Raw genomic sequence first — 55,685 nt, forward strand, 5'->3', positions numbered from 1 at the left:
AAGTGGGCTGTAGTCCACGAAAGCTTATGCTCTAATAAATTTGTTAGTCTCTAAGGTGCCACAAGTACTCCTGTTCTTCTTTTTAATACCTCAAACGCCCTCTCTGCTTTTTTAATATATTGCGGAGGGCTCTATAGCAAAAGAGATAGAGGGCTACTCTGTTTGGTAACTCTGTGATCTGAAAAATAGGGGTCTTCAGCTCATTTGATTGTACGATAACCTCCAGAATTGAGTTCTCGCCTCCAGAATCTGATCATCTCCCACTAGTGCTCCAGAATCCTTTCCCTTTATTTCAGAGTTTGGTTCCTTTTGTCAGAATCTGACCTTCTCTCTCCTGAACTGGGGAATCCCCACAGAAACCTTGGGCCGGATCCTCAGCTGGAGTAAGTTGGCAGAGCTATGCCAGCCGACTACTGCCACTGAAGAGCTGTGCCAACTTACACTAGCTGAGGATCCCGTCCACCATCTTTCCCTCTGAAGAATGAGCCTTTATTTCACACATTGTAATTACTGACTCCTCACATGGAAGCTGTTACTTCATGGAAAGACGATTAACTGGTACATTAAGCACAAGATGAAACCTTCCCGATAATTGCTGGTAAGTTCACGTTTGTGAAAATAAATACCATCAGCTGATTAAATTAAACACTGGAAATAGCCCCGCTGCACACGACTTTCACTCATTACACGGAAAGAAAGATCAAAGAGAATGCATTGGGTAGAGTTATCTCAACTCATCCAAGTCTGCGATGCGGCCATCTATTTAACACATTAATTAGCCTCATAGTCAATGGGAATGGCAAAGAGATAAATACATCAGAACAGGGCTGGCATTTGCATTTGTCTTGTGGTTTGTAAATGACCAGACACTACGAGGGTGATGGGCACTTTAAAAATCAATTGCTTCTTGATTCTAAATTACATACTGTATGGGGCCTGATTCTGAACTCAGGACAGGCGCACCTTAGCAACACTCTCCACTTGAATGGAGTTACTCCTGATTTCCACCAAGATGGCAGCACGATGCGACTCAGAGCCAGGAAGAGGAAGTAGAAGTTGGAGGAACGTCCTCCCCACCAGCACCCCTAGCGTTCAGCGCCCCTGTATTTTTCTTCTTCCCTTGCATTCAATTCCCCCTTTTGAGAAGCAGACTTTCCCATCCCTGTGGAACTGCGACAGGCAGCCCCTTTCTCCAGCCACTTGGCTTAGACCCTCCTTAAAATAGGGAGATTGTTTCTGAAGTGGAGTTTCATCCCAGCCTTTCCCTGCTTTGCTTTCTCATGTCGGGGGAGGGGAAGAGATGAGAGTCAGCCATGGGCATACTTAGCCCTAGTTCCCACTGTAAGCCCGCCATTACCAGCACAAACACACGCACACACATAGCTGTGCACACACACACACACACCCAGAAAGCTCTGCTATTCTCCTGCTAATGGGATTGGCACTGCTTAAAGCAGTCTGCTGGGGCATTGTCTGCAACCACGGCAAGGGAAACATTATTCAAAGGCCTTTCAGGCCCTGAAAGAAGCAGCAGAGCAGAGTAATTATCGGAGGCCCTCCATTAACAAGGGCATCTTTGCTCTTTGTCTGTGTTGGTTTAATAAGGCCTGCTAATGGGGTTGTGGGGGAGGGGCACGCTAATGGTTCTAAACAAAACTCCTTTTCTCCCCTCCTCCCTTGCGATGAGAGGAGACTTTATGGAAACGGCCAGCAAAGCCGTAAGTTACCATATTGCAAAGTGACCTTCAGCAAAACTTGGTGTGAACCCAGCTGAGTTGACCCCCCCGTTCCTCAGCACCGTGGGGGCATCATTTTGGTTCTCCGTGCTCTTCCCCTCTTTCCCGTATGTCCAGGCCCCCCATGCCCCCACCCCAGTCAGCTTGTGAACCTTTCGTGGCTGGACACCACAGCGCTCGGTGCCACTAATGAGGAGCGACAGTGCAGACTAATTCCTCGCAGCAATATCTGGTGCTTCTGCCTGTGACTCAGCCTGGAATCTGGTGGTGAGTCACCGGAGCTCGCTTCAATCTGGCACTAGAGAGGTCGAAGAGCAACTGCCGGCTCTGGGAAGTGAAACCCTCTCCAGTAGCACAGGTTCAGGTCAAGCACGGGCTAGTTTGACCCGCCATCCAGTGATGGGTTGGAGGGGATTCTTGGGAGCCCTCTGTTAAAATTCTGCAAAGGGAAGGTTAGGCTGATTTCCCTGCCCTGGATGGAGTCGCTCCCTCTCAGAACACTGCTCAGCTGTCCCTGTTGAGACGACAGCCATGAGGTGCCAACTTTGGAAGAGCCAATGTTTGGTCTTTGCAATGAACCAGATTGATCCAAATGTCAGGCACTTAAAAATGTCATGCAGAAGAAGAGCTCCCCCAGGACTCCTCTACAAAAGATAAATACACACACGATGCATATTAATAATACAGTATTACATACATATATCAAATAAGCTATTAAGTAATAACACAAACAAACCAAAATAGCCCTTTTCATGCCTAGATCTCAAAGCACTTTACATACAAGGGTACATACACACACTTTACTGAGGGGGAAACTGAGACAACAGTAACTTGCCCAAAGTGACATGGCAGGACTGGGGCTAGACCCCAGTTTCTGGAGACTACCAAGCTAGGTCCCCTCGCCATTATACAAGGCTGCTTTTACAGTAACCAGCAACCTCAATTTCAAATGAGAGTACTTGAGCACTTTGCTGTGCAATACACAGTGTAGGTTTCAGGAACAGAGTATCATAAACATCTTCCCAGCAAATGCCCTTCATAGAAGTTTGTTTGCCAAGCGATGTCAGTGTTGCCTCTCTCTTTGGTCATGGTTATGAAGAAGTAGTTTTGTTTCAATAGAAAACTAGACGAACAGATTCTCAGTCCTCTCCACCTAAATTCCTGCTAAACTGCCCCTCCCCTGACCCCAGCCCCAGCCCGAGCCCTGGACCTGCCGCGGATGGGGAAGAGGCGCTTATCCCGTGCCCCCAGCCCTGGAGCTGCCACAGCGGGGAGAGGAGCCTCTCCCCTCCCTAGCCCAGGTGCTGCTGTGGGGAGAAAGAGCTGGGGGGGAGGTCCTTTCTCCCTGCTGTAGCCCTGGAGCACCCTCCTACGCCCCAAACCCCTCAGCCAGAGCCCTCACCCCGCACCTCCCAACCCTCTGCCCCAGCCCTTAGCCCCTCATCCCCGGCCCCACCCCAGAGCCTGCAATCCCATCTGGAGCCTGCACCCCCCTGCATCTCAACCCTCTGCCCCAGCCCTGAGCCCCTTCCCACACTCCGAACCCCTCAACCCCACATGAATATCACACATCACTTCCATATTGGTGCACATAACAACATTCATTCTGCACATACATGGGAAAAATTTGAGGGAACACTGCTCTCCACATGCACGTGCACCCAGGCCCAGGGGGATCATGATAGGCTAAAAAGGAAAAATGTGGCAGCCCACACTGCCTGCACCCTAGGCAAATCCTCCATACAGGTGTCTGCCATCACTTCCTGAGAGCTCTGCATTGTTTCTCCAGGACTATTTCTCTCAAACTTTCCAAAAGCCCACACAGAACTTTACAGATCTTCTTACTAGAGGAATAGTATCAGGGGGTAGCCGTGTTAGTCTGTGTCTACAAAAACAACAAAGAGTCTGGTGGCACCTTAAAGACTAACAGATTTATTTGGGCATAAGCTTTCGTGAGTAAAAACCTCACTTCTTCGGATGCATAGAGTGAAAGCTACAGATGCAGGCATTATATACAAACACATGGAGAGCAGGGAGTTACTTCACAAGTGGCGAACCAGTGTTGACAAGGCCAATTCAATCAGGGTGGATGTAGTCCACTCCCAATAATAGATGAGGAGGTGTCAATTCCAGGAGAGGAAAAGCTGCTTCTGTAGTGAGCCAGCCACTCCCAATCCCTATTCAAGCCCAGATTAATGGTGTTGAATTTGCAAATGAATTTTAGTTCTGCTGTTTCTCTTTGAAGTCTGTTTCTGAAGTTTTTTTGTTCAATGACAGTGACTTTTAAATCTGTGATAGAATGACCAGGGAGATTGAAGTGTTCACTTACTGGCTTGTGTATGTTACCATTCCTGATGTCCGATTTGTGTCCATTTATTCTTTTGCGGAGGGACTGTCCGGTCTGGCCAATGTACATGGCAGAGGGGCATTGCTGGCACATGATGGCATATATGACATTAGTGGATGTGCAGGTGAATGAGCCCCTGATGGTGTGGCTGATGTGGTTGGGTCCTCTGATGCTGTTGCCAGAGTAGATATGGGGACAGAGTAGGCAACGAGGTTTGCTACAGGGATAGGTTCCTGGGTTGGTGTTTCTGTGGTGTGGTTACTAGAGGAATGTCTATCTAGGTGCTTACATGACCCCTGCTACCATAGTATCTGAGCATCTCATAGCAGCCCTGTAAAGCAAGGAAGCATTGTTTTCCCCATATTACATGCAATTGAGGCACAGATAGGTTAAGTGACTTGCCCAAGGTCACACAGGAAGTCTGTGGCAGAGCCAGGAATTGAAGACACTTCTGTGCCCTGAGTCCCAGCACAGTGCTTTGAACTCAATACCATTGTTCCTCCCCATCTTGAAATATCTGGATCGAAGAGCAGACCTCCAGTATTTCATTCTTCAGGGATGTGTGAATCATAATTTTCAAATATCATCTTGATGCTGTTAAAAAATCAAAGCCAAAACAGAGGAAGGCCCAGGGAGTTTGACATCTAAAGTTCGAAAGCCAGTAGAAGTTCGAATGCATAAGACAATGGGCTATCAGGAGAGGAACTGATCTCTGGTGCAGCGATGGTATTTCAAATACACCTCCTCTCTTTCTTTGGTGGATGAGTGCTGACAGGTCTTGTGCTCTGAAGAGGGATTTGAATGAAGAGAGGTAATAATTTTGAGCACAAACAGATGGAGGGCAGGGGTGACATGGAAGAAGACATGAATATGAGTGGGAGAAGAATATGAAGTGAGTTTTAATGGGCATAGGCAGAGTGAAGGCAGTGTGTGGGCCAGCAGACAGAAACAAGTGCTGAGAGGTAGGGAGGGGTGGAGTTGTGTGGAGGCTGGGACCTGATGCAGAAGAGGAAGGGAAGCTAGTGGAGAGACTCAAAGAGGAGGAGATGGTTTGAACAGCGCCATTTCTCATGGACTGGAAGACATGACGCAGGGAGGCCAGAGAAGGGGAGGTTGCAGTGGTAGAGGAGAGGGCTGACCAAAGCATGGACAAAACGGGGGTGTAGTTGGAAAGGACAGATTTCAGACCTGATGGAAAAACTAGTAGATTCAGCCCCAGCCTGCGAGTGGATGAATAAAGTGAGAAAGGAGTGCAGTGGGACACTGCATTGCAATGCTGGGGAAGATAGCAGACCTCTCAACAGTGATGGAGAAGGGAGGGGAAGCAGGTGGTACAGGGACAAGGACTTAGATTTGAGAACCGTCAGTATAAAGTCATGTTGCTGGGCATTCTCCAATCCAATGAATCCTCTACCGGTTAAGACTTCCACAGAAAAAGGGAAAATATTCCAGCCAGGCACTGTGATTTCTCAATCCACTTCTCTTTGGATTCACTAGTTTACTCCACAATTTTAATGTAAAGACTTTCCCTCCACAAATCTTACTTTCTTCTATATATTCATTTTGCTGCATATCTTGGTGCTGCCAGATGATGGTTTTAAATGGATTCCTTACAAGCTGGTCGTCTCAACACCACTTCCTGCATCACATCACATTGAAGTTGGAATTTTGGAAAACCAGAGAAGGGTCTGATCTGAAGTCAGTGGAAAGACTCTCATGGACTCCAGTGGGCTTTGGATGAGACCCTAAGGACAGTTCTCAAGCTCCTTAAATGTTACACAGAGCTGAGCGTTTTTTCAGTTGTTTCTGTGTACTGAACCTCAGCAAAGAGGAACAGAACTAAGGAATGTCTTTAAGAAAAAGCAGCAGCGTATTTGTTTGCAAACCATTGTGAGCGTAGGACATAATGATGTATTGGACAGGAAAAAGCCATCAAAACTTTGCAAGCATGCCCCGGTTCAGTTCAACCCCACTTCCCTGCTTTGTCTCTGCATCCTTTGAGCTCTTCTCTTTCTACTAAACGTGTAATGGCCTTGCCAGTTTATTTATATCCTTTGCACCAATGGCATGACTTGGCAAGGTGTTCCTCATGTTCTCTGCTGGTTCCCCTCCCTTCTATTTTCCTTTTGCTGAAAGTGGTGCTGGTGAGAAGTGTCAGATTAGTAAGTGGGTAGACTAACGACCAGTGTTCATCAACAGAACAGGTGGCAGCAGCCATATCTCATCACACTGCTCTACCAAGGTGGCCCTGATTTGAAGAAACCACATCCAAAAGTTAAGAAGGGAGGATGACTTTGTGGCTAAGGCACCAGATTAAGTCTCTGAAGACCTGACACCAGTTCCCAGCTCTGCCTCAGACTTCCCCTGTGATCCTGGACAAGTTGCTTAATGTCCCTGTGTCGCCGTTCCCCACCTGTAAAATGGGAACAATAATACTGTTGTAGGGTTAAATCCACAAATGTTTGTGCTCATTAACTGTGGTGGTGCGTCATAGGGAGAAGTTCAGCTGTCGGGACTTGGCATCTCTGCTCCTACTTCCAACAAAAGGGCAATGAGTGCTAATTACTGTAGTGTAGGGATGCAAATACTAGAAGCTGGACTGAGCCACTGAGCAGCCATTACATAGTAATGACTTTCAATCCCTACTGACCTGTATAGGGTTTGATCAGGTACGCTTAAACTGAAAGGCTATATAAACCCCATTATCAGTTCCTTGACTTGAGCTCCTAACTTTTAAACATGAGTTTCTGAACCTCTTACCTAGGTGACCAGCTAATTTGACTCAACTTTAACAAACCTCTTCCTAAATTAGAATATTTCATAATCTTCTGCAAGGAACCAGCCCTCTTCATTCCATCTTTGGACAGAGATTTAGAGCCAGATGATTAGACCCAATATGGCCCTTTTGCACCACTCTGGCAAGGCAAGTGGTCTAACTGTAAGGCTGGTCAAACTGGCTTGAGTGTAGCTGGGACAGGGAGCATGTCTGGAGTGTTGTTGCACTGCAGAGATCCCCAGTTGCTGTCACAGCTGCTTGGGGACACTCTGACCTGGATGTAACTTAAAGCAACCCCAAGGCTGCTCTAAATTGTTGCAGAAACTGAAGCAGCACCACGGTATAAATATAAATACGGCACCCAGCTACCTTTCTCCGCCTCACAAGCCTTGCACTGAGGATCTAGTCGTTAAATCCTGGGATCATCTTCACACCACACTTTGGGAAAGATATGAACAACTGGAGAAAGTCCAGAGGAGAATAACAAAAAGTGATTAAAAGTCTAGAAGACTGACCAAGAAGAAAGATTGACAAAATTGGATTAGTTTCATCTGGAGAAAGGAAGACTGGGGCGGGGGAGTGGGGGGGACAGGATAACAGTCTTCAAGTATGTAAAAGGTTGTTGTAAAGAAGAGTGGAATACATTGTTCTCGTACAAAATATGCCTTGTGAGGTATCATCTGAAAACTAACAACTCCCTGGTCAATAATATCATGGTGAAATGTATGTAGCGATGCTATATATAAAGTTATGAATTTTCCCTGTATGGTGTTGGTGGCACATTTTCAAACCCAAGCAGCCCAGTTAGGCAGGCGTGGTTAAGTTGTTATCTTAAACAAAGGAATGTGAGTTTACCTCAATTTACATATAAGTGGTAAACAAGATATTTGAGACAGCAAGAGGGAGACAAGGCAAATCTGCATTTCAGCATATACAGGGGAGAAGAAAGAGCCTGAGGGCACCTTCACCTTCAGACCCCCGTCACTTTCCTCGATGTTTGAATAAACTTTGCTTTGAGACGTAATCTTCAGAAGAACCCACTGCAAAGAGGGACTAGACTATAAAAATGAGGGCAAAAACATGCCAGGTCATCTCTCCCTGTCCATCTGTCTTTCTCCTAAGAAGACAAAGGAACCAGCCATTTGTCTTTGGGGAGAGATCCTGATCTAAAATTTGGTTAGCGTTGTTGCCGGGAATGTGGGGTCAGGATTTTACCTTGAACCAAGTCTAGTTGGTTACGTTTTAGTACTAGAAAGTGTTTATCTTTATTTCTCTTGTAACCATTTCTGACTTTAAGGCCTTACACGTGTGCTCACCTAAAATCTCTCTCTTTGTAGTTAAATAAAGTTGTTTTTATTCTTTAATCAAAACAAATCCAGTGTTGTGTTTAAACTGAATTGTCTGGTAATGCCAGTTAAAGTGGCAAACTACTGGATATTGTCCCCTTTCAGGGGATCATCCTGGACAGTGCAGAACACACTTTTTGGGGGGAAAATTCAGGACTAGGAGTGTGTTGGGGTCATGCTGCAAGCAGTAACTGAAGCTGCCGGAAGCCAGAGTGTGGCTGGCAGGCTGCAGCTACACACAGACACTCACGCTGGCCAGCTGTTTGTGAGTGGCCCAGGTAGGAGCTACAGCAGCAAAGGATTGTGAGGCACTCTCGGTTGCAGGGTAAGCTATTTTAGTTTGTGTGTTATGCTTCTGTTGGCAGAACAGGCGCCAAAGGGAATGGCACTGGGGGTGCTGACAGAACAGCCCAAGACATGAAAAGATTGCAGTGGTGTTTGTGGAGACGTACTGCGGGGGAGGTAAGAATGAACATGAAATGCCTTTGGTGCTGGACTGTCTCCTCCACCTGTATGACAGCAAGCCTGCCAGACTCCTTCCTCTCATAGCACTGCGCCCTTTAAGAATAACGCCCGAGTAATCTGACTTCCCCTGGCTGTGCTACATGGGGCTTGGGAAGAGAAACGCAGCACCCCCTGATCTGGGTTTGTGGGTCGCTCAACCCTAGTAGCTGCTGTTCCATAGTACCCAGCGCAGTCCTTCCGCACCTTAGACTTAGGGTTCCTGGTCCTTAGCAGTGTGCAGTCATGGGTTCTGTGTGCCATGTCTCCCAAGCCCTTTCCATGGGGCTGGCAGGCAGCCCTGCTATTCAGGGTGCAGGGGATGCAGAAGTCCCCTGGCTTGGCCATTCCACCATCAGCCTCCCTAACAGAGTCTAGCCCCAGGCGTAAGTGGTGCAGAAGGCTGTGTGCCAGCCCACTGCATTTCACCCACTGGCAGGTGTGCGTGTGTGTGTGTGTGTGTGTGTGTGTGTGTGTGTGAGCCTGAATAATTACTATGACTCTTGTTTAATATTGATCCTATTTATACCATGCTCTTGACGATGGGCCTGATCCAGTCAAGTCAGTGGAAAGACAGGTGTTGAACCAGGCCCACGGGCAGCTGAGCGCCCACTAGAAGGGTATGGCTTTCTCCTTGCTGATTTAGGGGCAAAGAGAAGAATCATAACACTGATATTCCTCTTGCCTCTCCAGTGATCCACCAGGAATAAACCAAATATCTCATTCCCACCTTCTGTGCAGTACTTGTTTATCTTGCGCTAAACATTGTCCATTTAAAATGAACGGAGTAAGGAGAACAGCTCAGTTCTAACAAAGTGTGATAGCTATTAAAAGGGGCCATTTACACACTTCAGCAGCATAGCTGAAGCCGAACTGACCCGTCTATGTGCACCACTGCAGTCTAATAGCTAGAACTACTCAACTGAGTGTCATCTGCTTGCTACTGCTAATGGAGTGTCCTTTACCTTCAACACTAAGGGGATGGGAGTTGTACACTCACTGCTGCTGCGAAGTTTCACATGGCTCTGGTGTTTGGCACAGGGACAACCATGATGTTCCTAACGGGCCATGATTTCATTACAATGTTGTTAAGTTCAACAAGACTCAGTCACAGGGAGCGAATGCAGGTTATAAACCCAGCCGTGAGAGCTCTGGAGGATGAAGTGGGCAGCGAATATCAAGTTTAATTACGTTTTGTCCTAAATGAACCATTTAAACAGTGAGCCCATTTCAAATGGGGCTGTTTTTCATCCTGTAAATACCTCTATAAATATGGCTATACCATTCTTTTTCTAAACTGCCATCCACTACTGCTTCAGATTCCTAGTGCAAAAACACAATCACCCCTCCCCCCAAATTCCCAGATCAATAGTAAAAATAATCACGTTGATGGAGGAGGTGATTTTCAAAAGCATGTACAGGATTTAGGAGCACGAGTCCTGTTGACTTTCAGAGGGATTTGTGCTCCTAGATCTCCTGGGTACTTTAGAAAATTTCCCCTGCAATCGTTCCATAGAAATGTTAACAGTAACTACAATGATAAATGATAACATTAATGCATGGGCCACAAAGTTTTCAAACAGTGGTCGTTCCCCAGCACATTCCAACAGCTTTGTGCGTGCCAGATTCCAGGCCAATCAGATTTCATGACTCTGCGGGGCTGAGATGTCATACCGAGCTCCCAAGTGTGATTTCAAAATGTATGGGTGAGACTGTAAAATCTCATTGCAATACACTACAAAATCCTTCACTGTGAGAGCTGGATACTTCTCCTTCAGATAAATCCATAATGAGTGAAACATTGTAGGACTTGTGATTTCTATAGAAACAGCTGTGCTGCAGCCACATGAGTGAATTAAACTGTCAAGCCGAGCAAGACACTTTTAGGACTAACTCATTTCTCTCCCCTCCTTAATACACATCTCCTGTTAGCTTGAATTGTGTCTCTTGTCCCAAGTCCCCTCAGTACCATTCCAAGCATTGGGTAGGGAAGTCCTCTCAAGAGTGACATAACCTTTTTGCTCCTCCAGATCTTTTTTCCTTCAATTTCCAGTGGATTGTTAACCAGAAAGTAAGATGTTTGACTCAGGTGATATCTGAGGGTCAGCATAGTTAGATTTATTCAACCTTTCCAGCCTGCTAGAGAGATTGTTCAATAGAAAGCAGTGATTTCAGAGAATGTCGATTTGGACCAGGGATAAGATACTATATTGAGCTGGACTATAATTTATTGACATGGTCAGGTGGATGGGGTGTTGACTGGGACACGGAAGACGTAGGTTCTATTCCTAGCTCTGCTGGGTGATCTTGGTAAAGTCACTTTGCTTCTCTGTGCCTTCATTTTCCCTCTCACCCTTTGTCTGTCATGTTTGACTAAGCACCTCAGGGCAGGGGTATCTCTCACTACGCATACGCACAGTACCTAGAACAGGGGTAGGCAACCTATGGCACGTGTGCCGAAGGTGGCATGAGAGCTGATTTTCTGTGGCACTCACACTGCCCGGGTCTTGGCCACCGGTCCTGAGGGCTCTGCATATTAATTTAATTTTAAATGAAGCTTCTTAAACATTTAAAAAAACTTATTTACTTTACATACAACAATAGTTTAGTTATATATTATAGACTTATAGAAAGAGATCTTCTAAAAACATTAAAATGTATGACTGGCACGTGAAACCTTAAATTAGAATGAATAAATGAAGACTCGGCACACCACTTCTGAAAGGCTGCCGACCCCTGACCTAGAATGTCAGGCTAGTATAATACTATTGCTAGTGTAATAGAAGTAATGCTACCATTAATGGAAACGGTCCCATGGACTTCACTGGATATTGGATCCAGCTGTAGCTCATGATAATATATTGAGACACAATATAATTCATGGATATTTTCTATGCAACTCTTCTTATTACTGTTCATAGAAGTGCTTGCAGTTCATTATCACTGCAAAGATGCTAGACATGTAGGATGAAACAGTTCTTGCCCCAAAGAGCTTACAACAGAGGGTGCGAGACAGGGCTCAATCCCTGGAGCTAAGCAGTCGGGGGAGTGAGCGGGGTGATCAGTACTCTCCTGGTCAGCGGCATGTTGTTTTTGTTTATTTGTTTTTAAGCTCTAAACCATCCCCAGATGCCCTGTAACCAAAGCTTTTCCAGTTCCTGGCTTGGCCATTATCTACATGCCTGTAGTGACTTTGATTATTTCCCCCACAACCCACTAAACTACCCCCACACCCATAATAGTCCTCCCTCAACACAGCAAATCCAGGCATCCTGCCAAGAATCTGCCACACCCCTCTGCAAGGGTCACCCCTCCCCTTGCCCAGTTGCCTGTTATTGTAAACCCATTTGCAAAAGGACCCTGTCATGGGGCAGGTACACCCTGTCCCCCTCTTCATGGGGCAAGGGCATTGCATCCCATGGCTAAGTCCACCTGACTGGATCTGGCCACTAGGCCAGACTTCCCCAAGGGTAAGGGCAATGTAAGTACCCTCTCCCTCGGGGCTGTGTGGCCCAATGGCCAGAGTCAATACAGCTGCCCTCTCCCTCACGGCTGGGTGGACAGAGTCAATAGGTTTTCCCCTCCTCATTGGGCTGTGCAGCCTAGTGGCCAGAGTCAATATGGCTGCCTTCCCTGGCAGGGCTATGTGGTCTGGTGGCCTGTTGGGGGAGTGGGCCGCCACTCAGGCGTGGGTGGCAGCCAGGGTAGGGGAACCCGGACCCTCCCTACTCTACTGGGTCCCAGCCCAGGGCCCTGTCAGTGGCAAGTGTACTTGCCATTGGCTCAGTGGGGATCTGACTGAAAAACATCAACTTATTGCTCGGTTCTACAACCGGATCAGTGTATAGTCCCCTGGGCTACTTCCTAGCCTTTCTCCCAATGTGGCGGTCCAGGTGTCTCTGGGGTCTCTTGGTTCCTCAGCCTGTGCTGCTCTCAGCAGCTCCACCCTCCCTTGGGCATCTTCAGGTCTCCAGGTATCTGTCTGTGTATTGGTAGGTCTGGCTTCCGTGATCTGGGGCTTCAGCAGCTCATGGCTAGAGCCAGCAACATGCATCCTCCCTCTTCTGCAGTCTGCCCTGACTGACCTGAGCTGCTCCCTTTTATACTGCTGCTCCAGTTGGCGCATGCCCAGCAGGGGTGAGGGGGCGTGGCTTCCTCAGCCCACAGTGTATGGTTAACTCCTCCTCATCCAGTGCAGGGCAAGTATACCCTGTCACAGGCTGCATTCCCTCCAGGGCACCTTCCTGCAGCCAACCATACCCACAAATATAGAGGGGAGGCCTGCCTCAGTTTCCCCTTCATGTTGCCTTCTTTTCCACCACCGATCAGACCAGGGGTCAGCAACCTTTCAGAAGTGGTGTGCTGAGACTTCATTTATTCCTCTAATTTAAGGTTTTGCGTGCCAGTCATACATTTTAACGTTTTTAGAAGGTCTCTTTCCATAAGTCTATAATATATAACTAAACTATTTGTTGTATGTAAAGTAAATAAGGTTTTTAAAATGTTTAAGAAGCTTCATTTAAAATTAAATTAAAATGCAGAGCCGCCAGGACCGGTGGCCAGGACCCGGGCAGTGTTAGTGCCACTGAAAATCAGCTCGCGTGCCGCCTTTGGCATGCATGCCATAGGTTGCCTACCCCTGGATCAGACCAACAGCCATCTCACTTGCCTGGGAAAGGAATTAAGTCTCTCTCAGAGTCCACATCCAGCCCTACTTCTGGGCATAATGATTAGTACAATCTCAACCTTCAGCCAGTCCCTCAAAGTCAGACAGTTCTCAAGAGCCCAGAGTACAAGAGCTTAACACACTGCAGTTCTCCAGCCTCAGGCCAGCATTGCCCTCTCTGGGTCTCCCACCGGACAACAACCACGTTGATCCTCTGGGCTCAGCTTTCCCGGACTGAGCAGGTTCTTCCCCATTATCTAGGGGCCTCTGCACAAGCATTCCACTCAGCAGGGATCCCCCCTCTGGCCATTCCTCTCCATCAGCTCCCACCTACAGCACTCTCTCAGCAGCTTTCTCTAGGTCTTTTCCCCAGCAACTCTCCTCTGTCAGATCTCATGCAGCCCTTACCTGCTCCTTCCTGCTCCCCTTTTGTGCTCAGGTCTTTATAGAGGGCCAGTTCCGTTTATCAGGCCCCATTGGGAGGTGACTAGGTAGTCACAGGTGAACTGGACCCATTCCCTCTTAAAAGGCAAGTTGCCCCGTGACACCTATTATTATTATTACATTTGTGTTAAACCACTAAACTCCTAAGCTGGTCAAAGTGTCCCACAAACCCCTGGGCATCCACCCACAACTACTCCTGCACATAGCAACCCTCTGCCATCCTGACTATAGTCTTTCTACATCTCCCTCCCACAACCAGGGCCCTCTCCCTGTGCAAATCCAGCCCCTCACCACGGCTTTTGCCCCAGTGTGTGCTTGCTCCTTAAGAATGTTTGCTCGCTATATAATATTCAGCCACTAGAGGATTCTGTGTGCTGAGTAGAGCTCCAGGCAGGAAGTGGTACCTGGTAAACAAACATGTCAGGCTGGAGCTAGAGCAGCTGCTGGAATGTCTGTTTATTTGCTAGTTGTTTCCTCTCAATAAATCCTGGTGGCTCCATATACTATGACCTGGTGCGTCTCCTGCTGTGCGGGGCAGAGGGAGAGCGCAAGTGGTGAGGTTGCTAGTCTGAGTCTCAGGAGACTTGATTTCAATTCCTGCTCCACTACAGACTTCCTGCCTGACCGTGAGCAAGTCACTTGGTATCTCTGTGCCTCAGTTCCCCATCTGTAACACTCCCCTACCTCCAGGAGGTGCTGTGAGGATACATAGGTTAGAGACTGTGAGGTGCTCAGGTACTATGGGAATGGGGGCTGTAGAACTACCATGGATGGCCAGGATGTCCAGCGTTCAGAAGATGTGCTGCAGTCTGACATCCAGCTGACACACAGGGTTTGACAAGCTACCTCCCCCTCCCTGCTGCTGCTGCAGGTAAAGCCCCTTCAGGGATCTCCCCCGCATTCAGTCCCCGGGTACCCAGGCCTTTTACTACACAGTCAGAAATTATTCTTCCCGTCCTTCAGAAGCCTCTGCAACATGGAAGAATTTCCTAAATTGAGGGCAGGCCTCCCTGCTATTTCCCATGCTGCTGAATCTCTGGATCCGACGGCGGGCTGGACTCCTACGGTAGGAGAGAACAACCTGGGAAGGAACAGGGTGAAAAGCTGAGTGCTCAGATGCAACATGCAACCTGGAAATGACACCGGACTCTTTGTTGTACCCTGTCTTCCAGCAGCAGGCTTTCAAGGGTACCTTTATTTCGCTGATTACAAAATTAGTGTTGGGTTTAATGAGATCTCTCTTTTTATTTGTGCCTTTTCTCTTTTCTTCCTTCCTTTTGATGGTGTGACCATTTGCTCTCATCTGTCTCCATAGCAATATGCCTCCTTCTTCCCCCGCCCCCCAACACATCTTTCCAAGCCTCAGGTACTTGTGATGCTGTGGGGCTCAGGCCTGAACGCTAAAACCTTCTCAAATAATGTGGAGAAACAAATTGGTCCGTGTAAATAGGCCTGGTCTTCAAAGTACCATGATTTCCTGTGAAATTGGTCTCTGTTTCACTGCTCAGCAAGCTAAGTACTGTTTATATCGCTATTATGTGCAGCTACAGCGTACGTATTCATGTGTACAGCCTACGCTCTGCATACACACAGAGATATGCCTCCACTGAGGGCCTGACCCAAAGCCCTCGGAAGCAGATGGGAGTCTCGCCAACCATACCAATGGACTTTGGAGCTGGGCCAATGTCTGTGAAGTGAGTCACGGTCCGTTTTTAAACACTGAGGAACCCATTGGCCAGCTTCTCAGCTGGTGTAACTCAGCGTAGCTTCACAACTTCTATGGAACTGTGTTGATTTATTTTAGCTCATGGATCTGGCCCAGGGTTTCGTGAGCTTCTCAATTTACCTGGCCTTTCCTAAGCCTCAGGTTGTTCTTTGTTCACGCATCAAAATGTTTGCTCCAGTCTTTCTGCAACCCTGGTGCTAAAGAATTAAAGTGCACATGGAACCCCTCTCTCTGCCTTTGACATTCAGATCACAGCAAAGGTCTGACGGTTTAAGCCCAAAATAGCAAAGTAATTGTTTTGCCCTCGCCCCGTGGTAGCTAAGTGCTATGGCAGAGGTGGTGCTGTATGTCCTACGTAGGTGCTCAGTTGTCTGCAAACATGGGGAGGCTGGAAAGGCAGCCCTTTAATGTTATCTGAAGATAGCTCGATGGGGGTGGGGCTTACTTTTCTTTTTCTGGCAAGAGGATAAGTGCTCATTATTGTGGGGAAGGGGGTTCGTCATGCGGGCATTGTTGAGCTCCAGAGGCGTTAGCTTCAGTGCAGTTTGGCTGCAATGGGTGCATCGCAGTCAGAGTTTGCAGCGGAGTTGCAAGGTCCTTGGACACCTAAAGCCTTGAGAAGGGCATTGGTGTCTAGGAACAGCCCTTCAGATTCGTGCACAGATCCGTGGCGCCTCAACATAGGCTCTGGTGTCTCAGTGTGGCCGTTGGCCCATCAGGGTGGCACCATAATGCATTGGCACAATCCTCATTGACCCAGAGAAGTCCTTGGTGGGCCCTGGATGCATCAGTGTCTTGATGCATCAGCACCTTGATGCAGCCATACAGTGCTTCAAGGCTTGGGCATGTTGGTGCAATGCATTGGTTCTTGACACATCAGAGCACAGGAGGCATTCAATGGGACTGTCTGCATGAGTAAAGGTCTGAGGTTGGGCTTCTAGATGATAATCTCTAAGTGGAAGGAACCTGTTAGGCACCATGCACATCTTTGGCATTGCATAAACAATAAAGAACAGGATGCAATAGTTACTGTGGATGCAGATATTTTGTTTTGCACATTTTGCCATAGTACTCTGCAAAAGTCTTGTGCTGTGAGTAGCCAGACATCACAAAGAATACATTTGTAATGTTTCCCCCATCTAGCGATAGTTCTCTCTCTGGATCTGACCATGCCCACCAACAATCTTTGTGGTGAGCTTCTACAAAACTGAAGAGCCAAACATACATATAGACCTATCTGGGAAAGGAAGGTCAGTACCTAGGGCATTAACCTGGGACTCAGAGCTGGTTGAGTTCCTCCCTCTGTCCCAGCCTTCCTGTGTGACCGAGGGCAAGTTCGTTAGAGCAGCTGGCTGAAGCTGAACCCAAGCAAGACAGAGGTGATGCTGGTGGGCATAAGAAAGTATTTTGCATAGTTTGCAGCCACAGTGCTCTCTCCTTTGGCATCAGGTTCACATCCACGATTAGTCAATTCAGTCTGTGATCCAGGACTAGTCCTGGATTCCTCATGGGCACTGAGCTCTCACATAACAGCCGTGAGTGGTGCTTTATCATCTCTGTTTGGCTGGGAGACTCCATCCCATCTGGGTGAACAAACAAAACCAAAAAACCTACCACAACTAGTCACTCCAGGGCACGTGCTTGTCCCCGGTGGGAGAGGTGAGGGGACAAACAACATGTGTCAGATATTAGTCGCGTTGCATAATGGACTGCCGGACTGGACTGTGCTTGTCACAACAGTGACGAGCACAGTATGAAAACCGATATAGAACAGAAGCCATTTAGCCTCTCTGTGCTTCAGTTCCCCATCTGTGTAATGGGGATAATAGCACTGCCCTATCTCACCAGAGCTGTTCTGAGGGTAAATACATTACAGACTGTGCGGCAGCCAGAAACTTTGGTAATGGGGGTCATATAAGTACCTAAAAGAGACATCTCTCAGCTTTCTTAGATGGCCCTCAGAACCATATTATCTGAGTGTCTCTGGGTGCCATACACCTAATTTTCTACACTGGTTAAATTCAGCCTTCGCATTTTGCCAGAGTGATGTGAGGTACACTGGAATCATCAGTATCACTTTACCTCCAGTCTGGTTTCTTCAGACATTTCTCTTTTAGCACTGTGCTTCTCTGGGAGTCCACAGCCTACAAGCACCCTCTAGTGTGAACAATGTGTTAATACAGCGACAGGTAGCATAGCAAAAGTTACAAGGAAATGTATGTGTAAATAGTGTCTCAGATAAACACTGTGAATTCTCATGTCTGCGTCACCTTGCTACTCCTGGGCAGAGTGGGGGACTTAAAAGGAAAAAAGCCCTACAGCAGGAGGCTGATGGGGGTGGATTGATTGCTCCTTCCTGAGGACCTTGGTTAGCCTGGGACTACTGGGGCCGGAGAGAAGCAGAAAGACTCTAGCTAGAGGGCTATAGAGGACCCCTGGAATCAAGGGGAAGAAGGAATGTGGTTTGCCCTGATACAAGGGAAGAAGAAATAGTTACAGGCCTGAGTGTAAGGCTTCATTGGTACCCTGGACTAAAGGTGACTTAACTGGAGGTCTTGGATGCTGAGGCAGCCCACAGGACGCACTGGTTGGGTGGAGTTGTAGAAGCCCCAGAGGAAACTGGAAACAAAGCTGCTGCAACAACCCACTATGTTGTGAGGTGACGCTCTGAGACAGTGAGTTTTATTACAGTCTCCTGTCAGCCGCATTCGGCAACGGTTCATACAGTTATTCACTAGACTGTTTCCAAGGAGCAACATAACCACTTTGGCAGTGAATTTTTATGTGAATAGACATTTGCATAAGTTCTTGCACAGTTATCTGTAAAGCGCTTTGTGGGTCTGGAGATCATCCAGGCAGAGAAACAATACCGGGTGACTTAGGTGACCAATCACGCAGTGTCAATAACAAATTACCCATCGCCAATATTCAAAGCAATAGTTGGGGTGACCGTTCATGACAGTCCGTAGGCTGAATATTTTGGAATACTGAACGAATTCATCAAATTCTAAGCATGTCTGAATAATTTGTGAACAGAAAGAAGGTGGCTGAACTCATTGTGAGGGAGGCTGTGGGGTGAAAGTGCTGGAGTGGGACTCAGGAAACCTGGGTTGAATTCCTACCCCTACCACAGACTTAATGTGTGTTCTTGCTTGGACAAGTCACTTTAACTCCCTGGGCCTTAGTTTCCTGCAACAGGTTGGTCTGCCCCCTTTAAGGTCCAGAAGACTGGGGGCTAGTCAGCTCTGTTCCATTAGCCCCACCCTGCTACACCTGTGCAGGGTGTGAGGCTTAGAAGGAGGCAGTGGAAGCAAGGAGGGCAGGCAGGCAAAGTCTCCTGTGGCTAGTCCTGAGGAGAGAGGGCTGCCAGAGAGGAGGAGAGCCCTACACATGAGGGCTGGCTTGGCGGGGGGAGCAAGCAGGCTGCTCTGATGTGGGCAGAAATCTGGGCTCGGTCTAGGAACTGCCAGAGGCCTGTGGCCTGCCAGAGGCTTTGATGGGGGGAGTTATCATCCAGATGCTTGGATTGATTGGAGCTCAGGAGCCGGTGGTTAGACAGTGCGGTGGGCCATTGCTGCCGGGAGCTTGCCTGCAAGGAAGGGGGCTGAAGGCGGAGCCCACTGGGTCTGAAGACCCTTTTGCTATGATGGACTTGGACTGAGGGACTCTCTCATTCTGGAAGGGGTTGAACTCTCTCAAGGCTGGAGGGCCACGTCACCTCTACGGCTGGCGTAGGCTGAAGAGACTGGCGTGGAAGCTGAGCCCGAGCGTCTGCAATGCCCCCTGAGCCGTGAGAGGGTGTTCTGGAACGGGGAGTCGTGTAGCATTTCCCCTCTGTAAACTGGGGCTAATTCATTAAACCCCTGTTCTCCCACCTGTGTCGAGCTTGTCTGTTTACACTGAAAGCTCTTTGATGCTGGGGCTGTCCCTGATTATATGTGCATGAGCGGCACATACGACAATGAGGCCCCAGCAGTAACACTAGTGGGTTTCGATCACTGTAGGCTCTGTCAACGCAGCTTTACAGGGAAAATTCCATCAAGAAAATAAAACTGTCCTAAAAAGCGTGGACAAAGGAACAGGTACATTAACAAATCTCAATTGCTTCAGGGAATTTAGTGCCCGTGTAAACTGCAGGATTGACAGCCCTGGGTGCTGAGTGTATCCACAGAATGGGTACGTTGGGGTCCGAGCAGAGTGGGGTGTCCATGTAGTGCTCCACCCAGGATGCGTCTTCGCTCCAGAGTTAACCCAAGTGACCTGCCTTGGAGTTACTTCCCTCGCGTTAGCTCCTCATGTGAGAGCGTGGCCTGGCTACAGAATAATGGTTTAGTTGTGTTAGTTTGCGCGTCCACACTCCAGAGAGGCTGTGGCAGCAGCTGAAAAGGTGATCTCGCTCGAGGTCTGCCCTGCACCGCTGGTCATGCTAGCCACTCGCATCGCAGCATGAATGGAGGGGGTCTTGTGTGTTGCGGGATCGGTGGGGTTTGAGGAATGACTGAGTTACAATACTGGGAAGCTGTCCTCAAACTGTCTCAACTCATTCCAGAGGGGGCACCTCTGCAGGAGAGAAGAAAATTCAGCCCCCAGGACAATTCAAACCTTGCCCTCTCGATGAGACTGCCAGCTGGGGTGATGTACAATCCCTGTCTACGGGTCCATGGGCTCAGACCATCCACTCGTGTGTGTCTAGTTATGTCTAGAGTGCTCAGCATCCGAATATATCTTCATCCAGACCACTGAGGAAAAAGTGGTACCCACTTTCAACCTGGGATAGCCTCCGTGTCCCACTCCCAGGTGCCTGAGCCACCCAGCATCCCTTCTGGAGTAGTGAGTTAATGTAATGTTTAATGTGAGCTCCCCCAACATTGTTTTTTCTCTTTATTTGCTTAAAAACCTAAACAGAAAAAAAATCATTTCATTGGTGTTCGTGAACTGACATCCACACAGCCCTCAGGGGGCCGGCCATGCATAGATCCCAGCTGTCCCGGGGCATGCAAAACATCTGTTTACAGTAATCAGCTCTGATCTCGTGCTCTGTCCTGTGTTATCATTTACATCTGACCTCACCATATGGAAGAATCCAGCCACTCGCAAAACACAGATGTACTTGCAGCGGCCCAGTCAGGCAGCCTCCTTTTCCTGTGGAACAATGCAAGTTGTCAAGGGGGTGGAGAGGGAGTCTTTGGTGAGGATAAGGCTTGGGGATAGAACAGTAAGAGCAATGGCCGGTCATGCAGGATTCTGCTGAGAGACACCTGTAAGGCTATTGCTCAGGAAGTGAAGAGTGGGCGTGGTGCTGCTGAGCGATGGGAGGAAGGGAACTGAAGGGAAGGACCTAAGAAGTGGCAAAGGAGAAGTAAAGTGGCCCTTACGTTGCAGAGTGCCATGCAGAGATGGGCCCAGGCCTCCGAATTCAGAGTTGGATTTTAAGCTCCTTCGTGCTCCAAAACGTGAGGATGTTCTGATCAGAGGCGTTGGTTCAGGCCCTTGTCGACGGTGGGACCAGCTGCAGCGACTGGAACCGGGTTCTGCTACTCACCCCTCCTGAAAGATTGGGTGTATTCAGATCCAGAGCTTTGGTGCGACCTCTTCTCTGAGGCAGGCTGAATATTTAAGTCTTTTTCCCTGGAATTGTCAAAAAGGCCGAAAGGAGCGAAGTGTTCATATCCCACGGACTTCCAATGGTAGCTGGGCACCTGTCTCCCTTCAGCCCCTTTGAAAACCCCAGCCTTCATCTCTCTATGTCCAAGATTCCCTGCTGCATCTTTGTAAGAAGCTTTGAAAGCTAGGGATGAAAATCGTTACTTTTACTCATTCATCTTTCTATTTCATCCTCTCATCACTGCTGTTTGTAGCTGCTAGTCTCAGCAGTCGCACAGTGCTAGTGACCCATTCGGGAAAGGAACATAGGGTTCTTTCATCTGGCTGTGTTGGGTGTGAGCAAGAGCAGCTCACGTGCCTGGTGGTCTCCCTGGCTGACTTGTATTGACGGAGAAAGGATGTCTCTGTTCTGGGGGGATCTCCTGTGGATTTTAGCTGAGCGCAGTGATTCTTGTTGGGAAAATGTCTCGTTCTGACTCACAGGCCAAGGCGGAGAAGAAATGGCAAGGCTGTCATGGCTGCGTTAGAAAGCTCTCTGGGGTCATGACATGAAACACACAGAACATGCCATTCGAACTGAAATCCTGCCCCTTCCATAGGTGTTTAGGGCCTTATTCAGCCAAACTGCTGTGACTGCATTGTGCCGGGGGGCTGTGCACCCGCTGCATGCCACAGAGAAGTTCTCTCTGGGAGGCAGGGGTTTGGGACAGACTGAGGCAGGGCTGGCTGGAGAGAGAACAAGGGAGTGGCTCATGGGTCTGTACACAGACACACTGACCAGAACCCAGAGGAGAAGTGGCATGAAGGAGATGCAGATGTTACTACAACCTTGCGGTTGGGCTCAGTCACTGAGAGAGAAGGTTCCTTTTCCTTGGCCTACTAGAGAGAAATCCACTGATTCAAGCTCTCTTCAGGGGTCAAAGATTTTGTCCTAAATTAGATTTCCTGTGCTCAGGCAGGGACTACTCTGTGCTGCAATATCTACTGCCCCGGCTTTATTTGAGAGTCCCTTACACCACCTTCCTGTGTTCATTCTGCCAGGACCATGATTCTGAGAACTCCAGCAAAACACTCATGCATATGCTTACCTTAAAGCATGTGAGTAGCCCTATTGAAATCAATGGGACTTACGCATGTGGTTAAGTGCTTTGCTGGATTGGGGCCACAGCGCTTAGCACATTGCAGGATCTAGTCTGTAGTCCTCTGTGTGACAAGCTATCTCCCATCTAGGTCACCTGGAGGGTCTGTCACAGGCATGTTTTCAATGTAATAAATGCACAGGGTTTAAATATACAGATATTCCTTATGAGTGCTCACTCTTCACAACCCTCGTACCATTTGACATTGAGTTTAATAGTCATTTTAAAAGGAAACAAACCTTGCTAGACACCCACCCAGACTAGAACTGCTGCTGAAATGCCAGCGTGCTGGGTTTATTTTTCCACTGAAGCAGAATGGCAAGAACTCGGATAATGTCTGGAGCGAAAGTCTCTGTGGGGTGAGAGAGAGCAGAGTCTGCTGTTCAGGGCTCCTCGCTCGGTGAGGCGCCTGTGCTCCCCGGGTTCCAGCACGCGCTACTGCCGTCTGTGCTGTGGCTCTGCCAGTGCCTCTCAAGAACGTTACAGGAGCTGACGTTGTGGTATTGGAAGCAATCGTGGATTTCGCTGCTATCTCCTACATACTCCATCACTTGTCCCCTTAGAGCTTCTCTCTCATAAATCTTTATCTTGGAGCCTTTCTGCTGCAGTGGCGAAAAGAGAAGAGAGAATATAAAAAAGGTACCTGGACCTTTCCTGATACTTGGAAGCGATGCGGACCTGATCCAAAAGCCCATTGATATAAATGCAAAGACTCCCATTGATTTCAATGAGATTTGGATCAGGGTCTGGAGTCTTGGTAAGGAAACATCTGTCAAAAGAAGAATTTAAGTCAAAAGCAGTCTGGCCCAATGGGTAGGACACTGGAATGGGAGGCAGGAAACTTGGCTTCTTTTCTCAGGTCTGTGACTGACCTCCTGAGTGATTTTGGAGAAGTCATGCTCTGTGCCTCAGTTTCCCCATCTGGAAAATGGAAATGGTGAAACCCTCCTTAGTAAAGCACGTTGAGGTCTATGGATGTGAAGCATCATGTAAGAGTTAAGTGCTCTGATTACTATTATTAAGGTGATAAAAGAGGAAAGTAACTGAAGCACGAGAGATGTCTAAATATGACAAATGGGGGGAAACATCCATCAAATTCATTTTTTTCCCCCAGCTGAATCTGAGTTTGTGAAACTTCCATGAAATGAATCGAAAAAATGAAGATTCATTTTTGCGTGCAACATTTTCCACTATCTGAATGTCTGTGAAATTGAAAAGATCCTTTTGCTTAAAAAAAAAAAAAAAAAAAAAAATGGCAGTGGTGAACTTTCAACCTGAAATGAAAGCACGTGGTGAGGGTGGTGGATCCCAGGTCACAGAACAAATGAGTGTCAAATCTGAGATTAGAATGCATGAGTCCTGACTGTGAGCTCTGGTTAATCCACTAGATCCTAGGGAAATGCAGAGGCCTCACTGAGCCTCACTTTCTCCATCTGTAAAATGGAAATGCAGCACAAGAATGATGCAAGGGATAACCTAGGCATACAAGAATGATTCAAGGTCTAAAAATCACACCTTGCAATGGGAGACTTAAGATACTCTGTCCTTTTATCTCATCAAAGGTTAAAATTGTCTTGGTCAAGGTAGATATGTAACTATACACAGACAGGAGATATCTGATACTCAAGGGCTCTTTAATCTAGCAGACAAAGATTGTAAACTGAAGTCACTCTGAAGGTGGTGGCAGGGCTGGGAATGAAACCCAGGGGTACTGAGCCCCAATCTAGTGCTTTATCCATGAGACCACACTGCATTAAAGTCAGACAGGTGCATAAGTGCTTTGCTCCATAGAGATGAATTTAGGAATGTGCTTAAATGGTTTACTGAATCAGGGCCCTAGTTTGGAGTAAAGTGTGTCCCGTAAAATAGTCCATTATAGAATAACAGGAGTCACAGCCTTAAAGATTTCAGGCCTCCGTTCCATCTCTCTCTCAAAGATATATAATCTTTGCTCTAAGGAGAGGAACCTGATTAAATTTTTAGAGCCTTAATTCCTACAGGGGACTGGACTAGATAACCTTTGGAGGTCCCTTCCAGTCCTATTATTCTATAAGAAATCTTCCTTGAAAAATGTGTAACCTCTTTTCTGTGTGCTCCTATTTGCCGTGCGTCTGAGAAGTAAACTCAGGCACTTGTACAGGAAATGAACTGCTGTTTTATTGACACAGCTCTAGCAGTTGGCTTCCGAGAGTGTAAGTGTTTGATTTACCTCTCAATGAATTTTGTGTAGGAAACCGGTGATACTCCAGATGTCTCCTTCACTAGATAAATTCTACCATTGCTGATATAGATTGATCTTTAACAATCATTTGTATTGACGATGTTCTATTGATGACATTATTGTTCAAATACAATAAAAATATAGTTTAATGATACACCTCTACCCTGATATAACGCTGTCCACGGGAGCCAAAAAATCTTACCGCGTTATAGGTGAAACCGTGTTATATCGAACTTGCTATGATCTGCCGGAGTGCGCAGCCCCGCCCCCCTGGAGCACTGCTTTACCGTGTTATATCTGAATTCGTGTTATATCGGGTCCTGTTATATCAGGGTAGAGGTGTACAAAAACCCCCAGCTCTTATCCACTCTGAAAGACCTCATGGAGTATAATACCACAGCTACAAAGGAAGTGGGACTTGCTTATAATTGATGACAGAAGTGATGATTTTTATTCAGACTATTTGAAAGTCTTTGGGCCAGCCAGTGTATCCAGCCCTTTGATTTGTTTATTTTTTCATTAACATCTATTTAACAACAATGCAAAAAAAAGCTCTCTTTGTTAGGAATTCAGCTCCAACATCTCTTCAGTTAAGGGCAAGAGAGCTCCCAACTCACATTTCTGAGTCACCCAAGGCATGGTGAAAAATGAAACAAGACTCAACATTCCCAGTATTTCTGGGGGGAGGGAAGGGGGAAGGCATGGGGAAAAAAAACCTTCAGGGCTCCTTTATGGACCATAAAGTAGCACAAAAGGGCACAAACCCATTCCCCCTTCCCCCTCGGTTTGCATGTCACCTTTAAAGGGAGACACCTTTATACAAGCCTAAATAGATGTGCAACTCACGAGTTCAGTGGGCTACATCACCAGTTAGCAGGGGAGAGGCTGGAGTGCTGTACATTCATACCCCAGCTTGCTGTACACTATGTGTTTGCCCCAAAAGCTACTATTGCTGTTACCTAATGGAGTTGCTCCTTTAGTTTAAGGGTAGAAGGTCATTCTCTTAGTGGTGAAGGTTCCGAGTTCAGTCCCTGCTGTTACTAGAGAGGGGACAGTATTGATCTATTTAAACAAGCTGTTCCAGCCCTAAAACTTTGTTATGAACTAATGCAGTGACAGACCCAGCATTCCTACAAGAGCCCTTCTGCTCAGTCTGTGTGTGGTGTGGGTGTAGGAGTAGTAGATCCCCACAATCAGCCGGGGTAGTTAAAGCAGCACAACTTGTTTGTGTAGAGATCCTAATACGACCCCCTGCTAGGAAGTTATCCTGCTACTCGGTGGAAATTCATCTCCATCCTGTCACCCCTAGTTATATTCCTCTTCTACCACCAAAACTAAGTCCTCTCCCCACCCGATGTTTCTAATATTTGTACAGCATTCTCATGCGCTCCTTACCCTTAGCCCTTGCTTCACTCGGCGTAAGTAGCTCTTTGCAGTTTTCCTCGCATATTAATCCGTCCTGCTCCCAGATCATTTTTATTGCACACCTCTGGACTCCCTCCAGTTTCTTGCTCTGGTCCTGATCCTACCTCATTGACTTCACTGGAGCTTGGTCACTGAAGTCAATGGCGTCAGGACGGAGCCCCATCTGACTGGGAATCCGGGGACAACAGCCCTGTGGGTTCTGGCGCACTGCACTTGTGTTGTTACTTTCAGTTCTGTTCTGATGAGGTTGATTCCTTCAGCAGAATCTGAGGTCCTGGGAAGTCCCCTGGTGTCTTTTACTAGAAGGGACTAGTCCTGCAAACACTCCCGAGCATAGCGCTTGCTGCTGTGCATGGTCCCACTGCAGTAAATGCAGAGCAATGCACCTGGTATGAAGGGCTTGATTGTTCCCTAGGCTGCAAAGGGGGGTAAGGGCTAGTACGATCCTCTTAGACTGGAGCTCAGGGGAAAGGACTGTCTTGGCTCTGCCCCCTACCCCATACCGAACAGCAGAACTGGACAGGCCTGAGGGGAGCAAGCTCCATCCCCAGAAGGGTGGTACTAAGTTACACCACCCCCCGTCTAGCTAGGAGGAAGCAGGAAAGGTACTTCTCTTTGGGTGGTGCAGCTATGTACTGTCCCTTACATGGGCTGAACCCAAAGGCTCCATCTCGCCCCACGTCCTCAGTTCTTAGTAAGCCTATCCTTGCATTTTAAGTCACCTTTTCAATACTCTTATAAGGGGGTGCTCTAGGTTCTGGCCTGGAGTAAGTTAGAGCAGCCCCAGGGCTGTAATTTATACCCTATGGGTCATGGGAAACAGAGAGTAGCAGGAGCACAGTGTGCTTCAATACACCCCATTCTTCTCTCAGGAATGCTCCCTGATCCCCTCTCTACATCTTCAGCCCATTCCTAACATGCACTGGGGACCAGGAAGGGAGCAGAGGTAGAACCCCACAGCCATTCAGAACGAATGTTCATGAGAGCAGGTTCCAGTCAACCAATGCACATGTAGTCACCTGGGACTCAGTGGCACCCACACTTCTTTCATTCCTCTAGCTACACAAAACTATTACGCACTGTTGAAGCCAACAGGTGGCCAACAGCCCTGTGCAATTTATTGCTCAGGTATGTTGTAATTGGTTTATACCAGGATCATCCTCACAACTGGCTTCCTTCTGGAAAGCCAGGCCCACATACAGATTTCACTGTACTCTGTAATGTATTAGTCTGAGATCCTGCCTAATTCTCTGATAGAATTACTACTGTTTGAAATAAAGGACAGCTGACTTACTGATGTGATAACATGGCAGGACTTGATGGAATCATTGAGGCCCATCCATTGCTGGAAGTCAGAATATTCACCCTTGTTGAGGAAGTACTGCTGTCCCATGTAATTGGGTTGTTCATAGATCATGAAGCAGCCACTTTCTACCCGGATGGAGTTACAGCGGCTCAGCTGGACCTGCAGATCAGGACAGTCACTGGTGCTTTCATAGGAGTGGCCCTGGAAGTTCTTGTCCTCATAGAAGATGATCTAGAGAAAGGGGATAGACCATCAGAGCTGTGTTACAGAGAATTCTGCATGGGTTGGACCATCGTGGTGTTAGCTGGCTGTAGTGCCTTGCTTTGGTTCAGCTCATGTTGATATTGCTCACTGTGATGAAGAGTCATTGGTTTGGTAGGTAGCTAATATTGGACATGGCTTCAAATATGGTCCCTCCATGTCAGTGGAGGCAGGTAGAGAATAGGTGACCAGTGCTTAATTTGTGCCATGGCTTGCCAGGGCTGAGCCCCGGCACCTCTAGGCTTGGTAGTTCATAGTCCCAGCACCTCTGGACTTGCTGCATCAGTTATGAATGTAAAAAAATTGTTTGAGCTCCAGCAACTAATTGTTGAGCACCGACACCTCTTTCATTACAATTAAACACTGTAAGTGACCCTCTGGAGAAAGGAACAGACCACATTACCATGTATTAATAACAATCCTTGGCTGGTTGACTGACAGGATAGGATCAGTGTTGGGTAACTCCGGTGGGAGGTAGGGTTTGTGTGTGTGTGTGTGTGGGGGGGGGGAACAGTCATCAGCTATCAAAAGGGGCTTTAAAAAGTGTGTGTGTGGTGGGAGGGGAATGAAAATATAATAAAAAATTACCTTTGCCATCCTGACAAACCACCTGACTGACTTTCTCTTCTGCAGTTACTACACTGATAGCTTAATGGAGCTTAAATACCCAAGCTGGAAGCCCTTCGTCTGCATATTGCATTGTCATTTGGCTTTGGCCACTTCCTTTCATTGGGAGCTCAGGTTCATTCCTATGTGCTTCCACATTCTGCCTCTTTCTATTCACCACAGATTTGTTTTCTAGTTCTTTTTGCCTTTGAATAGTCATTGTGTATCTGGAGCTCGGTAATCCTGCTATAGATGGAATTGGTTGGTCAGCAAGTGGAGTTAAGAGAGAGAAACAGAGAGGGTTGTGAAAGGGTAAGGATTTAAGACAGAGCAGTAATAGACAAGGGTGAAAAAACCCTCCATGATGGTTACAAGGTAAAGTAGATTAGAACCCGTTCCAAGATATATTTTAGAAACACCATAATTCACACATTAAACACATTAGTGCAGTAAGTTGCTGGCTAAGCAAAGCTTATGTTGTATGTAGAGACAGTTCATATCTGGGCCTAACAAATTCCGAAGCTCAGGAGTGTTTGGATCAAGGGTTTTGATAATACAGATGTTCAAAATTCTGACTGAGGTTCACGGCAGATTTCAAAAGCCCCCAAAGCCTGGGGTATTTAAATCTGGGGTTTTGGTTTAGATCCCATGTCTAATGACTTAATTATTAGCACAATATTCACTATGACATTAAAAAGGCCTGAAATGTGATTAGTATAATTAGGAGTGAACATCTGTCTTTCTTAACTTTCCCAACATGCTAATGCCTCTATTATACCTGTTAATAAAAGTGAAACAACTGTTATAAATGATCAAGGTTATGGTGAAAAATGCATGAGCTAGTTAAGACAAAAATTTTTCTAGGGAGTCCACATATAGAGAGAGAGAGATTGAAAACTATTCCCAAGAGAATCAGACAATTCTCAAGCTCCCAGAGCAAGATGCTGATATTTATTTCCAGGCGCATTTGTTTGGCCAGAGAAATAAATGTAATAAATTCTCACTGGAGGTTATGAAAAATTAGGGGAAATTTTTTGTTTTCTAGAATGGCCAGATTCTCTGATTTAAAGCAGAGTAAAACCAGTGCTGTGGGATTTTGATTGTTGTTCCTTACATTTTCCTAATCTCATGAAATCATATATATCATTCCATTCTTCTATCAGGGAAACCCACAGATCCATGAAAATGGGTCTTCCTCTGCTGGCACCTCCTGGGAGGCAGACCCAGACCAGTCAGTCAAAGTAGAGAGGGCGTGACCACACCTGTGGAGATTCAACTAGTTTGTGATACTTCCAAAGCTACTTCATAAACCTAATTCCTTGAACCATTAACCAACAGGTTAGTGACCCTACCCAAAAATACACATAAACATGTTCCTACTACAGCAGGGGTGGCCAACCTGTGGCTCCGGAGCCACATGCGGCTCTTCAGAAGCTAATATGTGGCTCCTTGTATAGGCACCGACTCCGGGACTGGAGCTACAGGTGCCAACTTTCCAATGTGCCAGGGGGTGTTCACTGCTCAACCCCTAGTTCTGCCACAGGCCCTGCCCCCACTCCACCCCTTCCTGCCCCCTCCCCTGAGCCTGTCATGCCCTCACTCCTCCCCTTGTCCCCCTGAGCCTCCTGCACGCCACAAAACAGCTGATCGGGAGGTGCAGGGAGGGAGGGGGAGGCACTGATCGGCAGGGCTGCTGGTGGGTGGGAGGCACTGGTAGCGGGGGTGTGTGTGGAGCTGATGGGGGCTGCTGACATATTACTGTGGCTCTTTGGCAATGTACATTGGTAAATTCTGGCTCCTTCTCTGGCTCAGGTTGGCCACCCCTGTACTACAGAGTAACTTCAAGTTCCACCCCAGTTACCAGCAGACAGAGATATACTGTGTACCAAAGAGAGAAAGGAGTAGAGATGCAATACTGTAGTCCTTCCCTCAGAATAGGAATATTTGTGCCAGATGGGATGGATCTGCAGACTTTCCTGCTAGAAGAAAGGAAATTTCCAGGTAAGTTGAGATAAATTCCTATTTTTCTTTGCAAGGAAAGCCCACCGATCCAGGACAATGAGATATCCCATAGCAGTGTGTAACCCGGCGAGGAAACAAAGGATGAATAGCCATCTGCAATGTGAAGGAGATAGATTTTCTATTTTATATGGGTGAGCACAGCTTGAGGAATCATCCTTCCAAAGGCAGGGCCTGATCAGGCCTGCACACTTAATTTTTGAAGGTGTGGACAGATGACCAAGTGTCCACCCAACATCTCTCTTTGTATGTTACCCTTCAGACCAAGAGGCTGCCCTGGTTCTGAATGAATGGACAAGAAAGTTTGAGATGAAGAAAGGTTTCCGGATTTGTGAATTTCTGAAATGGACCATGGACATCTACTCATTGAAGCTTTTTGTCCTTTGTTTTTGTTTTTTTCCCCCTCTCATTTGAAGATGGACAGATGGTTACAGAGCAAACGGAGCTAAAGATTTTCTGGATTGCTTTGTAATTCGATGTAGATTTTTAGAGCTCGCCAGACATCCAGAGCATGTCAGGGCTTTTCAGAAGGTGTCTTGTATGTGAACAAAAGGAGAGAAGAACAAATTCTTGTTACCTGCAGAACATAGTGTTTATCTGGGGGACACAGGCTGCGTTAGCGCTTAGCACAACTTTGCTACCAGGAGAGGTGCAATACTGCTGTTCTGCTGATAAGGGGGAGTTCCCTGTGTTGTGTAGGGTTGACAAATAAGGCAGCCAAGAGACGGTCTGATGTCCAGATGAAATTGAATCCTGTGCTCATTGCTCCTAGATTTTAGGTCAGAAGGGACCATCGTGATCCTCTAGTCTGACTTCCTGCACATTGGAGGCCCCAGAACCTCACCCACCCCCTCCTGTAATAGACCCCTAACCTCTGTCTCTATGGAAATGGCTGCCCTTCGGCATTTGAGAGTCTGGGGCTTTAAACTCATATTAAGACCTTGCTGGGAGAATTCCAAAATATACATGTCACAGGCAGCTTGGAGGGCCAAGTGGCCTAGTGGTTAGAGCGCATGGCTCTCAGTCCCCTGCTTGGTTGAGGAGCCTCAGTTTTTAAGGCCAGGGGGACAGGCTAGTGCTCCTTCCCCTAGGGTAGGAAGGTGGTTAGCTGCTGCCTTTTCGCCAGTCAGCCCCAAACTGAGCCTGGCTCTCTTCTTTCCTCCCTGCCCCTGGCCTGGCATTGGCCGCAGGTATAGTGGGGTGGGGCTAACTGGGCCCAAAAGCTCTCTTTAACCCCTGCTGATTCTGGCATCCTGTGGCCCTTTGAGTAGCTACTTTCTAGCCACCGAGAGAGGGAATGTGGAGACTCCTTTTGGTACCAGCACTAGAGGAGGACAGGGAGGATGGGTCCCATGGGTTCAGGGAAATGAGAAACTTCTGGAGAGGACACATGTGGAATCTAACCCAGTGCAGCGTATTGATGTAGGAGACCAACATTCTGATCAGAAACATCAGAGCCCTGATAGATATGACGGGAGAACTGTCTGTGCGTTGCAGTCACTGGTGTCCTGAATCCTTGCATGCCGTGTTGTGCTCATCCACATGTAGCCATGGCTGGGGAGGAGGCAGAGAGCCCTACCTGCACAGGTGGGAAAAGGGAAGAGCTATTCCCAGTTGCCAGGGGGTTGGGAGGAGTGCAGTTAGTATAAACATCCCTATATGGGAAGGTTTTAATGAGCAAATCAACTGACGAGAGGAAAGAGGGAGTGAAAATGGTGACTGAACAGGGCTATAAGGAACCTTGGAAACATACTTCCATCCGCTCCTGTAGCTGCCTCCAACAGCCCATAAACAGTCATGTTGGTACACATTTAGAACCTGGAATAAAGGTCCCTAAGCCCCCCTGAACCTGCATAAATGAGATGGACTGGTTAAATATACCACCAAAGCTTCTCAGCTGAGGTCTCCTCATAGCATTTCCTGTCACCGCTTGGCTTCCCAGCTGGATCTCTGGCATATTGAGAAGGTCCGAAATGCCTCAAGACCTCTCCTCTGGTCTAGTTCTGGAGGTGTTTGGAACTCTGGCAGTGAGGGGGACCTGGCCAGTGACCCAGACTTGTGGGGGAGGGGTAGAAATGAGGGGAAGAGGCCGGGTAAGTTCCCTGGGACCTAATGATTTACTTATTATCCATGGAATCAAACCCAGTTTGCTGGAAACGTGGATCATTTTATATTGAGTAACCCTTCTCATAACTGGATTATTATGTAAAGGAGGGTTAAAGCTAGGACCATCTTTTTGTTCCGTGTAGCACAATGGGGTGCTGGTCTGTAACTGGGGCTCCTAGGAATAAAGCATAATATTCGGAGGTGGGCCTGAATCAAAATATTACATCTGAACAAACCCAAACTCCAATCTGCACTTTGCAGCTCAGAACCGCCTCTGCCTGTGCTGGGCCCAAATCACCCTGGAGATACACCAGGGATTAAGTTGTTCCTTTTTTTCTAATTACACTGTTGGTGTTTTGCCTGTAGGTTTTGTTTTTGTTTAAATTGTGGTCTTGGTTGTAAGCTACTAATCAAGTCAAACATGATGAACATTGCCATTGTAATCAGCCCTTATTGGGGTCACTGGTGCAAGGCATTCAGTAGCTCTTAGTGAATGGGTGGGTTACAGCACTCAGCCGAGGCTCTAGGGTAGGGCAGACTGTAGGGGTTGAAGCCCAGATCTGTTGGCATGCCCATGAGAGAGTGTGGAGCCAGAAGGGTTTCCTAGGTTTCAAACTCAGGAGCTGAGGGGTGGAAGGGGGCTAAACGTTCAGCAGTGGGGAGATCGAGTTTGGGGTGGTCCCTGGGAAGAAGCAGGCTGCATGTGGCTGTGAGTCCAGCAAGGCCGGCCTTAGGGAAAATGACAAACTTTCTTTGGTGCCCTTCAAGTCTTGCCCCCCAAGCAGCAGGCGGCCACTTACCAGGCAGAGCAGCAGACCTGTGGAGCTGTGGCGGGATTGCAGGTGTCATGCTACCAGGAGGACGGAGAGGGGATGCATGTGAGCGCCTGCCTCCTGCCCCGCAGCCCCCTTTATCCCCTCTCCCCGCCTCCCGGATGGGCACGGCCCTTCTGCAGCCTCTTGATCACAGCGCCTCCCACAGCACCCTGGGTGATCACCCACGTCACCCACCTGTAAGGCTGGCCCTGAAGTCTGGTGAACCCTGAGAGAAACAGCGGGCTGGAAAACAGCCGCTTCTTGGGGCAGGACATGGGTGCCTTCCCGGTGTGCAGTTCATACCCAGACTGTTCAGGGAAATGGGATGTGTGTACATTTTGTAAATGGACAAGTTACATAAAGAAACTATCCTGGCCCCATGTCACCGATTTCTCATCCAAGTGGAAACTACCCTGCAAGGCCCCGTATTTCCGCTACGGCTTGGCCAAAGAGGCAACGATGTCAAAGCTTTACCAGTAGTTAACAAAATAGCTCACAATTTCACTTCATAATCTGAAAGCCCCCAACTTCTGAAGCCTTATCCCAATGTGTAGCTCTTATGAGAAAGGGGAATAGCACAGCTTGGAGGTCATTCCCACAAAAACGGCTGATGCTCCAACACGGCACTAAGACGCATAGCTTTCAGAGAGTCAGACTAAAGCTACTGTGGCTACGCCTATCCGTTCTGCAATTGCATCTTAATTTGCGGTGTAGATGTACCTGAAGATAAATACACCAAAAAATCCCCTGGCACTTCTAGCAGGCCTGGGGCGTAGCTACCTCCCAGGGTTGTGGTTAGTTCATATTTTAAAACACTTGACACTACAGAAAAGCAAAGCATGACCTCTGATCCATTGACCTCAGTGAGGCTGCAGGTGGGCACAGAGATTTTCCTCTGCTATTTGATAGCAGAGCTAGGGTCTTTATAATTTATTTTTATTTTACTGAGAAATGAACAACAGAGCGAGGTATAAGCTCCAACAAGGTTTATTATATGATACCAATCACATTACAAATGCTGGTTGCCAAGAAGGGAAGTGTAACTGATAAACATGGTATAAATCAATCAGAAATGCTTTGTCGTAGTCCAGCTTCTGTGTCCCAGAACTATAAATCCCAGCATACAACGGGCAGGACTAGAAAACCACTTGCAAAAGAACTATGGGCTCAACTCAGCCACCCTTGCTCACCCTGAGCAGTGCCATTGATTTCATGGGCCCGCTCCTGAAATAAGGTCCAGGTCATAGTGAGTGCAGGTTCAGAATATGACCCACTGACTCTATGTTGCAGTGCCGAAAAGTCATGCTGGGAAGAGCCGTTCAGAACACCCTCAAGCTGAATGTTCGCTTCTCTTCTGACAAGAACTGAAAACCATTTTGCGAAGGGCAGAATCATGCAGCCATTTATGTGACTCTCACTCGGCAGATCAAATTCCATTCCAGCAATTTGGCTGTAGCTGCGTTTCGCCTGTTTGTTTTCTGAGCCTGACTCTGGGTTTAATCCTGGTCACTGATTTCGGTGGAACTACGAGTGTTAGGCCGGTGAGCCAGATTGGACCCTATCACTTACGTGCCTGATCCAAAGACTCCCATGGACTTTAATGGGCTTTGGATTGGGGCCTTAAACACTGAAGGACAGTTGAGAACCTAACTTCCATTAGGCTACTTTGAACATCCCAACTTTGAACATCCCACCCCAATGAAGAGAAGCGTTTACAGCATGGAAACGTGTACTGCTTAGGAAATGTACACTGTCGGCCTAAAGGAACCAACTATGGCGGTCACAGCTCCCCAGTCAGTGACTCCCCAGTACGCCCTGGGTCTCAGGAGGTACTGCCATGCTCGGTAGTTTGGCTGTCCACAGAAAATCCAGTTTCCTTCTAAAACATGACAGGACTGGATGTCCCTGGGATGAAATTCGTCACAGAGAGAAGGATAGTCACAGAAGGATTCCGTCATCCTGCCTCCCACGTCATTCCTTTCATAGACTCGTATCCTTCTGGGAAGACAAACACAAACACAGGTGTATAGCACACGAGCAGCAGCTCTAGAGTATATGATCCTAGGTTGCAGGTTGCTTGCTGCCTTATTGACAATAATGATATAGAAACGAATGACGACTTGTGTTCAATTAGCAGAAAAAGGGCTTGAGTCACCACGGCTCTGCCAGTTTTACACAACTCCAATGATTTCAGTAGAGTTCCAGTGGTGTAAGGATAGTGTAAGCAGTGGGGAATCAAGCCTAGGGTGTGTAAATTATACCCAGATTTAGCAAGTGAAGGATGAAAGCAAGTGGTAAGTGACAGCTGGACTGCCATACGGCTCATATGCACCAGCATTGCCAGCGTTACTGTTCTCCAGTGGATAAGGCACTAGAGTGGTGCTCAGGAGAGCTGGGTTCTGTTCTTGACTCTGCCACTAACCTGCAAGGTGGCCTTGGGCAAGTCGCCTCATCACTCTGTGCCTCAGTTTCCCCTCCCTCTGTTTCCCCTCCCATCCTTTGTCTCTTTAGATTGTAAGCTCTACTTCAGGCCTGTCTCTCACTATGTGTTTGTACAGGGTCTAGCTGCATAGTGGGACCCTCATCGGTTAGGGACTTATATATCTAAATTTATTATGTTGAGGGCATCTGTTTTTCAGAGTTTATTAATTTCATTTTGGGGGGTTTATTTTTAGCAATTTTTGAGTTTTATCTGGCTGTCCAAAAAGGTCTTTCTGTTTGTATCCACTGTAATGAGGAATGTATATTATCTATATTGTTCATTACAGTAATGAATAATCTCTTTGTAATGTCCCCTAGTGAGCTTGAACGTAGTACTTTTCTGAACAGCGCTACAGTAAAGTGCACTGAGGAACCTTTAGTGCACACCGACAGGTTCTACATGGTCCAATTCATGTGCAACACGCTGGTGGGCTATAGAAATTATACCCCCCATAGTCCGCATTACTGCTTCAGGTAGGCAAGCCCTTAGATACTAGTAAACCTTTCTGGTGTTTTTCCTGTGTTTACTGGATAAACGTCTATTTCATTTTTTTATTGCGAGTGTTTTATCAGCGTTTATTGGTTAAAACCAAAAATCAGAAGCCCTAATTCTATTCTTGCCTCAGCACTCAGTGTCTATAAACAGATTGGTGTTAATTTATCAACTAGTAATTCTGCTTTTCATAAGGAATAGTGAATACCTATTCTCTCAAAAATACCCAGAATTGCGATCTCACCTAACAACCTCCTCCTTATATATTCATTATCTCTCTAGGAGAAAACAAAACACCTTAAAATAAGAATATACCCCAATATTTTAAATATTTCACCTTCATTTTTCCCTCTTCCCTACTGCTCTTTCTACCTCTGCTAAGAATTTTTATTTTAACTCTGTAACTGTGTAAAGCATTTTGGGATACAATTTGTACGAAAGATGCTGTACTAAATCAAAGCCTGATCATACTCCCATTGAAATCAATGGTAAAATCTCTGACAGTCTTCAACGATTGAAGGATCAGACCCCGAGTTAGTATTTTAGGCCTGGATTCTGCAAACAGGAAGGCCTAAGCCACACACACAGACCTCCCAACCATCCCGCATTTTGCAGGAGTGTTCTGCTTTGATCCCTCCCCAACCTCCTGTCCCAGTTGAAGTGAACATTTCCTGCATTTTGGGACAGGTGCGGGGGGGTAGTTGGCCCGGATGCCCCTCTGTCTCCATCTACAGAGGGGTATACGGGCCAAACCTGAGTGGCAGTGCATCCTGCTTTAGTCTCTCGAAATGTTGGGAAGTATGCAGGCAGGTTCCTGTACCAGTATAACTATGGCAGGTTAGCGGGGTGATTTTTTTTTTTTACCAATATAGTTTTACCAGTGCAACCACGAGTGTAGACAGTGATACTGGTACAAAGGTGCTTTATATCAGTTCAGCCTAGTCCCCTTTTTGTGACTTTAAGCACCTTTATATCAGTATACCTGCCTCTGCAGGTTGTACTGCTTTAACTATATCCTTGTACAACTTTCGTGCATAGACAACACCTTACTCACATGAGTAACCTTCACCTTGGCATTTGCAGGACTAGAGCTTCAGGTTCCGACGGAGCATGCTTGCTCCAGTCCAGCAAAGTATTTAAGCATGTGTTTAGGCATTTAAACACCTTTACAAATCTATTTGGGCTTCTGTTTCCCATCCCCCCCGTTTGGCTGTCCCTTTATCCTGATTGTAAATTCTTTGTGGCAAGGACTGTCTCTTACAGCACCAAGCACAATAGATCCCTCAACTGGTTTGATGGTTCTAGTGTTACTCTAAAATAAATAATAATAATCATCACCTAGAGAAATGACAGTGAACTTACTGGTGTAATTATGCAACAGGACTTGACGGAGTCATTGAACCCCATCCATTGCTGGTAATTTGGATATTCCCCCTTTTTCAGGAAGTACTGATGTCCTATGTAATGGGGGCGCTCGTAGATCATCCAGCAGCCACTTTCCACCTGGATTGAGTTGCAGCGGTTAAGGTGAGCATGCATATCCGGCTGGTCGGCGGTGACCGCGTAGGAGCGGCCCTGGAAGTCTCTGTCCTCGTAGAATGTGATCTGTGTTGAAATAACAAAGCAAGTCTAATAACATTGTAAAGCATTTGTTTAAAAAATTGGCTTTGATCTTCTGGCTCCCATAAGGTCTGATCCAAAACCCATCGAAATCAATGGAGAGGCTTCCATTGTCCTCAGTGGGCTTTGGATCATGCCTAGAAAACATCCAGGATTAATATTGAAGCACTGAGATATGTTTTCCTATCAGGGCACAGCTAGTGAAGTGTGACTGGTTCAGTGGATGATGAGCATAGCAGATGTCTTCAGAGCTGACCCTAAGGATTCTAACGAGCTGACGTTCTCCAGCGCTTCGAGTTGGCCGGGCAGAGATTGTGTGCTGCACCTCTCAGAGTCCAAGAAGAGAAGAAGCATGAGACTCTTTTGCACTGCTGGGTTTTTTGGCTGGTTGGCATTCTGAAACCGTGTAACTTAGGCAGGTGAGAAACTGCTTTCAGCTAGTGAACAGGAGCGGCTAACAGGGGAGTTTTGTGAGCGGGAGTGTGGCAGGGGGCTAGATACATTTAACATTCTTTAAAGTCAAAAACACCTCCCGATAAAAACAAAACATCAACAAAGGAAAGAGCTGCAGGAGTAAAAAGAGAATGCAGGCAGAAGTCCAGCAACAGAGTTGGGGACTATCCAGTTTATTGCACCCAATGCAGCATGTATGACTACCTGCCCTATGGGCAGGTGGCGTATGTGTGCATTCGGTGCAAGGAGCTCCTGGCTCACAGAGATCACATATGGGCTCTGGAGACCAGAGTGGCTGAGCTGAGGAGATAAGGGAGACAGAGAGGTACAAAGATGAGATTTTCTGGGACACAGTAGAACGGTCCCACCCTCGGTCTGACAGCCTCTGTGCTGTTGAGGAAGATGAAAGTTTCAGGGAACAAAAACATCCAACTGGAACAGAGGGAAATGATCCCATAGTTGGGACACTCCTTCCAGATGATGTTGTGGTATCCTCTCGCTAATACTTCAGTCACTTGAATAGCCTTATGCTAGTAGCAGCAACTTCCAAGTAGGAGTTAAATGTAGTTTTTTTGTGACATCGGTTGATATGTAAAAAAATAAAATAAGGAGAATATTCAGACACATTCCCATATTGCAGTGTGCAAATTGCAGCACCTTATAATAACATGACTCCAAAGAATGGTGTATGTGATGGTGAAATCTAACCCTCTTTAAAAAGTCAGAAAATAAAACACCAACCGCACAGAAAAAATAAACATAAAATAAAGATTTTGCACATATCATATATCTTTGTATTTGACTGTTATTAAGCACATAAGTTTTTAGTGTTTCCTTTTTAATCTAGTTATCGCACACTTCTGTGTATGTTTTCATTTCTTTCTGTTAAGCTATTCCTACGCTGACGCACTCTGTATAGGTACACACACACATAGAATAACATAATAGTATGCTGTATTTCCACACAGGATTCACTCAGTTTTTTTCTTACCTTTGCCATGTTAGCCAGAGCTTAGCTGTGAGACCACAATACTCTGGAAGGTTCAACAGTGCTTTATATAGACAACACAATGCTGGCTCCACATGAATTGGACAAAAGGGAATTTTTTGTCCAGTAAAGAGAATTCCTCATTCTTTTCCCCCTCATCATCAACATTATTTGTTGTAAAGAATTGTTATGGCCTTTTGTTTACTGGGTGCTAAGTGTATTGTTACTGTAAATAACGAAGGGATCAGGTTAATGTGTATGTCAGTCAATATTGCCATTATTTCACTGACGGGAACATGTTCAAGAGAAAATGCTGGTAAACTGCTGCTGCAGGATTGTTTCATAACCTTTATTCTCAATCTCTTGTTCTTCCCTGAGACAAAGACTTTTTAAAATTTCCATGGGCCCTCTGACATTGAAAAGCAGCCCTGGTATTATGCTAATAAAATGCCCATTGACTTCAATAGGATTTGGATATCAGGGGGAAAAATGTTTTTCCTTAGATTTTGTGGGCTATATTGTATTTATGGTGGTAAATTATTCACACTTAAAAAAACCCTGTGTGTTGTAATGGATGCTTAAATCAACTGGGTATTCACAACTGAGAGTGAAAATTTAAACACTTGAAGTTCCATAGGCAGGGGGATTGAAGAAGTTCAAGAATAAATACCACTCACCTCAGAACAGCAAAGAGACTTTATCTGCCATGGGATAGAAAATAGTCCCATTTATTCTGACCTTTTAAGAGTTCATATATATTACCACAGAAATGTAGCACTTTGTACATAATTTTCTGTGCACAGAAAAAGTTTGTCCCAGTTGAGCACAGAATTTCCTGGTAGGTTTTCACTGTGCATTTTTGCATTTCATAAGAACGGCCATACTGGGTCAGATGAAAGGTCCATCTAGCCCAGTATCCTGTCTTCCGACAGTGGCCAATCCCAGGTGCCCCAGAAGGAATGAACAGAAAGGTAATCATCAAGTGATCCATCCCGTCGCCCATTCCCAGCTTCTGGCAAACAGAGACTCGGGACACCATCCCTAAACTGGGTTGTTTGGGATTGGTCACATGGTTTGATTCTGGTTGCTTGATTGGCATCATACACCATTATTATTACTCCTTTTACACCTTTGTAAAGTGGTAGCACTTAAAGGTGCGCAGGGCGATCAGCAGAAGCCACTTTGGCGATTTCTCAGCGGGACATGCTGGAGTTAAGGTGTTCCGTAAGCTAGTTTAAAAAATCACTGTGGCTCCCATCCTGCACTGGGATCTACTGGCAAGGACACCGGTTCCCATTCCACATCCCACTGAAGTTAATGGAACTCAGGGGGCTGTGTCACCAAACCTGGATATCAAATCTGTGTTCTGTGCTTTTCCATTCAGACTAGTGATTATACATGCTAGCATTAATATAACTGGACTGATACCAAGTTCTTGAGAATCCATAAGCTACCAGTTGTATTTGATTACTTGCTCCTTTAAAGGGAAACACAGACAGCTCAGGGCCAAAGCTGCCCTATTATTCCAGGCTGTCTCACTGACCCTGTGGCACACATGGCAATTTCCTTTAATATCCTGGACACACCGGATTGAATTAAGGTTAAGTATTTTATGTATTATTGTGGGGTTGTATGTAATGCTTCGAGCGGGCAGATGTGTTCTGATCTAACAGCTGTTCTGAACTTGTGACCACAGAGAAACCCCTTGGTGGGGTTTGAAGGATGGATCGTCTGCCAGAGCCTTGTTGGAAATAGGGTGATCACTTATTGACATATGTGTAGGTTCTTTTCTCTGTAAGGCTTTCAGCTTAAGAACAGATGTGCTTGCTCAGAAAGGGCTGTGTGGTAGTGTATAGCTATGGGCAATTATGGTCTGCAGAGGCAGTCTGATTTGCTGGGGAACTCACAGCATAGGCAAAGAACTGTGCAACCTGGAAAAACTTCTACCAGGAGGCAGAGAGACACCCGTGTCTACCCAAGAGAGGGGATGGCTGAGAGCTGGGAGCCTAGAGTGGCTGCCCTTGCTGGACCAGATGAAAGAAATACAGGCGCAGTTGCACTAAGCTGCAACAGACCCTTTTTCTCTCCCTTTCCCTCCACTCAGACCATCAACCTTCAATTGGGCCTACACATATTCTCACCATCTATGGTACAAGTGCATTCTCATCCACAGCTGTTGCTGCATGGGCTGCGCCTCTTGCATCTTTCCACCTCACGTACTTGCTCTCTCATTTCAAATCCCACCTAACACTGACGTGTTCTCATTTGCCAATGCCTTGTCATTGCTTTCTCCTTGTGCTACTCTTCTTCTTAACTCTACATTTGTATTATGTCCCGTAACTCTCTAATGCAGTCTCAGAGACGGGGCCAGAGCCTCAGCTGGTGTATGCTGGCGTAGCTCCGGTGATTTCACCAGTATACCGCAGCTGAGCACCGAGCCACCAGTCTGCATGTGAAGGATGCTCTACAAAATAAATGGTTTTACATGTTTCTTAGTGGAACTATAGTCCTGACTCCATCCAGTGGTATTGGAGCACCAAGACCCTGCAGGTCCTCCCCCAGCCAAGCAATTGCAGTTCGTCAATGTACTTATCTGGGCAAAAGTTTGCAGGCTTGTGCCTTTATTGCCTAACATCTGGAGTTTTTGAAGCAGAGCTGAAGATTTTAAAAATGGTATGTGCTCTCTATTGTCTTCTCTGGGATCACGTTTCCTTTGTGAAATCTCCCTGTTCCTAGGGTTTCACTGCTTACACAATGGAGCAGGAATGTGCTTCTGCTGGAACTGGGTGCTGAGTAGGGAAAAAAATGTGCATGCCTGGAACTGGGTGGCTTGCCCCTTGGAGGGCTAGAGACCGGGGGCCAGCCAGCCCTAGTTACTCAGGAAGCACACCTGAGCAGGGATCAGCTGATTCCCCTGCAGGAAGCTACCAAGAGAGTATTCCCAAGGAGAGCAGAGGCTGCTGGGGTGAGGAGGGTCTGGCAGAGAAACCTGGAACCTGAGGAGTGAGGCACGGACAGGAAAGGCCTGGGAGTGACCTGGTAAGGTGGTAAGTGGATGGACGCAAGACCTTCATTTTTAATGTGTGTTAATTTCATAACCCCGAGCCCAAGCATGGGTGTGAATGAACACATGGGGTTGTGAGTTACTAAAGAGACCCCTTGGAGTGGGAAATGGAAGCAGGGGGCTGCTTGCAGGGTTGCCATGAGGCTTTGTGGGACATGGCCCCGGATGACAGTGCAGATTCATTTAAATTCATAAGCCAGGTGTTTCCTTTCTGCACATATTTGAGGTCAACTTTGGCTAGCAAAATTGTTTATGGAAAAGTACACTGTATGTTCAAATAATGCTGAATTGTCGGTGTAAGAGGGTCAGCAGCCTCCTGAGTGTCCCCCCCACCCCGGCCAGAGGTCACTCGGTAGCACCTGGCCTCAATTTCCTCTTCCTCAGAGCCCCTTAAGAACTCCGCGCAGTCTCTCAGCCAATCACAGCCCTTCTTGAGGTCTGGGGACTTGGGGGTTTTCTTAATTAACACCCAGTTCCCAAAACAAACGCAAAAAAATCTTCCACCCGGCCTTAAGCTGGGTGCAGTCCTTCCTCCCTTAGGCACTGTCCTATCCTGCTCTCGGGCCCTTCGCCCAAAGGAAAGACAAAACTTTAAGCTGCGTTTTCCCAGCCCCCATTCCCTTCCTCAGGAACCACTGCAGGAGCCCCTCTCTCCCTGCGGCTTCACTTGGCAGTTCTTTTTCTAGCTCAGCCCTGGCTGAATTTGCCCTCTAACTCTTTGTAGCCTAGGTGCAGGCCTGCCCCTTAACTGGCTCAACTAGGAGTGCCTGCTCCGGCACAGAGGTGCTGGTCTTATTTTAATCACATTCCAGATGAATGTTCTGTAGGCCCCACAGAATGTGTCCTCTGGGAAGCAAGAAAAGGGTTAACCTCTTCTGTGCCGTATTGCAGGGATCTGCAAGGGAGCAGGGTAAAGTCAGCTGTGCAGGTGAGTGGGGAATCAGCATGTTAACCTTAGGAGCAAGAGACAGGATCTAAATGAATTTAGTGAGACCCTAACAGGTTCTGGGTGGGTCTCTCCCACTAGTCAGGAAGTATCTGCGCTCTATGGAATTCCATTCATCCCGAAGGCATTCCCGGAGCTAAGGTTAGTGTGGCAGTTGAGTGCTTCAGATCCTGGTAGGGATGATGTGCAATCGGACAAAACATGTGTAAATGATGCTGGAGGCCATTAGGGACATATTATAAATTGAATAGTACAACAAACGTGTCATGGAACTGTTAGGACTCTGGGGACCTGGTGCTCCACTACATTACCCTGCTTTCACACCAGCGTTAAGTCCACTGATGTCACGATACTCGAGTGATGAGCAGAGAATCACGCTGAAGACAAATCACATAAGGAATAAATTTGGCCTTCCGTCTACTATGATATTGAAGGCTGGGGTAGCTACACTATGAAATGCGCTGAACTTGTACATCTGCAATGGTACACACGTGTGCCATGATTGTATGTATGTAAACTGAGTAACTATACATACAAACAAATACTTGGATGCCCAAGTACCTGTTGGTGCATGCTATGCCACACAATATTGGTGCAGTAAAGTCCACAGTTTTTGGAGTGAGGTACTCAGTCTCTACCTTCCCAATGATTGCTCTACAAGGTCATACCACTACATAGTGTATGTGTACTGAGATTGGCGGGCTACTTCTGATGACAGGCAAAGGAGGAGCCACCTTATTTTTATTCTAATTGAGGATTTCAGGAACACCAAACACTTTGGGTCAGACTGTTGGTGAGCTCAATTGATTGTTATATGCAAAATAACATTAAAAAATGCTACGGTATGAAGTTTGGGGCCAGATTTTCAGCGGGTCAAAACTGAGCAAATGTCCATGCATTTGTACATACCCACTTTGCACACACAATCATGCTATGTATGTGTGTACAACTGTAGAACTATTTGCACACACAAATATACCTGAGCAATAAGAATATCCGTGCCACAATGTCATACCACTCAGTCTAGTGCTGGGTAATAAAACATATTTATATTTTTGTACAAACACACACACTTTCTTTCCTACGATGGCTGCCTCATTCTCATTCCCCAAATCAAGACTTTTTCAGTCACTCCTTTAAACAAACCATAAACCTCACATGTACAGGTCTCGGAAGGAGATGCATGCCCCTAAGGAGAGCAGAATATTGAAGATTAAATGTGCTGTGTAAATCTGAAAGAATTTTGCCCCAAACTTATTTTTAGAGTGTGAGCCAGACTGTCTATTTCCGATACCGACTCTCTGCACACTTTGTAGTTACATGACATCTCTTCAAGGATCTCAATGCATTTACAAACATGCATGAGTACAGCCCATCAACACTCTTCATGGAGCTGAGAATTACTGTTGATGGAGAAACCAAACTCAGAGTACTCCACTTGCCCTTGGTCACAGGGGCAGTCTATGATACATCTGGGGAGAGAACCAGAACTCCTAATGCCCTCTCCTGTTGGTTAATCACAGACAAACCTTCCACTCTGGGGCCCAGAAGTGCACCCAGGACAGCAAACAACGTACATAGTTTTACTGGCTTAGGGCAAGGAATATTATTTTTGGTAGGCCAAAACAAAACAAAAACAAAACAAAAACTACTTTGGTCTCTTCATGCTCCTCAATCATTGTTTTACAAAACAAAAAGTCACCGGCTAAGGCCCTAATTCAGCAAAGCACTTAAGCACATCTTTAAGCATGTGATTAATCCCATCAATATTCAGTAAAGTTCTGCAGGTGTGTAGTGTATAAGGAATTGTGTGGTATCCCTTTTCAATGCTTTGTGAGCCCTCTAGTGGTCCTCACTATCCTGCTTTGGAAGCCATAAGAAGAACCCTTCCAGAGTAGCAGTGTATATATGGAGCTATGTTGGTGTATAGCTATAAACATGGTTATCTGGACCCCATTGTATTCATATGGTCCCTTCATATTACGTACGTTGTATAAGGAGCACAAGATGCAACAACATGATTAAGTGCTCCGCTGAATCAGGCCTTAAATGAATGATGGTGGGCATGAAAATGTAGCATGAGTTTTATAGTGTTGTTGTAATTTACTGTTTCTTGTAAATTATACGCGGCATGCTGCGGGGCTATATGCAGACATAATTACATTTATTATAACTCATTTGAAATAGAAATTTCTCAGTCAGAGCAGGGATAGCGTGCTGTTACTAATCCAGAATGGCACACTTCTTTCTTTGCATAATGACTGCCTGGCTATTGAGCATTTGGGCCAGATCCTCAACTGGTATAGATTAGCATGGCTCTATTGAAACCAGTGAAACCATCTATGGATCTGGTTAAGAACATAAGAACGGCGATACTGGGTCAGACCAAAGGTCCATCTAGCCCAGTATCCTGGCTTCCAACAGTGGCCAATGCCAGGTGCTTCAGAGGGAATGAACAGAACAGGTAATCATCAAGTGATCCATCCCCTGTCGCCCATTCCCAGCTTCTGGTAAACAGAGGCTAGGGACACCAAGCAATCTTAAATCAGACTCCATGGCTTGGTGCCTCTTTTAATTCAAATTTACTTAAAATATTCTAGCAAACATGACACCGAAAAAGGAATGTGGAGTTTGTCAATGATGTATTTAAAACACCATCTTTTAGTGTAAATCCACCATCCGCTGTAAAGAGCCAACTTTGGCATTCACAGCACCCCAGTCAAGGAGCCTTCTGTACTCCCCGGGTTTTAGCAAGTATTGTTAGCACCCTCTGAAGTTTGGCAGCTCATACAAGATCCAAGAGCCACCCAAAACATTGAGGGAGTGGATCTCAGGATAATGGCTGCAATCCTGAACTGAGGGACAATCATCTGTGAGCTCCAACATTTGGCCTTGAAGGTCATCTCTTTCGAAGAGCTCGCTCTTGTGGGAGCCAGTGTTCTGAGATGGCAAAGGGACCACAGAGAAGGAAATACTGAAATACCTCTAATTTTTGAAAGCCAGACAGATCTTCTACTGATTAACTCTGGCTGCTATTAAAGAAACATACACAGAGAGATACTCTTTTTTCATATCTGTTTGCTGAGAGGAAAGGTGGCATTGTGGTTAAAGTACTAGACTGGGATGGGGAAGATGTGGGTTCAGCTCTCACCACTATCACGGTCTTCCTATGACCTTGGGCAAGACACTTGCATTCTGTGCCACACTTCCGCAAATGTAAAATTAGGATGATATGACCTTTCTCCCACCCTGTCAGTCTTCTCTGTTTCCATGATGAGCTCTTCAGGGAAGTATTGTCTCTTACTATGTTTGTATAGCACCTAGCATAGGCGCCGACTCCGTGGGTGCTCTGGGGCTGGAGCACCCATGGGAAAAAAATAGTGGGTGCTCAGCACCCACTGGCAGCCTCACGGATCAGCTCCTCCCCTTACCCCCCAGCCCTTTCTCCTGCCGGTGGGCCCCACCAATCAGGTCCTACCCCTCCCTCCGAGAGCTCCCACCTGCCACAATCAGCTGTTCAATGGTGTGCAGGAGGTGTTGGGAGGGGGAGGGGGCACTGAGTGGAGTCATCCACTTTCAGAAGTCAGGATAGTCTCCCCTTTTTAAGAAAGTACTGTTGTCCCAAGTAATTGGGGCACTCATATAAGTCGTCCCGCTGCCTTTTTCTACCTGGCTGAAATTGCATTGTTTCAAGTAGGATTGCAGATCCGGGTGATCAGTGCTACATTGGTAACAATGGCCCTGGAAGCTCCTGTCTTGGTGGAAGACAATCTGCAATGTAAATATTGATAAGACCTCACCCAAATACACGTATTAGATCACGATATTGGCATATCTGGTCTTGCAGGTCTGCTGCTCTGCTCACCTTTCCCATTTTCACTAGCTCGTAGAGGTGACAGCTCGGAGCCAGGACCAAATACAGAGATGTCTTTTATCCACAGCAGACCTAATGCTGCAACTGCAAGAATAACACAAAAGGGGCATTTTCTGATGAGTACGGGGATTTCATGCTTTCTCTTTATCATGAGGAATGGCATTTACTGTACATAGCATATTGCATTCATCATCTTTGCTACATTTGTGTTATTCTTGGTGCCCTGAGTGCTAATGAACTGTTCATTATATAACCTTGAAGACAATGGCGGCAGAGTGGAAACTGATGTGTGCCAATCAACACCAGCTGAGGATCTGGCCAGTATGTTAAGCAGAGACTTATCGTCTGTAGATAAAAGTGTCCTCAATTGTATTTGCCAGTGAGATCGAACAGCACACTTGGCCCATGTGTGCATTCTATCCCATCTACCCGCCACTGTTGAATTAACTAAAATTCATTTGCAAAATTTAACACCATTAATTTAGGCTTGAATAGGAACTGGGAGTGGCTGGCTCACTACAAAAGCAGTTTTGTCTCTCCTGGAATTGAGAGACTTCCATGGAGTTACACTTATTTGCACCACGTCTAAATTTGGCCCACAATCAATCACTACGGCTCTTTCGTGAAAATGAACTGTTTCTTACTCCTTTTGTTATAAAGAGATGACAAAATATTAACTCAATTACTATAGGAAAATGCCTGATGCCCTTAAGGCATGCAAAAGAAGCAACATCAGATGTGTATCATAATACATGTGCAATGCTACCCTACATACTGGAACATATCCTGACTCCATAAGACAGTAACAGAAAGGAATTTCTGTCCGTGTATCATGTACCATAGCTCAGCTATGGGAAGGGAAGGAGAAAGGAATAGCAGAGATCAAAAGACATATTCAAGTAGACTTTGCACTGCCTTCACATTGGAGGGTTACATGTTTCCCTGCACCGTCTGAAAAGTTCACCATTTATTGGGCTGATTGTGCTATCAACATAGCTACTTCAAATATTTGAGCAATTGAACCAACTGGGTCTTATCTGACATTTTGCTTTGATTTCAAATGACGGGTTACTTGCTAATACTGAAGCTCAGCAGTTTTAGTCCTGGCAAACTCTCTTCTTTGGAATGTTCTTACAAATTGCTCTGCTTCAGTTTTGAATTCAGAGCATAAACTGATCACCAGCTGGAGCCAGGAAGACACTTTCTTCCCTAGAAGAACACAATCAGTACATCATGGGGAAATACATCACTTCCCGTAGTGGTCCCTGTGGAATACAGGACTGGATGAGCCATTTGGCTTGTTCTCTTATGACAATGTCTATTCCCAAAATCTAAAACCTTTAAAACAAACCACTGCACACCTAACCGGGGGGTGCAAATCGATGCATGTAGACTTTAATATTTCCAAGAGGCAATGCTTAAAAGCAAAGAAACTGGCACACTCAGAAATGAGAGCACAAAATTGAGCTTGTATGTGCAGCTGGAGAAACCTGTTCAGGCATGTAAGGGTATCCACCTGGTCACCTAACTTGGCATACAAACTTAATTGGATGTCCTGGTGATTTATTTAAAAGCGTTCTTTGCAATGATTTAGTCTCCAGTTCCAATGGAGCAAATGGCTATTTTTGGCACAGGAGCATGAAGGATTTGGAGGGAAGCGCACCCAGACTCCTTCACTCAGCAGGGTGTTAGCCAGACGGGGCGAGCTTTGAATGTTGTGGATAGAGAGAAGGAGATACTGGAGGGCACGCTGAGGAAAGAGAAGAAAGGGCTGTCACCCCATTGCTTTCCCGGACCTTTCTACCTCCTTTTCCTTCTCTGCCTGCTCCCCTTCATAGCAGGATTTGTGTTTCCTCTATTGGTTGCAGCTGTGGGCACCTCCCTCCATGATTGGCAGCTCTGGCAGCTGTGTGGGGTTGTGATCAAGCTGCTTGCTTGTAGACAGGAGAGGGTCTCCTTCCCCCTGTGTCTGTGCTCAGTATGGGGTTTTGTAGACCCCACTGCACTCTTGTTACCACATTGTTGATGTCACTAGGCATAGCTACCAGGTAACTCGGGAGAGTGGAAGGCCAAAAGAGCCGATGAAGCTCTTCTGCTCTGGGCTTACCTGAACCACAAAACTCCATCTTGTGAACTCTCACCTACTTCTGTGCTAACTGCTTACATGCTGAAGCAGAAATGTAAGGGTCAGCTTTTTTCTAGCATACAGCTGCTGTTTTGCTCAGACTGCTGTAAACAGGCCTTGCAAGGCCAAAAGATAAGCAGACGAATGGGAACTTTTCTAATTGTAACTGCTCGAGGTGGGAGGGGTAAGAGGGAGTAACAGAACAAAGGCTTACACAAAAACAGCTTGGAGTATAAAAGGTAAAAGTTGTTTGTATGTGTTGCACTTGATTTGAGACATGCTGGTCTCCTAGTGCCATTTCAGAGCTCTGAAATAAATTTGGCTTGCTTTCTCCCCTCGGTGTCTTTATTGGTGCCAAGCACACCGGGCAACGAACCCCTGTTTGCCATCTCGGGGCCCAGTTCTGGGCAGGCAACAACAGTATCTGGTAAGAGCTCCCAATCTTCAATGGGTTTATATTCACAACACACCGGTGAGGTAGGGAAATGCTATTATACCCATTTTAAAGACAGCCTCTCTCTGCCTCAGGTCTCTAAATGACTGGCAAAAGGTCATACAGGAAGTCTGGGGTGAAGGAGGAAACTGAACCCTGGTCTACCTAGTCTAAGACTGACACCCTAACCACTAGACCATCTTTCCTCTCAGCAGTTATTGAATCAACACTGAGCCTGTTTTCTAGAGGCCAATAGTTATGCCCCATGAGAATTCCTGTCCACAAAGTAGTCACCTCCTGGGATACTAGAAAAAAGGGAGCCCTAAGGGTCTGAGTAAGAATCAAGCACCCCTGTGTTCCAGTCCCAGCTCCAACATAGTCTTGGGTAAGTCACTTAAGCACATTTTTTCTGGTGCTGTAGCCAAATCTCCTTTATAGGGATGGGGTAAGAACTAAAACCTGAAATTCTGGAGCACGCTTACGCTCAGATTTTTGTGGGGTGTTATTTCACCTTGAGACATTGGAATGCTACACACTTCTCTAAGTTCTGCCAAGTGGCTAAGAAGGCCGGTGTTTTTCAGTGTATCAAACCCTGTGCCCCTACTGTCAGTCACTGTAGGATCAGCCAATTTGTGATGAGCTCTAATTGGGATATACAGACTGCTTCCTAAGCTTCTCTTTCCCCTATATCCTTTTAAAGGAAGTGGCTAATATTGTGACTCATAGAATCATAAGACTGGAAGGGACCCCGAGAGGTCATTTAGTCTAATCCCCTGCACTCATGGCAGGACTAAGAGTATTATCTAGACTCCAGGGTTTTAGCCTTTGGCCACACCTTTGCTTACAAATCTCAACGAGAGTTAGATAATCTTGGAAGATCTGACATCCTGTCCTCTTTTGTAACTAGGACTCTGCCCCAGAGCATTTGGACCATTGTGTTCTTCCCTTAGACACTCAGCATTCATTCTTTGGGGTTTATTTGGTTTATGGCTTTCTGATGACACATTCCTTTATTCCTGTGTAGGAGTTTGGCCAACGGCTATAGAGATCATGATTAGTGAAAGAAGGCCGAAGTGTTTTGGCCATGTGTAGATGTCAAAAAACTGTATTCCTAAACAAGCCTTTGACTGGATGGCACTTAGTGGAAGGCAGAAAACAGGAGGACAATAGACAATGTATATGAAAACCATTGAGAAAAATGTTACTGTCCTGAAAAGAGACTATAATAGAGCAAGATATGTGGCATTAGACAGAGGGAGGTGGAAAAGCTGGGTTGCATGATGTGTCATGAGGCAGGAGAGCAAGTAATATAAATAATTAGGGGTTATTTTGTACTAAGTATCTCAACCCCTTTGGACGGCTTGGGCTTGTTTTCGTTTTCATGCTGAAAAGGTTGCCAGGTTAACTGTTGCTCTTCTTTGGAAGAGTGTGACAAGTAGCACCCTTGCAGGGCTTTCTTCTGCTCTCACCATACTTATACAACAACATAACTCCCCTGCCTCCAGTAGACTTACTCCTGACTTAGTGGTAGGACTGAGAACAGAACGGGGCAATCAACACTGCAGTATATATTGCTTAAGAGAGTGCACTCAAATAATGGCTGGGTGTTGGGGTGTCTACCCCACTCCAGACCTGAGTAAGTATAACGGGACAATTAGTGCTGAGGCAGGCTGAACCTGGAGCAGAATTAGGGCAGATAAGGTCTGATGGAAGATTAAGGCCAGCTGGGCAGGGACAGGCTGAGCTGGTATAAAACCAGGAAGTGGAGCACAAGGAGGGGGCTACAGGAAGGAACTCTGTAGTTACTCGCTAGAGAGGAAGCATATTGGTAAGAGAGAAGGAGGTGCTCTAGGGAGACAGTAAGTCCTGGGATCCTGCTTTGGACTGTAGGACTTGAACTTGAGAGAGGATGAAGTAGCCACAGGGAGCAGAGGAGGCTCTAATGGTAACCCAGGGATGGGCCAGAACACAGTGAAAGGAAGGTAGGAAGCAGCCTAGGAGAGCAGCAATAGAGTCGGGGATAACAAAGACCATGGTTGCTAGTTATAGGCTGGCTGGTCTGGAACCCCGAGTAGCAGGCAGGCACAGGTTCTCCTACCAGCCACTGGGAAGTGGCACAGGATTGCAGGAGACACCAACTGGACAGCTGGTCTGGAGTAGGGTGACCAGGTGTCCTGTTTTTAAAGGGACATTCCTGTATTTAAGTCTTCCTGCAGGTGTCCTGACTTTTTCTTAAAACGTACAAATTGTTTCATATTTTCTGTCTTCCCCCAATCAATACTGGTGGGTCCTGCTGCTGGCCAGATCCCTGCTCAGCAGCTGACCACTCACGAGCAGTGAGTGGAGGGGCGAATCCAGTGGCCGATGATGGGAGTGGGTGTGTGAGGTTGGTGGCAGGGCAAAGCTGCAGCGCATGGGGCTAGCCACTCCCCCTGCTGGTCCATCAGCGCAGCTCCTGTTGCGTGTCGGCTCTCGGCCAGCAGGATCTCGCCCCCTGTCCTGTTTCCAGCCAGCACTGGTTGCGCACTGTGGTGGCTGGTGAGTGCAGGCGGGCACCAGGCGGCGGAGGGTTACATGTCTCCTCTGCTGCCCACCCGTTGACCCTTTACATGCTCCCCCTCTTGCTCTCCTCTCCCTGCTTGGCCCCTTTACCTGCCTCCCCCAGCCCTGCTGCTCCTCCCCATTGGGGCGCATCCTGCTCCAGCTCTGTGCAGAGAACCAGCCCAGTCGGAGCACTCAGCTCACCAACAGCTTGGCTGGCAGGCTGCTTTCTTCACCCACTGCCTCTGGCTGGGCCAGCGCCCCGGGAAAGCCCAAGACCCTGTGGCCCGAGGTGCTGGCCAGGAGGCGCCAAGCCCTGTGTGTGCTAACGCCCCGCACAGCGCTGGCAGGGGGTAGCCGCTCCGCCCCTCAGCTAAACTCTGGAGTGGCGGGGGGAAGTGATCTCCAGCCTGTTCGTGCCCTGACTCTGCAGACTCTCTCTTCACCTGCCATCCTGCCCCCAGGGATTGTGGGGCTGCTCTGTCCAGTAGGTACCCTGCCCTGCTGAGCCCCCTCTCTGGCTGGGTTCACTGAAACCCCTGCAGTAAGGTTCATGGGCCCTGGTGCACAATGCATCTGTGGGGCTTAACCCCTTCCTGCCTGCGCTGTAGCCAGGGGACAAGAGGTGGGTGGGTTACGCCAGTGGCCAGCAGCAGCCTGGAAGTGTTAGCTGCCTTTTGACACTGTGCAGGCAGGAAGGGAGAGGAGCTGCTTTCAGAAACAGAGGGGCAGGCGTGGAAAAGATGAGCTCTGCAAAGACTTGGGCCAGATCAACCCTTCCCCAGCACCTCCTGCCCTGTGGCTTGAAGCAGCTCCCATCCCTTCCTTCCTGCACAGTGCTGAAAGGCTGCTGCTGGCCACATTCGTGTGAACCCTGACAGAAATTGGTGGTGGGGGGAGGGAATGTGCCTGTGTGCCCCCCTCCACCTGTTGCCTCAGGAAGATGTGGTGCCAGGTACCAGGAGAGGAGGGTCCGTCCTGGGAGCACAGCCAGGCATGGAGGGTGGAGAGCACCGGACAGGTAGGGTCAGGTCAGTTGGTCACCCACCCCGTTGAGAGAGGGGTGTGTGTGTGTGTGTCTGTCACCTCTCCCTGTTGTGTAGGAGTGTGTGTGTGTGTCACCTCTGCCTGTGTGAACCTTAAAGATAAGAAGGTAAATAAAAAGACTCCAGATACGCAGTATTTCTTTTTAACATGGGTTCAGTCAACTTGATGTTAATTTGAACGTTGGTACTACATAGTGCTGATTGATTGCTGTTGAACTCGCTTGAATACGAGTAATTTTACCAGATGTCCCATCTTCAGCATAGGGAAATATGGTCACCCTAGTCTGGAGGGACATTGGTGCCCTGGAAGGAGGCGGGGGACTATAGTGACATTGCTGAAGGGCCAAGTCGTGAAGAGAGAGAGCAGGCTCACAGTGTGAGTACTGCCCCAGGTGGGAGCTGATCCCAGATGTAGTCACAAAGAGGTGCCCCCGCTGCTGAGTGAACCCCATGACAGGCTGTTTCGCACAGGCTCCAATCAAGCACAGCACTTAAGCACATGCGTAACTTTCTCTATGGGACTATCCACGAGCTTCAGTTAAGCACGCTCTTAAGTGCTTTGCTGGATCAGAGCCTCATGCTGTCCCACAGAGGCCATTTGCTTCCAGAATGCCAACAGGTTTTGGGCAGTCTGTCTAGAGATTTCTATTGAATTCATCTCCCATACGACTGTACAACATACTGCCAACAGGCCATTGGAGATGATACTGTCTAGCACTTATTACTGGAGCCCTGTCCCCTGCTACAATGCTGGGCGTCTCTCACTGACAAAAGAACTTGTATCTTTGATCTACGTGCAGACACTCAGCTCGGCCTCACCTTTGGCGTCTCCATAAGGGGACTGTACTGTAGCCTTGGAGGGCAGGCTAGAACTGAATGTCTCATTGCCTTTGCTCTTTCCTTTGTATTTAATCTTGTCCCTTGCACACCTTGATAATCATATATACAGATTAGTCTTTCCAGAACGGTGACCCTTCATCACTGCCCATGAAGAGCCAAGGATCAGAGCGCATCTTGCTGTATATAACAGTCTCTTTGGCTCCAAAGTACATCTGCTGCTGGTATGGCTGGCGAGCGCTTTCTGTGGCTCCCCCTCCACCACCCTGGTGAATGCTCTGTATGGCTCCCCACCAAAAGAGACAGGAACAGCAGCATGGGGCCCTCCCCTCCCCCAGGAATGGGAGCAAAGGCCCTCCACCCTCAGGGACAACAGGGGGTTCTTTATCCCTCCCACCCTGAGATACAGGGGTAGAGGTAGTGGAGCTCCAAAAACTCTCACTCAGGCTCCAGGGCATCTGCTTGGTTGGAAGGGCTGGGCCTGCAGCATTTCTATTCCTGCCTCCCACAGTCCTCCACTGGACTGGTGTTGGTGGTTCCTGCAGTTGACCTCACATTGAGGTGCATTGTTCAAAAGCTATTGTTTCAGGCTGGCTGCAGATTTAGGCAGATGTCTCTGCATTGGTTCCACCTGAGTCATATTTTCAAGCTTTGCTTTACACCCCTCTGGGCCAGAAACCTCCGCTTTTCTTACAAACAGGAGGTACCAGTGTAATCAGATAATTAGGCCCGAGGCTCAGACCCTGGCTGGGGGGAGAGCTGTGACTGGCGCTGTCCCTCAGCTGGGAGGGGGCTGTGGCTGATTCCTGCCATCAGGTGGGTGCCCAGCTCTGCCTGCTCCATGCCTGGTGGCTGAGGGGACTCTGGCTGCTGCTCCCTGGTGGTACTTCCAGGGCCCTCTGGCCAGGGAGTGAAGGCTGGAGCTCAGCCCAGGGCCCCTCTCGCCCAAGCTCTAAATCTCTGGTAAGGGGGGAGGGAGGCTGGAGGATTATGATCTAGACTGTAGCTGTATGGTTACAGTCCTCCTGTCTGCCTCTCTATGGTCCAAGTCCTGCATGTTTCACTCTGTGGTTCAGCTCCTACTACATGTCCTGCAATGCATTCTGGATAAGGGCAGCACAGCCATGGAGGTGCCCCTGTACTCCCTGGTGTGGCTGCCTAGGCTGGAGCCCTGGGTTTGGCGTTGGGCTCTTTGTGCTGGAAGTAGCTATGCAATGCTGGGGGAGGGCAGGGAAAGATGAGGGACAACTTTTGGTTCAGAAGATGATACCGTAGCCCAAGAACACAGGACAAGCCTCGACATTCCCCTTAGTACACTTACATCAGCACGCTGAGAGCACAATGGTTGCTAAAGCATTTTATTCACTGACACCCTTCCAGGCGAAAGGCGTCTTGATTCAGTAGAGATCAGTGGCACGTCTCAAAGAGCCGACTCTGCCACTCATAGAGCCCCACTCGCTGAATCTCCGGTACTGCCCTGGCCTCAGCAGGTATTGGCGGCCTCTGTAATTCGGCAATTCGTAAAGGATCCAGTGCCCGTCCAGCACAGAACAAGAGAGCATCTCAGGGGAGCGTAGCTGGTCCATGACTTGTGGAGAGTCCTCAGTTAACTCTACCATGTTGCCTCTGTGATCCTCCTTCTCATAGATCTTTATCCTGTAGGCGCCCCTGTGCTGTGACAGAAAATGAGACAGGGTAATAGTGACTGCAGCAGGCTGGCTGCCTGTGATCCTGGGCCCT

At 47.2% G+C, this 55,685-nt stretch overlaps 1 protein-coding gene and 2 pseudogenes across 1 annotated transcript; all 3 read right to left on the reverse strand.

Moving 5' to 3' along the window:
* Positions 1 to 22,579: 22,579 nt before the first annotated feature.
* Positions 22,580 to 28,095, reverse strand: LOC117884999 (annotated as a pseudogene).
* Positions 28,096 to 34,780: 6,685 nt separating this feature from the next.
* On the reverse strand, positions 34,781 to 39,091 carry LOC117885000 (gamma-crystallin C-like). The gene is made up of 3 exons (XM_034786066.1): positions 39,083 to 39,091; positions 37,370 to 37,623; positions 34,781 to 35,042 (listed from the first exon to the last, which is right to left on the reverse strand). The coding sequence occupies exons 1-3, from the start codon at positions 39,089 to 39,091 to the stop codon at positions 34,781 to 34,783; spliced, it is 525 nt and encodes a 174-aa protein (XP_034641957.1).
* A 6,659-nt stretch (positions 39,092 to 45,750) lies between these two features.
* LOC117884940 lies at positions 45,751 to 46,963 on the reverse strand (annotated as a pseudogene).
* Between the last annotated feature and the right edge of the window lie 8,722 nt (positions 46,964 to 55,685).

The sequence above is a fragment of the Trachemys scripta genome, chromosome 11, assembly GCF_013100865.1.
Source record: "Trachemys scripta elegans isolate TJP31775 chromosome 11, CAS_Tse_1.0, whole genome shotgun sequence".
In the NCBI taxonomy this organism is placed as follows: Eukaryota; Metazoa; Chordata; order Testudines; family Emydidae; genus Trachemys; species Trachemys scripta.

Coding starts and splice junctions, on each gene's coding strand:
- LOC117885000 (XM_034786066.1), bottom strand. Junction 35,043..37,369: donor ATTACACCAGTAAGTTCACT/GTCATTTCTCTA, acceptor TTGTCTTCCCAG/AAGGATACGAGTCTATGAAA.